The following is a 59,602-nucleotide window of genomic DNA, read 5'->3' on the forward strand; positions in this document are numbered from 1 at the left end:
AGTAAAAAGTAACAAACTACCAATACACACACATGGTTGAACCTTAGAGGCATCTTGCTGAGTGAAAGAAGCCAGACAAGAGTACATACTATAAGGTTCCATTTAAATAAGGGATGAGAACAGGCAAAAAACCAAGCTCTCAGTGAGAAAAATCATATTAGTACTTGCCTGGGGAAGAGATTAGGACTCTAGAAACTGCAAAGGGTCAGAAGGAAGATTTTAGGAGGTAATGGGAACATTCGATATCTTGATGGTGGTGATGGCTACATGGGTGTATGTATTTGTCAAAACACATCAAAGTGCAGTCTTAAGTGCATTCAATTGTATATAAAATATTCATTATTATATAAATATTAGACCAACCAAAAGTTGATTTTTTGTTTTTTGGCTGCACCATGCAGCTTGTGGGATCTTAGTTCCCTGACCAGGGATCAAACCCGCTCCTTCAGCAGTGAAAGCGAGGAGTCCTAACCACTGGACCACCAGGGAATTCCCAAAAGTTGATTTTTAAAGAATGACCCAGGTGCAGGGTTTCTACTGGAGAAAACTCTGATGAAGATCACTCTGTGCATCCCTAGAGACCTCTGAAATTTATGCTGTGTGTCTCAATTCCAATGGAATTCCTATTTAACTGATATAAAAATACTATAGAGACCAAGGTGGAGTCAATTCACTCTTCCTATTCCTTCTGCTAGAAAGCCTGGATATTATAAAGCAAATATAGAAAACTCTGAAAGGGGAGAGGAGGAGGAAGACGGGGAAGTGACCTCAGAACACAGGGAGTGATGTGGCCGTGAGTTCCCTGAGTTTTCTTATTGTCTCATGCGTCCTGGATTGAATAACAGAGAAGCTGGCAATACAGAAAGGGCAGTGGGTGCAAACCAAAAAAAAAAAAAGCTTCCAAAGAAAGGGGCAGTCTAGGAAGACAGAAAACTTTTAGACAATAACCAGCCCGCTCAAGCCAACACGACAGGAAAAAACCTCGCTCCACACCCACCTGATCACCAAGGGCACCCAGGCAGCAGAACCTCTTCTTCCTCAAGTGAGTACTGTTTCCTCTTTAAAAAAAAAACCTGTTAACATTTTCAATGGCACTGGCTATGCTTTGAGGTAATTCATGGCTAGTGATGGTTATAAAACCATAAGGGTGTCTCATTTGCGCAGGAGGTGAGGTCCAAATGGTCCTTCTGTGACCACCTCTGTGATGATTAAATTGCTAGGTCGCTAACACAAGTCATTGCTATTCCTTGTCCCCAGATTGGACCCTGGATTTAAAAAAAATGACCAGTCTTCTCTGACAACACTAATTCAGTGGGGGAAAATACTTAGGCATCTGTTAGGGTGACTTTGTACCCAAATTATCTTTGGCACTCCCTCGATGGCCACTTGGTATTGCCAAAAAATTACTTCCATCTCCCACTAATTTAACTCACAGCTTGGCACACAGGAACAAAGAAGGGCTTCTGTGAATAATTAGCTGTGAGTAACATGCTCCACAGTTGTGCCAGTGGAGCTCACCAGGACTGTCAGAACTGCCCTATTTTTCAAGCTCACAAAAGAGAAAAACCTTAAAGACAAACAAGGTAGCTCATCCTTCTCCTGGAAGGATATTTGTAATTATTCAGACAATCTATTCAAATAAAATGTTATCCTTATAGATATATGCTCTAGTAAATAAAATGTTATCCTTATAGATATATGCTCTAGTATCTTTTCAGGATGGGTAGAAGCAGCTCACATTCAAATACTTATCAGCAAGTTTTAAAAGACTTTATTCCAACATTTGAAACACCTTGTCCATAAAGAGTGAGTGGGCTTTTTATGGGATGGTGTAAACAGTTTGTAAAGCCCTATACATCAACAGTGCCTCCACTACCTAACAGGAATAGTAAAATATCAAAATTGCATTTTGAAAAATAAACTTGCCATGGTCTGTGTTAAAACTGGCCCTGTACTTCCCTGGTGGCGCAGTGGTTAAGAATCTGCCTGCTAAGGCAGAGGACACGGGTTCGAGCCCTGGTCCGGGAAGATCCCACATGCCACGGAGCAACTAAGCCCGTGCGCTGCAACTACTGAGCCTGTGCTCTAGAGCCCGCGAGCCACAACTACTGAGCCTGCGTGTCACAACTACTGAAGCCTGCGCACCTAGAGCCCGGGCTCCGAAACAAGAGAAGCCACCGCAATGAGAAGCCTGTGCACCGCAACGAAGAGTAGCCCCCACTCGTCGCAACTAGAGAAAGCCCACATGCAACAATGAAGACCCAACGCAGCCAAAAATAAATAAATTTTAAAAACCCGGAAAAACTGGCCCTACCCGTAGCTCTTTTAACATGAAATCTATAGCTTAAAAAAGACAGGCACTCTCGCCATATGAAATATTAATTTGTAGGATTTGGGGTATTTCAGGCACTTCTGGAAGAATAGACATGAGCTGAATGGTGCTGTGTTGGATTATAACAATACCTCTGAGGTGTGATATTTCATTCACAAGTAAGAGAGCTCTACCAATTGATCTGGATGATCATGAAATAACATTGGTTTCACATTTGGGTTCATCAGTTTTCACATTGCCTAAAGGTCACTGGACGGGGTTTTTTCAAGCCCCACGAACGAATATGGCTGTCAAGTCCTAAGTTCTTATATCTTAAACCCCTACCTCCCATAATAAGCAGATGTCAGTCCCACTCGTTTCATAACTCTTGACATTAATGTCTCTTTTTCTCCCTAGACACAGGGGTTAGCAACCTACTCTCCATCAAGTTCAAAATCAGTAGTGGCATCATGATGTTTTCCCAAGGGTGATCTGAGGCTACAAGGACAAAGGACAGGCCTGTAACTCTAACCTACATCTGCCAAAGACTAAAATTCAACCTGTGTTCCAAGCTTCCTGAACTCTAAGTAAGTTCATTCTGATACAATTTAAAGACTCAAGAAAATTCCCAAGGAGACATTTTTTTCAACCTACCTGTTGTCAACAGGAAGACAGGTCTAGTGACCATCACATGTATCAGCAGCACACGATAGTGATTACACACCAGGATGTTTGTTATTTGCTGCATTGCTCCATCTAAACTTTCTGGTCAATGAGTCATGGCAGAGAGGTAAAGGGAATTCACTCTTAAAGACCAAGTCTCACCCTCTCTGGATACCATGTCTTGACCTCATTACTGTCATTGTGGTCTTATCTTCAGGAACTAAACATACAATAACAATTTGTTCCTTTAATTGTCACACTGATATACAAAATACTTAAATGCTTCTAAATGCAGGGTCTGCGCTCATGCATCACAAGGCACTATGGGAAAATCCCCATACAAGAGGACCTTTTCACCTAAGATGCTGCGTGTGACAGTTGAACAGCAAAAGGCTGAAAGAACAAAGCCCTCCAGATGTTATGGGTAACACAAATAGTCTAACTTCACAGAGTTTGTACTTTCCCTTTCGAACTCAGTGGAAAAAAACAGAGATAACTAGCAACTGAAGACTAGTGTGCTAGGCCACTGATGAATCTGTATTGTTAGAAACTAGCATTTAATCCTACCTTAGGCTACTTTAAAAATCCACCCAAACACTTGTAGAGTAAGTATAGTGCCACTGTGTTCTAGACGACAGTTACAATTGGAAAGGAAATAATAGTTTACATGAAACATGAATACTTAGAACATGTTGCAGGAACTGAACCTTTAAAAGCACATGTTCTGGGGACTTCCCTGGTGGTCCAGTGGCTAAGACTCTGCACTCCCAATGCAGCAGGTTTGATCCCTGGTCAGGGAACTAGATCCCACAAGCTGCAGCTTAGAGTTCACATGCTGCAGCTAAAGATCCCGCATGCCGCAACTAAAAGATCCCACATGCCACAACTAAGACCCGGCACAGCCAAATAAATAAATAAATATTTTAAAAAATAAATAAAAGCACATATTCTGAATTTTCTCACCTGGATACTAACAAATAGTGAACACTATATATTTAAGAATAGACTTGTAAAAGAAATCTGAAGAACCAAATGTAAGAAATCTTACGAGGAATCAAATTTAAAACAAAACCTTGCTAAAGAGGCAATGAAGAATTGTAGAATAAGAAAATGACAAGAAGTCCAATATTCCATTTGTTAAAAACTCTTTTCTGTTGGTTTACTTTTCTCTGTTTTTAAAATGACTTGAAGTACAGCAAATGGATTAATCGTAATCCTTGGTTCACGGCACGTCTTGGTTCACAGGTCATCCTTGACTGTTCCTGGGCCTCTATGTAAATATATTTGAGTGTATTTGAATAAACCAGTGATCGATCACCTGTGAACCCACCACACAACCCAAGAACGAGAACTCTGGCCTAACATCTACTAACATCTGTTCTACCCCTGTTCTTCTCCTTGCTTCATACCCTCCAGCCCAGGGGGAACCACTGCCCTGAATTTATGCTTATGATTCCTGGGCTTTCAAAAAAATGTTTTATCGTATATATATGATTGCTTAAGCAACATATTGCTTGGTTGTTTTTCTTTTTTAAATGTATAACTTATATCCATTCTCCTGTTAATTTACCCATTCTCTTATGAATGAACATCTGGTTTATTTCCAGATTTTTGCTATTATGAATGGCACTATGTGAGGGTTTTTTTTGTTTTTTTTTTTGTCTTCTGGTACACATGGGCAAGTTTCTCTACAGCTTATACTTAGAGGAATTTTTCTGTCGTAAAGTATAAGAATGCTCAACTTCATGAGATAATCCAAATTGTTTTCCAAAGTGGTGGTTCTAATTTAAACTCTGACCAAATAATAAATAGCTTTCTCTTCATATTTGGTCCACAATCTCTCCATATTTGGTATTGTCAAACTTCTTAATATTTGCCAATAGAATAGACACAAAACGTCTCATTGTTCATTTTCCTAATTACTGAGATTGAGCAATTTTTATGTGTTTATTGGCCAGATGTTTCCTCTTCTGTGAAATTCCTATTAATGTCTTTTGCCAATTTTCTATTGTTGTTTTTCATTAATTTGTAAGAGCTCCTTAAACTGTGCTGATATGTTAACGCTTTGTAGGTTTTATGTGCTGCAAATATCTTTTTCCATTTTATAGTTTCTCTTTTCACCGTTTGATGAAAGAATTTCTTAATTTTGCTATAGTCCAAAATTTTAATCTCCTTTAATGGTTAAATGCATTTTTGCATCTCACTTGCTTCTACTTTCTACTAAACATTTTAACATTTTGCTTCTGACATTTAAGAATGATCCTCTGTGGATGGACCTAGAGACTGTCACACAGAGTGAAGTAAGTCAGAAAGAGAAAAACGAATACCGTATGCTAACACATATATATGGAATATAAAAATTTAAAAAAAGGTTCTGAAGAAGCTAGGGGCAGGACAGGAATAAAGACACAGACGTAGAGAATGGACTTGAGGACAGGGGGAGGGGGAAGGGCAAGCTGGGATGAAGGGAGAGAGTGGCATGGACATATATACACTACCAAATGTCAAATAGATGGCTAGTGGGAAGCAGCCGCATAGCACAGGGAGATCAGCTCGGTGCTTTGTGTCCACCTAAAGGAGTAGGAGGATTGGGAGGGAGACGCAAGAGGGAGGAGATATGGGAATATATGTATACATATGGCTGATTCACTTTGTTATACAGCAGCAACTAACAAAACACTGTAAGCAATTATACTCCAATAAAGATGTTAAAAAAAAAAAAGAATGATCCTCTGGAATTAATTTTTGTATATAGAGGGAGTTAGGACTATAATTTTATTTTTTCCCTATACCAATAACCATTTTTTTCTAGTTGTGCTTATTGAAAAATCCCTCCTTTCCTTGCTGATCTGCCATGCCATTTGTATCATATATCAAAGATTAAATATGTGAGGACTGTTTGGGAGTTCTGTATTCTCCTTCATGGGCCAGTTTCATTGGCCAGTTTGTTTATCTTTGTAGCAATACCACACTGTCTTAATTGCTGTAGCTTCATAAAAGTTCGGATGTTTGGCAGGGTAAATTTCTTCTCTTTCCTCTTTAATAATGTCTTGGATGTTCTTGGCTCTTGTCTTAATGATAGATTATTGCTATGATCTATGAAATGTAACCTATGACCTTACAATTCTGCAATTCAAATGGGTTGTTTTACTTAATAATCAATTGCTCTGTTTAATTATATTTAAATTGGCATAAATATTAGTGAGGTTTCTTGTTAATTCAGAAGAAGCTTCACCTTCATTGACCAACATGACTTATGCATTAGGGTGTAATAAATCTCCCAGCTCCTTTTTTTTTAAATCATAGCACACACAGAAAATAACATTTCTATAGCAGATGGGGGTTAATGGACAACAATGCTTGTGGCCTAAGATAAATGCCCAGGGCCCCAGGCCCCACTGAACCCTCCTGATGGCTGAGAGCATCAGTAATCTCCACACACGTATAACACACGGTCCCCTAGAACACAGATCAAGATGCTCTGCGTTATTCAAATGAGTAGTTGACACTATTTCATTTTAATTAAATAAATAAGCATTTACATATATTTAAAATAGGTTGGATCTGTGTCCCTTTACAAAAGCAAATTGCTTAAATTAAACCACAGGCAAAGGCAGCGTTAACATAAGTTGAGCACATCTGTCTTCTGTGAGATACTATTCCAAAATCTAATTTGAATCTAACAGAATGTCAATAAAAAGTTTAAACACTGAACAAATTAATTTACATATTATTTTACTTTAATTTAGTTACTTATTTCTATGACTTTACTGTTCTAAAAAGTGCCCATCTAATAAAAAATCAACGATCATAGCAAGGACAAAGAAGATGGTAAAGAACCATTCCCAACCCCACAGCCTACAAACAACCATCGTTAATACAGGAAAATACATGCCGTTCACCCTCTGGGCTCATAGACGGATAAATAGGAAGACTGAAAGATAGATGACGGAAGGGTGGATAGACTAAAGTAATTCTGAATAAATGGTATCACTATAATGCTAATTTTGATTAAAAGTTTTACATTTAATTGAATTTTAAAGCTCTGTTGTTTAGTACATACACATTTAGTGTCTATATGTCTTCTTGGTGGATTTTTAAAAATCATTATATAATAACCCTCTTTATCCTTTAAAATTTTTTTTAAATAAATTTATTTATTTATTTTTGGTTGCGTTGGGTCCTCGTTGCTGTGCGCAGGCTTTTCTCTAGCTGCAGCGAGCGGGGGCTAGTCTTCGTTGCAGTGCGCAGGCTTCTCATTACGGTGGCTTCTCTTGTTGCGGAGCACAGGCTCTAGGCACGCGGGCTTCAGTAGTTGTGGCACGTGGGCTCAGTAGTTGTGGTGCACAGGCTTAGTTGCTCCGTGGCATGTGGGATCTTCCTGGACCAGGGCTCCAACCCGTGTCCCCTGCATTGGCAGGTGGATTCTTAACCACTGCACCACCAGGGAAGTCCCTTTAATTTTTTTCTGTTATCAATATAGCACCACTCTTGCTTTTACTATTATTCATGTTAGCTTGACAAATCTTTTTTTATCCTTTTACTTTCAAATTACCTATGTCGTTGTGTTTGAAGTGAGTTTCTTGTAGACAGCAAGTAGCTGGATTACACTTTTTCTTTTTAAAAATCTATTCTACTAATCTCTGCCCTTTAATTAGTATGTGTAGACCCTTTCCCTTTAAAGCAATTCTTGAAATGTCAGAGCTGAAGTCTGCTACTTTATTATTTGTTTTCTGTTTGTTGCCTATTTCTCTTTTCTTGCTTTTTTGTGGGGTGCCTGGCCTCTTTTTTTAGGATTCCATCTTGTTTAATTTTCACTTTTTTTGAGCATATTGCTTTGTATACCTTTCTTTGTGGTTGCTCTAGGTATTACAATATACATACATGACATCACAATCTATTGATTTTGATGTTTAACTACAAGTGAAGTATTGAAAACTTACTTCCATTTAGGTCCTTTTTACCCCCTACTTTTAAAACGTAATTCTTTCAAGTGTTTCTTTTACATATATTGAGCACCAAACAGGTGCTGTTTTAATTTTTGCTTCAACCATCAAATATGACTTCAGAAACTCATGAGAAAGATAGCTTACTACATTTACCCATATTTTTACCCATTCCCTTGCTGTTGTTTTTTTCTTTCTGAAATCCCAGGCCTTCTTCTGTTATCATTTTCTATCTGGAGAACTTCCTTTCACCATTCTTTAAGGGTAGGTCTGCTGATGACACATTGTCTTAGTTTTCTTTCATCTGAGGATGTCTATTTCTTTTTCCTTCCTGAGGACAGTTTCTCTGGACACAGAATTCACATCACCTATTCCTTTCTTTTATTACTTGAAAAATGTTGTGCCACTTCCTGCCAACCTCCATGGTTCATGGTTTCAGATGAGTAATCTGCTGTTATTTGAATTGCCCTTCCCCTATAGTAAATGTGTCATTTTTCTCTGATTGAATTTAGATTTTTTTCTTTGTCTTTAGTTTTCAAATGTTTGATTACAATGTGTCTTGGCATGGATTTCTTTGATTTGGATTTCATTCAGTTCTGTGAATCAATATGTTTACATCTTTCAGTCATTATTTCTTCAAATGTTTTTTTCAGTTCCGCATTCTTTCTCTCTCCTTCTGGGACTCCAATGACACAAGTAGTATAACTTTTATTATTGTTCCACAGGTCCCTGAGGCTCTGTTCATTTTTTTTTTCCCCAATATATTTTCTCTCTGTTTTTCAGATTGAGTAATTTCTAGTCACTGTTCTTAAGTTTTTTTTTTTTTTTTTATTTTTTTTTTTTTTTTTTTTTTTAATTTTTTTTTTTTTAATTTTATTTATTTATTTATTTATTTATTTTTGGCTGTGCTGGGTCTTCGGTTCGTGCGAGGGCTTTCTCTAGTTGCGGCAAGCGGGGGCCACTCTTCATCGCGGTGCGGGGACCGCTCTTCATCGCGGTGCGCGGGCCTTTCACTATCGCGGCCCCTCCCGTTGCGGGGCACAGGCTCCAGACGCGCAGGCTCAGCAGCTGTGGCTCACGGGCCCAGCCGCTCCGCGGCATGTGGGATCTTCCCAGACCAGGGCTCGAACCCGTGTCTCCTGCATTAGCAGGCAGACTCTCAACCACTGCGCCACCAGGGAAGCCCTGTTCTTAAGTTTTTAATCTTCTGTCATTTCCACTCTCCTGTTGAGCCTATCCAGCAAGATTTAAAAAAAAATTTTTTTGAGTTGTCATATTTTGTTTGAATTTAACAGAAAAAAATAACTGAAGCAAAAGTGAAGTCAATGCTGACTTTTAGAACAATTTTTTTTCACTCCATGACAAGATAAAGCTATTCCCTCAGCTCCCTTCTTCTCAATACAGAAAATAGCAGCAGGGCCTCTTAGAAATTATGGCAGGTCTTCGATTTTGGAGACACTCTTGTTCTTTACTATATCAAACATGTTAAAAGGATCACATATTTCACATTACATATAATTTTCCTATAAAAATATCTGAAGGGATTTTAATAATACAGCAATGAAATTTTTATTAATTTTCTTTTTTTTCATTTTGAGACAACAGTGAACATTCTTGGAAGTCCTTATGGTTTTGCGGTCCTAGACTCTGCACCTGTGCTGTCCAATGGCTCTGGACTCATTTTGTTGATGAGAGTAGGTTTGATACCTGGCAGAGCCTTGTCAAAAATTTTTTTCTCTATCATTAACCAACATCTCCTTCTGAAGTTTATAGCATGGCATTATACCCTTTTCCATGTTGGTTACTCCCAGGAAATTATGCTGTTTCTTTTGGGGTGATTTATATCATTAGGTATTGAGGGAGGTAGATTCTGTGATCCAACTTCATTCAACCTTCTTTAAAAGTGAAAACTATCATTTTTAGTCCTTTCTCAGAGACACCGACATGAAGACATTGTTAGCTTTTGATATTTTAGAATGTGTCTGTCATTCGTTGGTTATCACTTGTTTAGGTAACATTTCCCCCTAAATTACTAATTAAATCCCAATTAAATTAATCCTGAATTTTGGCCTGATTCTTTCTTTTTAAATGGTTCAAAATTGCTTCCATATTTTTAACCAAATTTGCCCAAATCTAAAGCATTATTCCTTTTGTTTACCTACTGAGGATGAATATATTTCAATGAACTTTTTTCTTTTTTTTTACTTTTAAAAAATTATTTATTTATTTATTTTTGGCTGCACTGGGTCTTCGCTGCTGCGCGTGGGCTTTCTCTAGTTGTGGCGAGCGGGGCTACTTTTCGTTGAGGCGCACGGGCTTCTCATTGCAGTGGCTTCTCTTGTTGTGGAGCACGGGCTCTAGGCACGCGGGCTTCAGTAGTTGTGGCACGTAGGCTCTAGACGCAGGCTCAGTAGTTGTGGCGCACGGGCTTAGTTGTTCCTGGGCATGTGGGATCCTCCTGGACCAGGGCTCGAACCCATGTCCCCTGAATTGGCTGGTGGTTTCTTAACAACTGTGCCACCAGGTAAGTCCCTCAACTTGCTTTTTACTGAAATTTGTTAACACAGTTGGATCAATGCATATTGCCTCTTTTCCATCTTCCATTTTGATGACAAAGACACCCAAAGCTCTGGACACTATTTTCTTTTCCCAATACTGCTTGCCAAGTTTTTTCTGTTTGCTTCATTACCACACTTCCAACTATGTTCTATTTAATTTGTAATTTGGCTTATTTTAAAAGTTTTGCCTTTCCATTGTTTTGTTCTGGCAATCCTGTATCTAGCAAGTTAGTTTTTCTTCCCTGATATCTCTCATGTTTGATGCTGTTAATAATATTATTGTAAAAAGACAATTTGTTGCTTCTACACTGATACTGGAAAAATAATAAAGTGATAAAGTTAATAGGTGTTTTTTTAAAATGTGACTAGTAGGCAAGTGGGGTTTTTTGGGGTTTTTTTTGGTTGTTGTTTTTTGTTTTGTTTTGTCTTCAAAGACTACATTTAAAAGTTTATGGAAGACGGGGAAAATTATCTGCTGAAAGTTGCATCTTGTGACCTCAGGCTGACTTCAGGCTTTGACAAGGACATCAGCCTTCTTGGGTGTTTGCATCTTAAAAGAGGAGCCTGGAGCAGCAGATATGGAAGGTTTGTTTCAGATATTAGGAGAGGGAAGAGAGTATCCCTGTACTCCTCCATTTACATTTTGCGGAATTGCTGTTGTTTAGAGGGAAAATATGAAAAATATTATACTATTATTGTGCACATCACACTGTGTAATGATTTGTTGATTGTTCATTCTGGGGCAAGAACTGTGAGTTCTTTTAGTCAAAAACTCTGTATTATTCACCTTTCTATCCCAAGAGCCTAGAACAGTGCCTGGCTCACAGCTCATTTCAATAAATGTTTGCTGAATAATACTTGGAATATTTAAAACATCTTTCCATGGTCTTGTGTTGAAGGTTAAAATGTGATTTTCCAGTGCTTGTACATAAAAGGTGTTTATTCATAATCATATGGATGCTATTCTAATTTCTGAAGAGGAGGACAAAACCTAGGTTATTGTAGCATTGTTTCTAATGATGGGTAATTGTCTATTCTCATGTCTGTTTCCTGGAGGCCCTAATGCCTGTGCCCTGTCCTGGGTGTGCCTTTTTACCTCCACCACTAGGGGGCAGCACAGGTAATGAAATCAATTCCCTCCGTTTACACCTTGCAGGATCCCTCCACACCAGTCTGTACAAAATAGCCCCTTGCTTGTAGAAAACGTTATTAAATAGCAATGTGCAACCATTTCAGGTTTTAGGATTCTTTTCTCCAAATCTATAGAAAACTCCAATACAGTACCTTAGACTATAATCCTATGACAGAATCTCATGTTTTAAGTGAGGGATTAGTCTACGGTTGCTTCCAGCTCTAAGACGATTGGTTTCCCAGGCTGATCTTCTATGACCCGAACTAGGCCTCCCATTGCATGGTGACCCTATTTTCTTTTTCTTTTTCTTTTTTTTAAATTTGCTTTTCTCTTTTAATCCTCTGCCTGCTCCAACTCAAAAAATTGCCGGAAATTAAACAGAAGAAAGCTGTCAAAGAGTCAAGGCAAGCCAGCCCCAGGTAGCAGGCTCCTTCCCACGGGGGCCAAAGTCTGGGCAAAGGGGTCTCCACTCGGAGCCATTAGTAAAAGCTGGTGCAGAATAAGGTGGTTCTAGAGGCTGGTAATAACCCGGCCCAGAGGGGCTTTCTGCAGTGGCGCACCCCTAACAGGGCCAGGCTGTGCAAGAAGAGGTGTCGATTGGCCTTGTCAAAGAGCCCCTTCTCATGGGCACCCAGGACCTGGGTGCTATGTGCCCCATAGGAGGCCCCGGATTCACACAAGGTGCCCAGGCGACACAAGTAGCCCCTGGCCTGGCCACAGCCGTGGATGGTCTGGGACCCTATTTTCTGAAGCTTAAATCTGGACAATGGTCTGACCAGAAGGATGTGTTCCCAAATCTCATGTCAAAAACGTGAAATGGGACTGTCCAGGAAAATCTGGAGTCCCCAGTCTTCAGCATGATGGTCAGCTGTAAAAAGGGCTGTTTGCACTTTGTCATGTTCATTGTCATCTTTGATGTCAAAATTAGTCGCAGCTTTTCGCCTCTGGTCTGCTCCCCCTTCTTGTTCATTTTCCATAAGCAGCTCCCTCCACCCTGTCTCCCAACAGGCCACAGTCAATTCGGGGAAATTTTTTTTTTTTTTTTAAAGAAATTCACGTTCTTTTATTTATTTATTTATTATTTATGACTGTGTTGAGTCTTCGTTTCTGTGCGAGGGCTTTCTCTAGTTGCGGCAAGTGGGGACCACTCTTCATCACGGTGTGCGGGCCTCTCACCATCGCGGTCTCTATTGTTGCGGAGCACAGGCTCCAGACGCGCAGGCTCAGTAATTGTGGCTCACGGGCCCAGTTGCTCCGTGGCATGTGGGATCTTCCCAGACCAGGGCTCGAACCCGTGTCCCCTGCATTGGCAGGCAGATTCTCAACCACTGCGCCACCAGGGAAGCCCTATTCGGGGAAATTTTAACCAGGAAAGTGAGGCGTCACAGGAGGAATTTAGACACTGAAGTAGAGGAAAGAGCAAAGGGACTGCCCCCTCCAAGAAAAATAAAACCAAACCAAAGACCTCTTTAATAAGAGTTTAGGTTGTAATTTAAATGTCAAGGACACTTTCCCCTTAGGAAACGTGCTTACGTGATCGTTGATACAGGTCACCAGTGAGATTGTGTTGACGATGCGGCTGTTCTTGGAAGGGGCTGGTCCTCCTGTTTCCTGGATTTGTCCCTTCATTCCTTTGAGTACCCCCCAAAGCAGAGCCTGAGGGGTGTGGGTGGTTTATTTGGGTGGTGATTCCAGGAAGCAAGAGAGTGAGACAGGGAAGGAGGAAAAGCTGAGACCAGGGTGGGCTGCTGAGGTTGCTGCCGTGAGCGGTGGGCCTGTTTCCACCGGGGTCTCAAAAGAAGCCCAGGGAAAGCGGTTCAGAATTGTCCACCTGAAAAAAATGGAAAGCTTGAGATTTGCCCACCTGCTTCTGACCTGGACTAGCTGAGGTTTCCTCCTAGGCTGTGAACTTCCTGGTATTTCCGGGCTGCATTTGTGTGTGTTGGAGATGACCTTGGGGCAGAAAGTCTGGCTTGAGCTTGAGCTTGAGGTAAGATGCTGACAGCACAAGGAAAGTCTGTGCTTCCACGGAACGGTTCACTGTGGCTGAGACCGAAATGAAAGGGCTGAGGGCACATGATGTACCACTGTTGGTTGAGCAGTTGATTTGGGCAAGAAGGCCCCTGTAGACCTTGTGCTTTAGAACGTGCCTCTCCGGCCTTCCCCCCACTGCACCCCTTCCCACCCAGAGCTTGTGCCCTCTCTTCTGGAACAGCCTACGTACTGAGGACCCTCCTCAAATGGCTGTGAGACTGCATGGCCTCTTCTATCTTCGAAGGCAGGCTGCTTAGCCAAACGGTACCCAAAGTGCTGCTGTCTGAAGGGGGTGAGGATGTGTGGATGGAGCTTGAATGGGGCTTAGGGAGTCCACACAGGGGATGCAAGGCCCCTCATGTGAGAACAGGGCTGGGGTGAAGGGGAAGGCGATTGGCCCAGGGTTGGGGCCAGCTTTCCCTCTGCTACCACATTCCTGTACAGACCACCAAGGAGTCTGAGAATTCTAACTTTAACCTTGGCCTTTATAGGTCATTACTGTGGTATATTTGTCAAGGTAGGAGAGCAGAGCATGTTTTATTTAACACTTTGCTGGCTTCATTTATACCTCATAATTATTTAGACATATGGCAAATGTAGGAGTCAAGTTCTATCACGTTCCAATTTTTGTGGCCTTGAGCTGAGAAAAAGGAACCTTGGAAAATAGGCTTTATATGCTTGGATGATTTTATATAGAATTCCCAAGTTCATTAGCTTCTGTAATGACTCACGGTTGTTACTAAAATAAACTTTATATTATCTTCAAAAATCTAGGGATATTATTTAGGTCAGCCATTCGAAGGCACTAGACTCAACGTCTCTGTGAACCAAAGGATATGACTGACTAAAAGCAGAAGAATTATTACCGGAGGGTTGAATCTCAGAATATTACATGTGAGATTTTGCTTGTTGACTCAGTGCTGGCTGCAGGCGGGGCAGGAGGGCACCAGGAGCGGTGCAGATCTGGGTCAGTAAGCAATGCGGGAAGCAAAGCAGAGAGAACTGGGCCCTGTCCAGGCAAAGATGAACCTTACAAGAAGGGAAGAAATTTTAGAAGACAAAAAAAAAAGGTGGCCTGTGAGGTTGAAGTGGGGACTGCAGAAACTGAATGGCAAAATAAAGAACCGATTTATCAATGTAAAAATACATATCAGAAACCGGACCCACGTGTTACACGATATTCAAAAATCAACTCAAAGTGGATAAAAGACTTAAATGAAAGACCTGAAACTGTAAAACTCCTAGAAGAAAACATAGGGGACAATCTTCAGAGCATTGGTCTTGGCAATGATTTCTTGGATATCACACCAAAAGCAAAGGCAACAAAAGCAAAAATAAATAAATGGGACTACGTCAGATTAAAAGGTTCTGCCAAGCACAGAAAATAAAAACTGAGTGAGAAGGCACCCTACAACATAGAGAAAATATCTGCAATCCATATATCAGAGAGTGGTTAATTTCCAAAATATATAAGGAACACATACAACACAATAGCAAAAAAACAAATAATCTGGTCAAAAATGGGCAAAGACCAGAATAGACATTTCTCCAAAAAGGACATACACATGGCCAACAGGTATAGGAAAAGATGTTTAACACACTAATCATCAGGGAAATGCAAGTCAAAACCACAATGAGACTTCACCTCACGCCTATTAAGATGGCTACTATTAAAAAAGGAAAAGATAGCAAGTGTTGGTGAGGATGTGGAGAAACTGGAACCCTTGTACAAAGTTGGAGGGAATGCAAAATGGTGCAGCCACTATGGAAAACAGTATGGAAGTTCCTCAAAATATTAAAAATAGAGCTCCCATGTGATTCAGCAATCCCACTTCTGAGTATTTATCCAAAAGAATTGAAATCAGGATCTTGACAACATACTGACACTCCCATGTTCCTTACAGCGCTATTCACAAAGGTCAAGATGTGGAAACAACCTAAATACCTATTATACCTATCAACAGATGAATGGATAAAGAAAAATATGCTATATCCATATAATGGATATATCTCTAGCTTTTAAAAACAGGGAAAGCCTGTAATATGTGACAACATGGATGAACCTTGAAGACATTATGCTAAGGGAAATAAGCCAGTTACAGAAGGACAAATACTACATGATCCACTTATTTGAGGTATTTTAAACAGTCAGACTCACACAAGCAGAGAGCAGAATGGTAGTTGCCAGCGGCTGCAGGGAGGGGGAAATGAGCAACAGCTAATCAACAGGCACAGTTTCAATTATGCAAAATGATGCAAGTTCTAGAAATCTGCTGTATATCATTGTGCTATAGATGACAATACTGTACTGTGAACTTAAAAATCTGTTAAGAGGGTACATCTCATGTTCAGTGTTCTTACCACAATAGAATTTTTAAAAATCATATCAATGTCATTTCCTTTCACATCACCAATGTCTGGTATTCTTTCGAGGAGCTGAATACAGAGTAGGAATCTTTCTCTGAGTCGATGATGGTGATGATGATGATGGTGATGATTAAATAGTAGATGACAATGACTGAGCGCTCACTATGTGACAAGCTCTCCTCAAAGACCTCTGCCTATACTGTCTCCAACCATAAGTGTTAGGTATTATTATCATCCCCATTTTACAGATGAAGGAACTGAGGCACAGAGAGGCTACGTAACTTGACCATGATCCAGCAGCAAATAAATGACGGAGCCCAGATGCAAATCCAGGTAGTATCCTTCTATTATATGAAGTTCAGTATTTTCCTATATTCATGTTGTTATGAATATACATATTTCCAAAAGGGTTCTGAAGCTACTTTAAAACTTTTTTAACTTTAGGATTTCAGAGGTTAGCTGTTGAATAAGGGGTGGATTCGACATGCATTTGGTGAGGACTCTGAGACATTTGAGGATGATGCAATAATGGATAGGCAGGAGTTAATAATAATTTATACCTAAGTCATTGAACAGATTATAACACGAGGCAGAAAGTGCCAGGTGTTCAAAAAGAAGAGGTATAAACAGCTATGAGAAGGCAAAAGTGAGGAATATTACCTCTCAGGGTTGTGGAAGGATTAGGGAAGGGTCTGGGAAGAAGTTCCTTTGCTTCTGGGTTGGGCCTTGAAAGATGGGGAAGATTCTGACAGCTGGAAATTGAATTTTGTGGGCCTGGCCATGTCAATAGATTGTAATCATGTATTTTTATGTCTACCAAGATTTATTCTTAGTACATTTTAAAAAGTGTTTATTGAGCACCTACTGTGTACTCTGTGCTTAGCAAGGCACCAAGAGTGCAGGAAACTTAAGACAGTCTCTGCCCTCAAGGAACTTACACACTAAAATAGGAAACGGGACTTCCCTGGTGGTCCTGTGGCTAAGACTCCGCACTCCCAATGTAGGGGGTCCGGGTTCAATCCCTGGTCAGGGAACTAGATCCCACATACTACAACTGAGAACCTGCATGCGGCAACTAAAAGATCCCATGTGCCGCAACGAAGATGCCGCAATGAAGATTCTGCACAAGGCAACGAAGATCCCGCATGCCACAACTAAGACCCAGTGCAGCCAAATAAATAAATAAATAATTTAAAATAAATAAATAAAATAGGAAACAAATATGTATATAAATATAATATAGTGTGATAGATATATGCAACAAGTAATCATCATTTTTTATTTATTTTACAAAATTTTAAACTTAAAGTATTTCCTCCCTTTTCCCCCCAAAATTCATTGCATAATCTTAGAGGAAGTTTCAGTTTGTAACCTTTATATAAACTGCAGTAGCCTCTGCTGGTGAAATACTGTTTTGTAACTATTAGAATAGTCCAGACAATAGGGAAAGAATTGCATTATTTTAGAGCTGTACAAGGTACTGTCCACAAATCTCAGAAAAGGAAAGGAAGTTCTATGGTAGAGGACAAAGATGGCATCCAGACTGTTCTCTTAAATATAAAAGCTCTACAAATATCTTGCAGGCATAAAGCTCCAAGTGTATGCTCACAAATCCTCATGCCTCAAAACTGACACCCTTACAATCCTGTTTTTCATAACAAAAGTTTCCAATTCAGTCTCTTCCAAGACAACATTTTATAGCTGTATATTTCCAACTTTGTAGTGCAAGCAAAGAAAAGGTGGGAAGGGGACTAATCTTTGTTGAATGCCACCTGCTTTAAGGACCAGGCACTGCCCATGGCATTTGTGTTAGTTTTCTTTTACGCCACATCAATCATAATGTGCAGATGTTAATCTCCATTTTGCAGGTGAGGAAATTCAAATTCTGGGGTAGTTCATAATCTACCCAAAGTCATGCAGTTTCTATGTGTAAGGGCTGGAATTATAATCCAGTCTGTGTGGTTCCCAAGTCCCTCTCCACCATATAGTTTCCATTTTACTTTGCAATCAGCGTAACTGGGATATTTCTGCCCTAAAATAATAAGTAGGAATACTGGTCCCTCTACCTCAACCTAATATCCATGGGTCTGCTTTTAGCATTTGGAGGTGTCATTATATTACAATAACTTGCTTTTATTTGAATAGTGGGCATTATACTACTCAGTCTAGAGATTTGTGATATTCTGGTCTAAATTGAATGAAAGCTATTAGGGGTCTTTAAGATTAGCCTAGTATGATATAATAAAACAGAAACAAGTTGAATTGCAATGAAATTGCTGCTCCTGAATTTAAAACTAGTCAAGATAAAACAGATGTTCAAAAAGATCGCTATAATCTTCACCTGAATACTAATACATTTTTTGATCAAACGATATATATATTTACATATGGAGAAATAAAACCCACCTTAAAATGCTAATGTCATTTTCTCTGCTATTTCTTGAAGCAAAAAAAAAAAAAAAAATGATGAACTGTTGACTATCAGGCAGCAACACGATGTTTCAGAGAAACTAATTGACTTGAAAAAGTAAATAAGATTTTCAAAGATGAATGAATCATACACCTGCATACAGCATGGTACAGCAATTAGTGTGTGCAAACTCCAGGTGCATGAAGATTGTGACATCAAGATGAGGCATATATAAAAGTAAGAGTATTTTTAGCTGAATCTGATCTGGAAGTCAGGAGACTTAATTTCCATGAACAATTTCTTTCTTTGCTGGTTTGTTCATTCTCCACGTTCTTCCAAAAAATATCTAATATCAAACTGCTTAATTTGTTTTTGACAGTGTGACTTTGGCAAAAATCACTTAAATATCTGAGGTTTTCTAGCACCATATTTATTTCTTTTTTCCTCCTAAAAATACTGTAAATAGCAGCAAAAGTTCCTGGTGAACTCCCTTGCATGTAATGTTATTATTTTTTATCTTTTGTTGTTTGTTTGCTTTTCATTACAACAACAGGCTAACCTCATACTATTCCCCACTTCTAATAGCTGCCTTCCCTCCAGAGGGTTTGACTCTGATTAAAATAGAAATGGACACGAATTGAGTTTTTCTGGGCAAACTATCAGAGAGACACAGGCAGGACAGACATGGTATTAGGGCATGGGGGTCAGGAGAAGACAGGAGGTCAGAGATTTTGCTTTTAACACTTTCTAAAAGATGTGCATGGATAATTTATGGAAATTTGGTGGCAACTTCCAACCAGAAATCCGGATGTTTCACTAGGCTGACACCAAGTCCTCCAAGAGAAATCATAGTCACAGATGCTCTACAATAGATTGATTTCAGTAGTTTCCCATTATAAGTTTTCCCTGATATCACTTTAACACCCTGATAAATGCTTTTCATACCAAGGCCCTCCCCCCCTCCCCAAAGTGTCCCCATTGCCACTACTTCAGCCCATGTGGCAGGATCACTGCTACCTGCTGATCACACGGAGTGCGGCGTCCTCTGCTCGTGAAGTCACCTTTCTCCTGGTTCTAGGCTTTCTCGAGTGGACACACGTCTGTGCTCTAACTAACGAGCAGGAGGTGTCTGAGCAAAAGGCCCTTTTGATCAGGTTGGAGACTTAACTAGTAAGTAGGTCACATCGGGCTGATTACCCTGTCCTCAGGGGAAATATTTCTCATTGGCCCAGGAGACTGCAAGGTAATAAAGTCCTGGGAGGCAATGACCAAACTGTCTAGAGACCCTAAGAGGCAAGCAATGACCACCGTTAACTTTCCTGCCGCATCCTGTCCCAGGTGAGGCTGTGTGTTTGTGAAGTAGCAAAAAGTCTATGTACCATGGGAGTAGCTTTCAATTCTCCAGAGTCAGCAGAGGGATGGGGTAGTCTGGTCTCAGCAGAAGTGACCGGAGGATATGCAGTGAAGGGACCAGACAGACCCTGAGGGGAGATCTATCTCTGAGTGTCTATTCAGAGTCAATGTCTCAAGGAAGGGAAAGAATATATCCAGGAGGATATTTAGCTGATTCAGCCCAACGACTAGGCCTTGCCCTGGACTGGGCCCCTCAGAGGGCAAGATTTCTGTCGGATCTCCTGAGTTGGTAGGAAGGTATGAACTTTTGCCTTGAACTTTCACATCCAGAGCAACTCCTTCTAGACAGCAGAGGGTAAACCAAGTTGAATGTAAGTTTGAATTTCTTAGGAGGGCAGGTTGCAATGAGTAATGGCAATCCATTGCCCTATAGCCTAAAATGAGCCTACAATATCACTGAGGGTTCACACCTTAATACAACTGAATTTCGGGAAGAGGTCAAACCCTTCTCTCTGTGTTAGAATAAGCAGGGGTCTTCCACCAGAGTGTGATTAACACCTTGTATCCCTCAGCAAAGTGAAGCTGCCCCCTTCCCAATCTTCTAAACAAAGGGCTTCTTCCTATTCTTATCTCATTCTATCTTATCTCCATCTCATCTCCACGCCTTGTTTGCTTGGTCCCCAAAGGCCTTGTGTCCTAAACTCCACCCCTGCACTATTTAGGCAATTCTGACAAAAGTCTTCCAGGATGGATTGGTGAACCCTCTGTGTTTGCATCTGGAACATTCATAATTACCTTAGTTTTCCATTCCAAGCGTGCAATTATCCATGTTCTCTACTTCAAAATGCATTTACCTCTGACAGAATCCTAGCAAACAAAGACCTGGTCCAGTGGTACTTATGAGGCAGGAGACATGATGTTTTTAAACTAAAAACTAAAAATTTTCTGACACCAAAAGCACAGGCAACAAAACAAAAATAGGTAAACTGGATTTCATCAAAATCAAAAACTTCTGTGCATCAAAGGACACTATCAACAGAGTGAAAAGAGAACCCATGGAATGGGAGAAATTATCTGTGAATCATATATCTGATAAGAGATTAATATCCAGAATACTTAAAGAACTCCTACAACTCAATGACTGTAACAACAACAAAAACAATTTAAAAATGGGTAAAGGGGCTTCCCTGGTAGCGCAGTGGTTGGGAATCCGACTGCCAATGCAGGGGACACAGGTTCAAGCCCTGGTCCGGGAAGATCCCACATGCTGCAGAGCAACTAAGCCCATGAGCCACAGCTACTGAGCCTGCATGCCACAACTACTGAAGCCCATGCACCTACAGCCCATGCTCCACAGCGGGAAAGGCCACCACAATGAGAAGCCCACGCACCAAAATGAAGAGTAGCCCCTGCTTGTCGCAACTAGAGAAGGCCCACGCGCAGCAACGAAGACCCAACACATCCAAACATAAACAAATAAATAAATAAAATAAAATAAAATAAAAATGGGTAAAGAACTTGAATAGCTATTTCTCCAAAGAAGATATGCAATTGGCCAAGAAGCACATGAAAAGATGCGTAGCATCAGTAGCTCTTAGGGAAATGCAAATCAAAATCATAATGAGACGACACTTTATACCCATTGGGATAGCTATTATTAAAACAAACAAAACCCAGAAAATAACAAGTGTTGGCAAGGATGTGGTGAAATTAGAACACATGCATTGCTGTTAGGGATGTAAAATGGTGCAGCTATTGTGGAAAACGGTATAGCAGTTCCTGAAAAAAAAAAGAAAAAAGAAAGGACAAAGAAAAAAGAAACATAGAATTACCGTATGAGCCAACAATTCCACTTCTGGATATTTACCCAAAGGAACTGAAAGCAGGGACTTAAACAGATATTTCTAAATCCATGTTCATAGTGGCGTTATTCCCAATAACCTAAAGGTGGAAGCACCCAAGTGTCCAGTGACAGATGAATGGACAAATAAAATGTGATATATGCATGCAGTGGAATATTATTTAGCCTTAGAAAGTACGGAAATTCTGACATGTCTATAATATGGATGAACCTCGACATTATGCTAAATGAAGAAGTCTGACACAAAAGGACAAATATTGTACAATTACACTTACATGAGGTACTTACAACAGTCAAATTCACAGAGGCAGACAGTACAATGGTGGTTGCAAGGGGCTGGGGTGGGAGTGGAGAGAGTAACAGAGGGTTGTTTAATGGGTGCAGAGTTTCAGTTTGGGAAGATGAAAACACTCTGGAGATGGATGATGGTAATGAGTGTACAACAATGTGAATGTACTTAATGCCACTGAATTCTACACTTAGGAATGGTTAAAATGGTATATTTTGTTATATATATACATATATATCTCCACAATAAGAAACTAAAAGCTTTTTTAAAATTAAAGCTTTTAAAAATTAATTAAAGTAAAATAAAAATTAATTAAAACTATTTAAAAATTAAAGCTAAAATTAATTCTCCCTCAATCCCCACATCTATATGCCAAATGTGCTGTTTCTGCTTTGATCGTTTTACTGTGAGTATCCATCTGTGGGCTTCTGGATAGTTAATCAAAATAACCGTGGATGAGCATCATTTCTTCTAATTCTCTCCCTCTAGCCCACCAGCCACATCCTACATCCTGCAAACCACACCTGACAGCTATTAATTATTGTTCTGCCCCTCCCCCAGTTTCCTGGAGTACCTGTGTTTTTATGTACCACCTCCTGCTGCTCTAGGCTCCATCTCTGTGCAGTTGGGTACCTTGTATTGGTGGTAACTGTTGACCTGGATAAGCAAGAATTACAATTAAATTGCTGTTTTCTCCTTGCAGATGATGCAGGAATAGGAGAATCTTTGGGTGGCCCATCTCTGTCCACTCCTCCTTATTAGCAATGTAACAACACATGTTTTGTGGCTTAGGATTTCAAAGAAGGGGGATTTTCTTAATTTATCAGCTAAACCAGTATTACAACAGCTTATGAAGAGTTTGCAATTGTTTGGGTTTAAAGCAGGGACAACACGAAACACTTAATGAAAAACTTTCACAAAACTTGGACTCTTTCCAGCAACTTAGCTATGTGAGAATAACTTTTACACCATGACAACTCTAAAAATAAAACATTTTTAACTTAAAGCTGTTCTTCCAGTTGCTGTTTAAAACTTTATTCCAAGAACTGAGATGCTATTCAGCAAAATGCAACTACAGGCTTCTCAACAATAAGGTTCAATAATCGTTATATGTTTCCTGGTGATGGATTTATCTTTTATCTTTGAAGTTTACAATGATAGCTGTAAAAGTGAATGTCAATAGTATTACTATCATTTAATTTCTAATAGAATGATTTTTATTTTTATGTGTTAGTCAGAGCTATAATAATTCTAATAATATTACCAGAATTTATTTTGTGCTTTATGAGGATGATATCAGTAAACCATATTCCCAGCAACATTTTGCTATGTTTCAGCTTATTAACAGAATTATCTGTGTTTTAAAACTTTGGCATTAAAATATACCTTCAATAATGCCATTATAATGATCATGTGTTTAAAACTTGTGTAAATAACTATGATATAAGCATTTTTCTCTAAAAAAGAGACTTCTTATTTCTATCAGAGTAGAGCTGAGTTTCTCTGATTAAAACTGTGATTCTTAAGTTGTGTGCTGAACCACCCTAGTGTGACAAGCAAACTTACAGAGGCACTGTGGGTTCTTTTAAGTTTTTGAGGGGCACAGACAACTGTTGGATACCACGCCAACTACTACTACTAAGTTGTTTAGACCTCACTACTTAATAAAGAGAATTGTTCAGGTATTTCTTTTGGCCCGGGGGCACCAGGAACCAGGAAAGTTTGGGAATCTCTGGATTAGAAAGATTAGTGGACATGAAATGTAAGAGAATTGAGAATTACTTATATAGTGCAATCCTGTCATCTTATAGAGGAGAACACTGAGGTCCAGTGTGGTTAAAATCTTAAAACTAGTGAGTCTTACATACCCGGCCTCCTAGCTCCCTTGTCAGACTGTTCAGTAAAAAGACCTGATGAACTTGATAGTCTGCTTCCTGTTCCTGTCCCTCTGCCTTCTGGTCAGTAGATCCAAGCTTTGTAGCCCAGCCTGACCATATACCAGCTGAATATCTTAAGCCAAGTTCCTTACCCTCTGTGAACCTTAGCGTTCTCATTTGCAAAATAATTGGGCTGATGATAATGGCTAATGATAGGTAAAAATGGAGTCACTTCTAGAATAGTAATAGAAATAATGCACTTGAAAAACATTTTGTAAATAGCCAAGCACTTTATAAATTACTGGTTTTCATTCAATAGTATTTAAACATCTACTAAGTGTGCCAAGCCCTGGGGAGACAAAGAGAAAAACAAAATTGTCTCTGTGTTTAAGAGGCTTATCTCTCCTGGAAGGGAGGAATATAAATGATAATCAAAATTGATAAATAGTATAGTAGAGGTAATGACCAAGTATAATGTGGTAGAGAAGGACTGAGGGGCAGGGGAAGTCCTGGCAGAAAAGGCAAGTGTTCAGGCCTGACTTGGAGGGTGGGTAGGTAATGAGTGGGGTGGGGAGAGTGGTCCAGGGAGGGGGAGTGCTCTGGACCAAGGAGACAGGTGCAGGAACAGAGCGCCTTCAAGAAGCAGCATAGTGGGACTTCCCTGGTGATCCAGTGGTTAAGAACCCGCCTTCCAATGCAGGGGACACGGGTTTGATCCTTGGTCGGGAACTAAGATCCCACAGGCCGCGGGGAAACTAAGCCCGTGCGCTCTAGAGCCCGCATGCCACAACCAGAGAGCCTGTGCACTGCAACAAGGAGCCTGCACACCGCAATGAGGAGCCCATGTGCCGCAGCGAAGATCCCATGTGCTGCAACTAAGACTCGACACAGCCAAATAAACAAATAAATATTAAAAAAAAAAAAAAGAAAGAAAGAAACAGCATAGCATCCCATATGGCTGGAGGGAGGAGGATGGGAAACAGGAAGTGGAAGATTACAGATGGGAGAGTAAATGTGTGTGCTGGACGCTGGTCCCAAAGGGTCTGGTATTCCTCTTGAAGGAGTGGACATTACCCTGGAAAACTGTTTAAGGATTTAAAGCGAGAAGGGAGGCAGCCCAATGTGTAAATGTGACGAGCTCTCCTTATCCTTTCCTAAGAAGGAAACTTGAGTTTGTTAGCTTCAAGAACTGTGGTGCTATGTCTGTATAATTCCTTTAGTCTGGCAACTTATTCTGAAGAGAAACACAGCACTTAATAAAGGTTTTAATGATTATGTGTATGGCAAGGTGGTAGTGAGATTCTTTTTTTTTTTCTTTTGCCAAAGTAAGATTTTATTTTGAAAGTTATTTGAAAGACACTGGTAAGGAAGGAGAACTAACACTCAACGGATGTAGATTCCAAAGTTATATTCTTTCCAACTGCCACCAACGGTCTTTGTCATGCCAAAAAGTTGCTTTTTTTGGTAATTCCTATTTTAAGCTCTCTGGAGGAGAGATCTTATTCCATAAGCCAAGCCATTTTTTTTTTCCTTCCTCCCTCCCTTGTTTCTTCCCTTCCTTCTTTCCTTTTTTTCTTTCTTTTTCTTCTTTTCTTCTCTTTTTTCTTCATTTCTTTCCAGGAAACAGTTAGTTGGGGATAGGTATTTTTTTAAAAACATCAAGGTAGATCTAATATGTTCCACAAAGAGGAGGGGCTTAGCCAAATGTGACGTGGAAGGGTTCTCTACTATTTGCTTATCATCTTGCTGGAACCAGGAATCTACGTGAGGAAATGGCGTCCAGGAATGTGGTCTATACGAAGTCGGTCTGTCTTTGCATCGTAAGTGCTCATCATTGGTCCTCCTGTTCCAGCTCCCACAGCCCGCAGCGCCTCCTCTGGACCTTGACCTTGGAAGGAGGTTCTGTAAATCTCAGCAGTTTTAATCTTGACAGCAAAGCCAGAAATGATTGTAAAGTGATTCTCATTTTCTGCTCAGTCTTTTAATTCTGTCACACATAGTATCACTGAGTGAACGTCATCTCCTCTGTCAAATTCACTGAGAAGTTGATGAGTACATTTTGGTGACAACTGCCTGACACTCCTGTATGTGTCCATTATCAATCACTCTGTGTGTGTGTGTGTGTGTGTGTGTGTGTGTGTGTGTGTGTGTGTGTGTGTTGATCCGGGATATATCAGCGCTAAGCAGTTTTAAAACTCCCAACTGAAACAGTCAGAATAACATAGGAAAGAAACAAAAATTAAAAACAACCTCCCCAAAAAAAAACCCAAAAAGAAAAAAAAAAAAAAGAATTACACAGGAATTAGTCTCAACTGGGTAACTTGACCTATATATCCTCATGTTGTCATTGCTACCTGAATGGTTATCAGGTAGTTTCACATTCATGTTCTTACTTGCTTCTCCAGAATTGAAATAGGTTAATGTACATCTTGAACCCAACATGGAGATTTTAAAAGTAAAGTGCATACCACATAAGACAATGTCCACTGATGATACTTCTATACTGAAAGTTCTTGGTTAAACCTATGTCAAACTCTTCTCTGAACACACTTGGAACTCTCTATGGCTTAGATGAGCCTGAAATCAGCTGTTCAGTGGTACAGCTTATACTGGCTCATGAGAATTGGTTGTGGACAGCCCTTTTAACTCTGCATTCAGTGAAGTCATGTCAGTTGGCCGTGACAGAAGTATTTACAGCAGGTGTATTCGTTTCCTAGGGCTGCCTTAAAAATTAACACAAAGTACCATAATTGAGAGTTAACTATTATTATGTGTTTATTAGTTATTTAGTATGCAGTATAAATTATTTTCTTAACCAATATAATAATGCAACTAATTGATATTATAAAGGATAATATAGTGATTTATTTGTTTATTTATTTATTTTTGGCTGTGTTGGGTCTTCGTTTCTGTGCGAGGGCTTTCTCTAGTTGTGGCAAGCGGGGGCCACTCTTCATCGCGGTGCGCGGGCCTCTCACTATCGTGGCCTCTCTTGTTGCGGAGCACAGGCTGCAGACGCGCAGGCTCAGTAGTTGTTGCTCACGGGCCTAGTTGCTCCGCGGCATGTGGGATCTTCCCAGACCAGGGCTCAAACCCGTGTCCCCTGCATTAGCAGGCAGATTCTCAACCACTGTGCCACCAGGGAAGCCCCTAGTGATTTAAATGTACTGTATTCCCTTATAGTTCTGGAGGCCAGAAGTCTGAAATCAAGGTGTCACCCAGGCTCTGTGCCCTCTGAGATGCTGGGTGGAATTCTTCTCTGCTTCTTCACAGCTTCCAGTGGTGGCTGTCAACCTTTGGTGTTCTTTGGCTTGTAGATGCATCTCTCCAATCTACACCTCTGTGGTCGCTGGCATTCTCCCTGCGTGTCTTTGTCTCTGTGCCTCTTCTTATAAGGATACCAGTAATAGTGGATTAAGTGCCCTCCCAGTATGACCTCATCTTAACTAATCACATCTACAATGACCCTATTTCCAAACAAGGTCACAGTCTGAAGTACTGTACTAAGGGTTAGGACTTCAACATATATTTTGGGGGTATCACAATTCAACGCATAAATAACACTGCGGAAATCAGCAAATGCCACGCGTCAGGGCTTTTTTGGAGGGGGGAGTCGGTTTCCAGCATATCAGTGTGTTGGTCTGTCACATGACACCAGGAGAGGGCCACTCACCTCAAATATCACTTTCCCATGGGAGTTTTTCATCAGAAACGTCCTCATACTCCAAATGGCACCTGGCAGAGTGAGAATTAAAGGTGGATGCATGTAGTTAGGATTTTCCAGCCATTTCTTAGCCCTTTAAAAATATCTATGTATTTCCATTATTTAAAAAGATTGAAAAATACAACTGGGTAGAAAGAGTAGAAAGCCAAAAACGAATTATTCATAGCTTCATCACCCAAACAGAGCTATCATTAATTCTTGATAAATTTTCTTCAAAATATTTTTGGAACTTTTTTGTTTTGCTATTTACATTTCTCCTTTTGTGCCAAACCTGTCTGAATGCTTTGCCCTCTTTTCTTCATGCTTTTTATTTTATAAATTAAAAAAAAAAATGTGAGTAATAATACATGAAGACAACACGCCAGTTAGAAAAATCACACAAGACTAAGCAAAATCTGTCTTGATCACTACCCCAATCCCAATCCTTTCTCTGGAGGTAAATACTGTCATTGGTCTTAAATGATTCTTCTAGACCTTTTAAAATGCCATAAACCATATCATACCATGTATTTTATCCCACAGCTTACTTCTCTCCTCCCTCCCACTAAATTGTATACCCTTAAGAGCTTTTTATGTCAGATTTAACATGTTATCTTTAATTACTGCAACACATTTCATTCTATAGATGCACCGTAGTTTAATTATTCTCCTATTGCCAATTTTTAGGTTGTTTTCAATCTTCCACAATTACAACTAAGAAGCAATGAAAATCCTTGTACATGCCTCTTTACGCATAGGTACAAGTGTTTCTCTAGGATAAATAACAAGACGCTGAATATCTGAGTTGAAGACTATAATTTTTTTTTTTAATTTATTTATTTATTTATTTTTGGATGTGTTGGGTCTTAGTTTCTGTGCAAGGGCCTTCTCCAGTTGCGGAGAGCGGGGGCCACTCTTCATCGCGGTGCGCGGGCCTCTCACTGTCGCGGCCTCTCTTGTTGCGGAGAACAAGCTCCAGACGCGCAGGCTCAGTAGTTGTGGCTCACGGGCCTAGCCGCTCCGCGGCATGTGGGATCCTCCCGGACCGGGGCACGAACCCGTGTCCCCTGCATCGGCAGGCAGACCCTCAACCACTGCGCCACCAGGGAAGCCCGAAGACTATAATTTTAATATGACAATTTTCCTTGAAGATAGCCCCAATACACCCTTCCAATGAGAGTGCAGAAAAGTATCCATATATTAAATAATTAAAGAAATAAAAATCAAAAGCCAGAGGCTCTAACTAGACTCCTTATTTGTTTGTTTATATTTAAATTTCAAAAATTTCCAAATTTCTGTTCTCTGAATTTAATAGGTTTCATCCAAATTCTCTGATTTATACTTATCCCTTAGCCAGCATGTACAATGACATGGAATATGTCATACGATGAACAACATAATTTTTCCAAAGAACTTCTAATAGTTTAGTGCAACTGGGACATAGGGAATGAGGTAGGGATGAGTGGAAGAGGTAGCTGGAGATGCAGGCAGGTTAGAGACACACTTGGGCAAGGATTTGTTTAGAATGTGAGGTTGTATAAAGCAGAGAAGTCAGTAAATGGGCTAGTGCAGTAATACAGGCAAGGTTCTGAGCTGAGGCAATAATGGTGGGAAAATGAAAAGGAAGGGAGAGTATCAAGATCTATTTAAGCAGTGGAATTTATAGAACTTAATGAATGTGAATTGTGAAAGAGAGAAGCTTAGAACATTTCCTGGATTATTGGCTTCGATGACTGGTTTTCATGACTGAGGTCAGTCACAGAGGAGAACACAGCGGTGATGGTCATAGTGTTAGCCAGGTCATTTGGACAAACTGGGCAAGGCTGTAGAAATATGGCGATAGGTATTCTGAAGGCAGGTGGATATACAAGCAAGAAAATCAGGGTTGGAGCTATTGAATAAGGTTCATCGGTGGTTAGCAAAATCCAAGGGAATGGTTGAGACTGTCCAAGGGGAGACCAAAGAGTAGCAAGAGAAGAAATCCAAGGAGGAAATACTAGGAAGCACAAACATTTATAGGACAGGCAAAAGAAGGAAAAATCTGACTGATCCATCATAATAGCTTGGCAATTTCTTATAAAGTTAAACATACACTTTATGACATGGCTTTATTAAGCAAAAATAAGCAAATATGAATATACGTTCTTACTTTCTATTATGGAAAAGGTAGCATACACAATTGGACATTGCCTTTTCTTTTTAAATCTCAAATGGTATACTGAAGAGCTTTCCAATATAGGTATACAGAGAGCTCCCTCACTGAATTGCTGAAGAGTACTCCATTGTATGATTGTACCACAGTTTATTTAGTTATTCCCTATGGATGAACACTTGGATTGTTTCTTATTTTCCGCATTGTGAATAATGCAGCAGTGAATAAATTTACACTTTTCTGAAAATAAAATAAAATACGACATGACAAACCCACTCTTGTGTAACTACCCAAGAGAAATAAAAGCTAATCTTCACCCAAAAACCTCTATGCAAATGGTTATAGCAGCTTGATGTGTATTTGTCCCAAACTGTAAACAACCCCAAATTTCCTTCAACTGATGAGTATACGAACAAATTACAGAACACTGGGCTTCCCTGGTGGTGCAGTGGTTGAGAATCTGCCTGCCAATGCAGGGGACATGGGTTCGAGCCCTGGTCTGGGAAGATCCCACATGCCGCGGAGCAACTGGGCCCGTGAGCCACAACTACTGAGCCTGCACGTCTGGAGCCTGTGCTCCGCAACAAGAGAGGCTGCAACAGTGAGAGGCCCGTGCACCACGATGAAGAGGGGCCCCTGCTCACCACAACTAGAGAAAGCCCTCGCACAGAAACGAAGACCCAACACAGCCAAAAAAATAAAAATAAAAAAATAAATAATTAAAAAAAAAAATTACAGAACATCTATGTATTGGGGATGCTACTCGGCAATAAAAAATCTACTGACACAACAACATCATTGAATCTCAAATGCATTTTGCCGACACCCAAAAGGCTATGTAATGTATAATTCCGCTCGTATCACTGTTGTGAGCTGAAGGTTCATATCCCCCATCCCCAAATTGATTATGTTGAAACCTGAACCCCAAATTCGATGGTATTTGGAGGTGGGGCCTTTGAGAGGAAATTAGGTTTAGATGAGGTCATGAAGGTGGAACCTCCACGATGGGATTAGTGTCCTTATAAGAAGAGGAAGAGAGACCAGCACTCTCATCGTGAGAAGGCAGATGTCTGTAAGTGAGGAAGCAGGTTCGTACCAGGAACCGGATATACTGGCACCTTGATCCTGGACTTCCCAGGCTCCAGAATGGTGAGAAATAAATGTCTGTTGGGGCTCCCCTGGTGGCGCAGTGGTTGAGAATCCGCCTGCCAATGCAGGGGACATGGGTTCGAGCCCTGGCCCGGGAAGATCCCACACGCCACAGAGCAACTAAGCCCATGCGCCACAACTACTGAGCCTGAGCTCTAGAGCCCACAAGCCACAACTACTGAGTCCACATGCTGCAACTACTGAAGCCCGCGCGCACCTAGAGCCCATGCTCCGCAACAAGAGAAGCCACTGCAATGAGAAGCCTGCGCACTGCAACAAAGAGTTGCCCCCGCTCGCCGCAACTAGAGAAAACCCGCGCGCACCAACAAAGATCCAACTCAGCCAAAAATAAATTAATTAATTAAATTTAAAAAATAATAATAATAATAAATGTCTGTTGTTTAAGCTACCAGGTCTGTGATATTTTGTTATAGCAAACAGAGCAGGCAAACACAATCACAGACTCAAAAAAAGGCAAAACTACAGGGACAGAAAACCTGTAAGTGGTTGCCAGGGCTTCAGGTTGGAGCAGTTGTCTAGAAAGAGGCACGAAGGAATATTTTGGGGGTGATGGATCTGTCTTCATTATGGTGGTGGATACATCACTATATGTGTTTGTCTAAACTTATAGAACTGTACGCTAAAAAGGGTGAATTTTACCATGTGTAAATTATATCTCAATAAACCTGATCCCTAAAAATGTTATGTATGACAGCAAGATACAAAGTCAATGCCTGGGAAAAAAATGAGTAGAACAATGAACTGGCTTAGATGTAAATGGGCAAAGAAAAAGACAACAAAATAATAAATAATTAGTAATATTGAAAGTAACCAAAAATAGGAAAAGCTAGTTTCTGGTGAGAAGCCATTCAGAAGAAAAAGATCAGGAGCTTTTTGTGGCCTACAGGTTTAATACATACACATACTCTGAGTAAAGAGTACACAATATACAATACTCTGTGTTTGTTGCCATAACAGCTAAAAACTTAAGGCAGCCTTAAGCAGAACTCATTAGAAATATGGTGCTCTCTACACTATCAGGGAAATGTTGCTCAGTCCTTGGCATGCATAAAGAAAGATATTGAGAAGTACTGTAATAAAATTCAAAATAATTAAAATATAGAAATAATATAAAGTATTATAGAAAACTTAGAATAAAGAGAAAGACACCATTATCTAAACACAATGTAAATCTAAAATAGATTACTTTACCACATAAATAATATGTGTTCCTTGTAGAAAATTACCATACCTAGATGAACCAAAGGAGAAAATGAATAAGAGCCCCATTTTTAAAATTTTAAAATTCTGACAAAATCAAGTAAATTTAAATTAAAATAATAACCAGATACTACTGTAAGTCTATCAGGCTAACAAAGAAGACGTTATGACAACACTCAGTTATGGCAAGAATGTGGATCAGAGGAGATTCACAGTCTATTTTGGTGGAGTGAAAAGAGGTTCAAGTACTTTGTAGAGCATTTTGGCAGCATCTGGTGAAGCTAAAAGCAGGTATACTCCCAAGACCTGGCAATTTCACAGGTAAATGCCCTAGAGAAATTTTTGCACGTTTGCTTAAGAATCTGTATAACAGTATTGTTTATAAGAGCAAAATATTTGGGACAGAGTAAATATCCCTTATCAGATTAATTAAATTGTGTCATTGTCACACAATGCAATAGCCTACAGAAGTTAAAATAAATGAATTAGAACTATATGTATTCTGTTTTTTGATAAACCTGAAAAAAAACAAAACAGGATGCAGCATAGTGAGAAAAGCAAATTACATAATGATTCGTACAGTATGTATGATACCATTATCTGAAAAACATACAATATACACACACTTGTATGTTGATATACACAAACATATACATAAAAACTCTTAAGAATGTGTGTGTTTGTGTGTGTGTGTGTGTGTATTTCTCCGCAGAGGAGAAAGGACTATATAAGGGACATCTCTACTTGTAGCGTTCCTCCCCCCCACTCCCCGGTAATTTTTTTCTTTCAGAATGCAGGAAAGAAAGAGGGAGGGTAGGAGAAAAAGAGGAAGGAAGGAAGGAAGGGAGGGAGGGAGGGGAAGGAAGGAAGGAGGGAAGGGAGGGGGAAGGAAGAGAGGAAGGAAGGGAGGAAGGAAGGGAGGGAGGGAGGGGAAGGAAGGAAGGAAGGGGGGAAGGGAGGGGGAAGGAAGAGAGGAAGGAAGGAAGGAAGGGAGGAAGGAAGGAAGGAAGGGGGAAGGAAGGGGGAAGGAAGGAAGGAAGAGAGGGAGGGAGGGAGGGAAGAAGGGAGGGAGGGAGGGAGGGAGGGAGGGAGGACCTAAAGGAAGTAAGACAAAGCTTTGTGGTAGATTCCAGGGGGATTAAAAATTGCTCTATATACTTTTCTTCATATTTTAAGTATTTTATACCAAAAGACGAATACTTAGTCCTTGTAAACAATTCAGAAAATACGTAGTGAAAAAAAACAAAAGTAATCCCTCATTTTAAAAAATGAATGTCGGGGCTTCCCTGGTGGCGCAGTGGTTGAGAATCTGCCTGCTAATGCAGGGAACAACACGGGTTCGAGCCCTGGTCTGGGAAGATCCCACAGGCCGCGGAGCAACTAGGCCCGTGAGCCACAACTACTGAGCCTGCGCGTCTGGAGCCTGTGCTCCGCAACAAGAGAGGTCGCGATGGTGAGAGGCCCGCGCACCGCGATGAAGAGTGGCCCCCGCTCGCCGCAACTAGAGAAAGCCCTCGCACGGAAACGAAGACCCAACACAGCCAAAAATAAATAAATTAATTAATTAATTAATTAATTTTAAAAAGAATGTTAACATTTTGCTGCATATTTTTCCAGACTGGGCCATACTTTCATTAGCCTGCACGTTATATACATAATTTTTTTGGTATCCATTTCGAAGAGGCAAAAATTTCTCAAAAATATTCTTCTGATTCATGAGGTGAATGATACTGAAGTCCGTTTTTTCTCTGAGTCTTTGGGACGGCTTCTTACCTTAATTCTACACTATTTTCTCACAGTTCCATAGTCCTGTTTGCAGATTTGGTGGCTTGTCTTTCGCCCCACTCAGTCCACTTGGGGGCTATCTCAACCCATCTGAGCTCTACTGTCGAACGGAAGACGACACGCACAGTTGCCAAACCAGGTCTCCCCGTCCGTCAGGCATTCGCTGAGAGCACCCTCGCTGTCTGAAATGAGAACTCTCAGAACGCCACCGTCTGACCTTCTGACACTCTTAGTCTACGTAATGCAGGAGAAACTACAGTTCCCGTGGGGCTCTGTTCCTGGGCGCCCGCCTCCACCCCTGCGCTTGCGCATTCTGAGCATGGACTACAACTCCCAGACTGCATCGTGCTGCCGCCCTCGCCCCTCTACTTCCTGCTGGGGCGTTTCATGAGTGACAGCGTCTCTGCGAGTCCAAGAAAAGTTAAAGGTGGGCGGAGTTTGTGGGCTGCTTGGGAGGCTGTTAGGAGTTGCTTACTTGTTTTCTGTCACAAGAAAGCAGCAGGTTTGCAGCAGATTTCTGATGTGCAGCTGCCTAGATATCGGGTGTGCACGGGCTTGGCTTTTCTGAACCGGGAGAGGGGTCTTTCAGGTACTTGCACAGGTGGTCACGCCTTGAGCTGGTCCTTGCAGTCAGCTTGTCTTTGGAGTTGTCCAACATCCTTCCCAGGTTGTGGGAGAGGCTGACAGTCCTGGGTTTTATTGGAGTGGTGGATTTTTTTCCCTTCTTTTCTTTATATCTTCGCAGGCATTTCATGGGAAATTAGTAGACTGTAGAGGAGGCTGCAAGTCAGATATTTTACCCTGGAAATCCACGCGCGTTTCTTGAAAGATTGCTCCTAGTTATAGTTTCGTGCTTTGTTTCAGTTGGGCCTGGGATCCCTGTTTTCATGATCTTTCAACTTGTAATTGTTAATGTGCTCTGAAGACAGAATCCTGGAGGAATGCCTGTATTTAAGGGGAAATAAGAAGTCTCCTAACGCACCTCTTGACTAACACTCTTGGTATATGTAATTAATATATGTGATATGACATGATTAATAAATGTAATGCATGGGAAACTACAATCCCCCCCCCCATCCCGCTGAAAGCAGAAACGCTCCAGTTCCAGAGTGGGGAATGTCAGAGAGAAATGGGTTGAATGGTGGGTGGGAGGTGAACAATTACAGGTGACCACAAATTGCTTTTTCAAAAAATGTGTTCTTGTTGAGGAGAAAGCTGGATGGTGGGTTGAGACCCAGCTTTGCCATTTATTAACTCTGTAGTTTCGTACAGGTTAGTTTACCTCTTTGAATCTCAGTTTCCTCATCTGTGAAATAAGGATGATTTTACCTTTCCTCCCCACATGACAGTTTTTGTGAAGGCAAGTTAAAGTATAATATGTGAACATAGTTCTTAAACTCCATAATCACCCGAAAGTGAGTTGGTAATGACAGTAATGTGGCAAGTGTAATGAAAGGCCAGGGCAACTAGGAACACCAGTTAAAAGAAGGGTTGAAACTAGTGACCATGGGGTCAAGGCTGAAGAGTAAAGCAGATGAATCTGGGAAGGGCCTGAGATTCTGGGAGAAGACAGATGGGTCAGCTGTCAGTATCTCTCTCTTTCTGTCTTGTTGCTAAGCTTGAGAAAGGTAGGAGCCGTATCTGATGTTCACAGTTGTCTGCTTGATGTCTGACACACTGTCCAGCATATGGTGCCTTTGCTCTTACCTTCCCTTTGCCTGGAACACTGTTACCCCATGTTATCAGTCAGGATTCTCTAGAGAAACACAGCCAGTAGGAAATGTGTGTGTGTGTGTGTGTGTGTGTGTGTGTGTGTGTGTGTGTACACACAATATGTATATATTAATGAGTATACATACATATATGTATACTCACTATATATATGCATGTATACTATATGTATACAGTATACACATACATATATGCACATATGGTAGCACACACACACATATATAAGGTATACTAAGAGATTTGTTTCAAGGAATTGGCTTCTGTAATTGTGGCAAGTCTGAAATCTGTAGGCAGGTTGGAAACTTAAGTGGGAGCTAATGTTGCGGTCTGGGGGCAAAACTTCTATCTTGGGGAAACCTCAGTTTTGCTCTTAAGGCCTTTCAAGTGATTGGATGAGGCCCACCCACATTATGGAGGGTAGTGTCCCCCTTACAGCTTGTAGATGTTAACCACAGCTCCAAAATAGCTTCACAGCAACATCTAGGTGAGTGTTTGATTAAATAGCTGGGTACTATATCCCAGCCAAGTTGACACGTAAAACTGACCATCATATCCTGGAAAGTCTTTGCTCAACATTATGTTTTCATAACATTTAAAATTGCAATCCTCCACACACACAGCCTTACATTCCCTACCCTCCTCTTCTTTTTCTAATGTTTCCCTTAGCACCTATTATCTTTGATCCATTGCCCTATTTTTGATTTCTTACGTTTACTGTCTTTCTGCCCCATGTAGAATATAAGCTCCACAGGGCAGGGATTTTTGTGTGTGTTGTTTACTGATGTATCCTCAGCACGTTGAACGGTACCTAACACACAGTAGGCCCTCAATAAATCTTTGTGAATGACTGAAGGAATTTTGAAGGTGGGTACTCAGTAAATACTTGTGGAATACATGGAGGGTTTCATCCTGAAGTATTCCTGAACAGACTCTCTTGAAGGGTGGAAGGATAGTAGATTGTAGGAAAAAAAGGAAGAATTTCAGAGTTCATATCTAGGAGGTGGAAGAAGTAGTGAAGAAGCAGCAGAGACAGATCAGGGTGTGCGTTCCCTTTGCCCTGTTACTTAGCTGTGTGACTTTGGGCAGGTTATCTAATGTCTCTGGGCCTCAGTTTCTCCATTTGTAAACTGAGAATAATAATACTTAGTACACAGGGTTGTTCCAATAATGAAGAATTGATGTAATAATAGGTTTAGCCTAGGACCTGCCACATGGTGAGCAAGTAAGAGGTAGCTGTTGTCAATATCATCGTTATCATTCAATATCAAAGTGGAGACATTAATAAGAATCATTGAAGTAGACTAAAAGTAAAATTATTGGAATTTAAAAGACGAAGGGCTTGTGAGGCTGGGATGCTGAAGTCTGAAGTGATGTTAATACACAAGTTTGGGTCCTGCAGAGGGTTAGGGGCATAGTTCACTTTAGGTCAGGGTCCTTTAATTTTGTTTCAAAACAGAATGAACATCTTTCAGTGTATGCAGCCCAGAAGACAGATTAATTGACACCAAACCCTTCAGTTTGCCCCAGGCTGCCATTTTAACTGCAGGGCTAATTGGTTCCAGGTCAGAGGTCCCATTCATTTGCTTCCTACCGACACTTGAGAGAAAAATGTACATTTTTGCTGCTGATGTTTTGCCCACCAGGATTCTTTTGTTTTCTCCTGAGGTTCTTGCTTTGGGCAACAAGAGAGATGGTAGATTCCAAAACAGCTTTCTATCTACCCTGACCCAACTCCACCATAATTATTACCATATACAGCTAACAGGCGTTTTTAAAAAGATCCAAAGGAATACATACTCACATTGAACGCAGTGCATGTCTTGTGGCTTACCTGTTGATACAAACAGAATTTCTAGTTTTGGTCCCCTCTGATAAAACATAATAGTTTTTCCGATATGTGGGTTGTGTGTTCGTCAGAAAAATACTAATTTTGAAAGACATAGTGTGGACCTGGTCATTCTGTGACATCATGTCTGATTTTAACTTCTTGGGAGGAAATATTTATAGTCATGAAGACAAGTAGATTTCATGTAGAAGAAAGATGAAGGCCGGATGTTTGAGGTTTTTCTTCTGGTCTTCCTGCTTCCCATAGTGTCTGACTACAGCTAGTTACAACGTTTCATGTTTGTTTAAGGAGTGGGCAGATTGTGAAAAAATAGACAGTTGGCTGCAGCATTCTGAGCTATGTTTTTGCTTCTTGATTTCTGCTTTGCTCCGTTGTTATAAGAAATAAACGGGAGTGAGAGCCGCGTTTAAGAATGAGAGATTCTTTCAGCAGTTCTTTTTTTGACCCAAGGTCATTTCTTCACATAGAGGACTGTGGAATTTGGAGTAACATTTTTTTTGAGTGTCATCCAATTGTGGATGGCTGGACTTTGGTGGGGAACAGTGGTCACCTCGACCTTCCTTCAAGATTACAAGATAATTTCTTGTCTAAATGTTAGGTGTGGCTCAAAAAAGGATCACTGTTCTGTGCTGCTTCCCAAGTGAAAAAAAAAAAAAACCCCACTGATTTAAATGGAGTTCCTCCTTGCTTTCCTGTGTATTTTGTTTGAGACATGCTCATAATAAAGAATCAAAACAGTACTTTCACATTTATTATTTTCAAATTAAGGATAATCAAATGTCAGTTTAATTCAATGTCAAATTAAGACTGATTGATGTCCTGTCCAAAGCATTAGAATATCTTGATAAATCCTTTTCTAATAGGAATAACCTTGGATGAAATTGGGTGGGACTTAACACTTTGTTTTGTTTTCAACACTTCGTTTTGTTTTCGTGGTGGGTTGTCCATATCTGTATCCTTTCTGATAACTAAAGCACCTAGCAGAGCTGGAAGCCTGGCCTCCTGAGTTAACCTTCAGAGCCTCAGGCCTTTCACTGCACAATCCCAGGAGATGTCATTCACATCAAACTGTGAGTTTTTTTCAGGGAGGGGACCTTGATGACTTATTTCCATCGTTTTCCTAAACGGTGGGTAATTGATGTTCTATTTTTACCTTGTTCTTTTCATTCCTGAGATATGACAGTTGTGGTCACTTTTTGAGTGAAATTGGGATTGAGTTCCCATGGTTCCGTCCACTTCCCAGGGACGCTCTGGCTCTGAGTTGTTTGTTCTCACCTGACTCACTATCTCAGCCTCCATGGAAGGACCCTTTGTTCTATCTTGCCAGATTTTCACCAGACGTCTTTTTTTCGAACTCTTGCTTCCTTTCATGTGTGTGGTTCCCCTCACCTTTCCAACTCACATGGAGTCCCAGGTTTTACTTCTTGGGCCTCTTTTCATTTAGGCTCTCCAAGGAAATTAAAATTTTCGTCTTTAGCATACAGGGCAGTTTAGCCTTACACGCCCACCTCAGCTTTGGACTTTATGTTTGCATATCCAAAAATCATATTAATGTGTCCTGCTTGCCAAGGTTCATCTACCCCTCAGCATTGACAAGAGTTTCAAATTTTTGAGTCTTTTCTCCCTTCTCTATCATTTATTTTAAGTGAATACGAGTCTTACTTTCTTTTTTTGCAACCAGCCTTGCAGAGGCTGAGAGGCACTGATGGGCAGAGGGCTTACTCTTTTTTTTTTTTTTAACTTTTTGGGTTTATTTATTTATTTATGGCTGTGCTGGGTCTTCGTTTCTGTGCTAGGGCTTTCTCTAGTTGCGGCAAGTGGGGGCCACTCTTCATCGCGGTGCGCGGGCCTCTCACTATCGCGGCCTCTCTTGTTGCGGAGCACAGGCTCCAGACGCGCAGGCTCAGTAGTTGTGGCTCACGGGCCTAGTTGCTCCGCGGCATGCGGGATCCTCCCAGACCAGGGCTCGAACCCGTGTCCTCTGCATTGGCAGGCAGACTCTCAACCACTGCGCCACCAGGGAAGCCCCGAGTCTTACTTTCTAACTGATATGAATTATGTTATACTTCCTTAAAAAGAAGAGAAGCAATTTTTTAAATTTAAAGTATTTTTTACCCAGGTAGATAGATTATCCTCTTCATTATTTAACTTGATAAATAAATACTGGACCCCTATTAGGTCTCAGGCAAAGATAATAGGTATGGGAATATAACAGTGAACAGGACACAAGAAAAGGCCCTTCCCTCATAAAGTTTACGTTCTAGTGAGAGACATACAATAAACAAGTTTACAGATTATATAATGACAGGCAATGGTAAAGGATTAGAAAATGATGGTACTGTTATTTTTGATAGGATGCCTAGGGAAAGTCTTTTGGAGAAAGTGACGGGTTCCAGAATAAAGTGAGGAAATGAGCCACACAAAGATCTTGGAGAAGAACATTCCAAAGAAGGACATAGCAAATCCAAAGGCCTGAAGTTGGAGGGAGCCGTGGAACAGCAGGGAGGGCAGAGTGACTGGCACGCATGAGAGATGGCAAGAGTGATGGGTGAAGACACTGCAGAGGAAACCAAGGGCCAGATCATATAGAGTCTTGTAGTCCAAGGTAGGACTTTGGATTTTATTTTAAGTGTGATGGGAAGCCATTGGAGAGTTTTGTGCAGGAGAGTAACAAGATGTGGCTTATATTCCATATTTTACTTTTGTTGAGATATATTTCATAAACTGTAAAACCTACCCTTTTAAAGTGTACAATTCAGTGGTTTTCATACAGTCACGGGATTGTGCAACCTCCACCACTATATTATTCCAGAACCTTTCGTCATTCCCCAAAGAAACCTCTTAGCAGTGCCGGTGAGCAGTCACTCCCCATTCTCCTCCCCCAGGCCCTCGAAACCCCTAACCTACTTCCTATCTCTATGGATTTACTGATTCTGGACATTTCACATAAAGGAATCATATAACATGTGGTGTTTTGTGTCTGGCTTCTTTCACTTAGCATAATGTTTTCAAGGTTCACTCATGTTGTAGCATGTATCAGTATTTCATTCCCTTTTATAGCTGAATAGTATTCTATTATATGGATATACCACATTTATTTATCCGGTGATGGATATTTGGGTTGTTTCCACTTTTTGGCAATTATGCATGAAGTTGCTATGAACATTTGGGTATAAGTTTTTGTGTGGATGTGTGTTTTCATTTCTCCTGGATAATATAACTAGGAGTGGAATTGTTGGATCATGTGGTAACTCCATACTTAACGTCTTAAGGAACTGCCAGACTGTCTTCCATAGCAGCTGTATGAGGGTTCTCATCCTCACCAACACTTATTATTTTCTTTCTTTTGATTATAGTCATCTAGTGTGTGTTAAATGGTATCGTATTATGGTTTGATTTGCATTTCCCTAATAAGTATGAAAAATGAAGTTGCGCTTCTTTTCATATGCTTATTGGTCATTTGTTTATCTTCTTTGGAGAAACGTCTATTCAAATGTTTTGCCCATTTTTAAATTGGATTATGTCTTTTTATTATTGAGTTTAGTCCTTTATATATTCTCAATAATAGACCCTTGTCAGACATGTGATCTGCAGATTTTTTTCCCCCCATTCTGTAGGTTGTCTTTTCACTGCCTTGGTAGTATATATTGAAGCAAGTTTTTGATTTTGTTAAGTCCAATTTATTTATTTTTTCTTTGATTGCTTGTGCTTTTGGTTTCCTACCTAAGAAACCATTGTCTAACCCAGGGACATGAAGATTTATATCTACGTTTCTTTCTAAGAGTTTTATAGTTTTAGCTTTCATATTTAGATCTTTGATCCATTTTGAATTAATTTTTGTAAATAGTGTGAGGTAGGGCCCAAATACATTCTTTTGCACATAGATATCCAGTTGTCCCAGCATCATTTATTTAAAAAACTATTTCTGGGTATTCCCTGGCAGTCCAGTGGTTAGGACTCGGCACTTTCACTGCCATGGGCCCAGGTTCAATCCCTGGTTGGGGAACTAAGACCCCACAAGCCACACGGCATGGCCAAAAAATAAAAAAAAAAAAGACTATTTCCCTAATTGAATTATCTTAGCACCCTTGTCAAAAGTCAATTGACCATTGATGTGTGGGTTTATTTCTGGATTCTTATTCTCTTCCATTGAGCTATATATTATCCTTATGCCAGTGCCACACAGTCTTGAAAACTGTAGTTTTGTAATATGTTTTGAAATTGGGACATATGAGCCTTCCAACTTTGTTCTTCTTTTTCAATATTTTTTTGGCTATTTTGAGTCCCTTGAAATTCCACATGAACTTTAGGATCACCTCATCAATTTCTGTAAAAAAGCCAATTAGGATGACTTATGCTTTAAAAGTAACACTACAGCTGTTTATATGGAGAACATACTGTAGAGAAACCAGTTAAGAGGTTACTTTTAGTAGTCCAGGTGAAGGATGATATTGGCTTGGAATGGGGTGTTAGCTGTAGAATTGATAAGTGGTTAGAGTTTGAAGATATGACTCTCTGGGTTTGTAGATAGATTGTGGTGTGAGAGAAAGAGAGGAACTGGGGGTGATTAAAGGTTTTGATGTAGGCAACTGAGTGAACACTGTTGCCATTTACTGATATGCGGAACCCTCATGAAAGAGAGCAGGTTAGAGGACAAAAAATCAAGACTTTGCTTTTTACATGTGAGTCTGAGATGCCTATTAGAAATCCTTATAGAACTGTCAAGTAAAAAATTATATGTGTATAATTCTGGAAGAGATCAGAGCAGTAATATAAGTAAGTGTGCAGACAGTATTCAATATCTTGGGACTGAATGAAGTGATTAAAGGAAGGAGTATCAATAGAGAAAAGAAGAGTTCTGAAGATGGATTGCGGGGTACCCCAACTTTGAGAGGTTGGAAAAAAGAAGAGGGTCCAATAAAAGAGATGCAGATAGCTGCAAAACCAGGAGAGTGTGTGTGTGGTATCTTGGATGTGAAGGGGAAAAAGATGGAGGAAGTGATTAACTGTGTCACAGGCTGTGAGTGTGAGTAAAATGAGGACTGAGAGTCGTGTGTTGGAGTTCACCGAAGAACTTGATTCAGCAGTGTTGGGGACAAGAGATTGGAGTGAGTTTGAGAAAGAACGGGAAGGAATGAAGTGGAAATGGAAGACTCAAGGAGTCCCTCTTTTTTTCTCCCCCCACTTTTTTTTCTTAATTTGTTTTACTTACAGACATTTTCATGAACAAAAGTGGCAGGAAGGAAGACTTTCACTTCTAGCCAAGATGGAATAACAGGGACCATTTTTACTTTCTTGCATGAAACAATTTAAAAATGGACAAAATATATGAAAGAGTGGTTTGAAAGACTTTGGGCAACGGGCAACAAAAGACAATGATGCCTGAGAGGCAAGAAAAAAAATGAGTGAGACATATGACTGCTACAGCTTACTGCCTTGAGAGAGTTTTCAGGTCTCAGCACAGGGAGGGGGACAGAGCCTGGTGGACTCCATGAGTTGAGGAGATAGAGCTGAGAGTCTAGGGAGACCAAGGTGGCTGGAGGTCACAGGACAGAGTACTGGAGAGAAGAGAGCACTGAGAGAGAATTTCAAAGATCTGCAGAGGGTCCCTCTTGATTTTTTATCCGAATACTCATCTGAATATGGTCCCTCTAAAATGATTAGCAGAAACAGTGTCTGGTGCTCACACAGTATTGGTAACAGTGCCTTTTTCCTCTATCCACAGTGGAAAACAGCAAGATTCACATGGCATTTGGTACTGTACCCAGAAGTTTTTGCCTCAGTAATGAGACTAAGTAGCCATAGTTGGAACGTTTCTGTGCTCTTGCCTGACAAGAACAAGATCTTAAAGGCAAGATCCAAAAAGATCAAATCATTTCCAAGTATCTTAACATCCCAGGACAAAGCTCAAGAATACTTACAGGAATGCTTTTTGTCACTTCTATTCAGCATTGTACTGAAGGTTGTAGAAACAAAACTGTCTTTATTTGCATGTGACATGCTTAACTGTATTATCTCTGTTGCACTACTCACCTTTGCCATTGTAGTGCCAAAGCAGCCATAGACAATATATAACCAAATGAGCATGTCTGTATTGCAGTAAAGCTTCACTTAAAAAACAAGCATCAGACCACATCTGGCCCATGGGCCGTAGTTTGCAACCCTTGGTCTATGTAGAAAATCTCTTGGAATCTACAAAAAAAGTTACTAGAACTAGTGAAGTTGGAAAGGTTGCAGGATACAAGACCAATACACAGAAACCAATTTAGTTTCCATATAAAAACAATGAACAATCAGAAATTGAAATTTAAAAATAACAATTCCATTTATAATAGCATCAAAAATAAAATAATTTGGGATAAATCTGAAAAAGATGTGGAATATCTGTACACTGAAAACTGTAAGATGTTGCTGAGAGGAAGACCTAAGTGTGTGGAGGATCCTTATTCAATGGCATACATATATATGACTCAATATCGTTAAGATGTTAATCTCCTCAAATTAGTCTATAGATTTAACACAATCCAGATTACAATCTCAACAGGCTTTTTTGTAGAAATTGAAAAATTGATTCTAAAATTCATGTGGAAATGAAAGGACCTAAAACAATCAAAACAAATTTTATAATGAAGAATGAAGTTGGAGGCCTAACGCTACTTGATTTCAAGGTTTATTATAAAGGTACAGTAATCAGGACAGTGTAATATTGTCATAGACAGAGACAAATAGATCAGTGGAGCAGAATGAAGATACCAGAAGCATTTCTACGGACATATGAACAATTGATTTTCAACAAAGGTAGGTGCAAAGGGAATTCTGTGAAGAAAGGATGGTTTTTCCAACCAGTGGTGCTGGAACAATTAGATACCAAAAAAAAAAAAAAAAAAGAAAAGAAAGAAAGAAAAGAAAAGAAAAAGACTTCAATCCATGTACCTCACACAATATACAAAAATTAAATGGATTATAGACAAATATGAAACCTAAAACTATGAAACTTCTAGACAAAAACATAGGATAAAACATTTATGACATTGAATTTGGCACAGATTTCTTAGATACAACACCTAAAGTACTATGTATAAAAAAATTATAAATTGTACTTATCAAAATTTAAATTTCTGGGGCTTCCCTGGTGGCGCAGTGGTTAAGAATCTGCCTGCCAATGCAGGGCACACGGGTTCGAGCCCTGGTCTGGGAAGATCCCACATGCCGCGGAGCAACTAAGCCCGTGAGCCACAACTACTGAGCATGCGCGTCTGGAGCTTGTGCTCCGCAACAGGAGAGGCCACGACAGTGAGAGGCCCGCGCACCGCGATGAAGAGAGGCCCCCGCTCGCCGCAACTGGAGAAAGCCCTAGCACAGAAACGAAGACCCAACACAGCCATAAATAAATAAATAAATAAATAAATAAATAAATAAATAAATTTTAAAAAAAAATTTAAATTTCTGCTCTTTAAAAGACACTGTCAAGAGAATGAAAAGACTGGGATAAAATATTTGTAAATTATGTCCAAGAAAGGATATATATCCAGGATATTAAAAAAAAACTCTCAAAACTCAACAATAAGAAAACAACTCAATAAAAAATGGGCAAAGATTTGAACAGACGCTTCACCAAAAAAAGTTTCTGGATGGCAAACAAGCACATGAAAAGATGCTCAACTTCGTCAGTAGGAACATGCAAATTAGAACCACGATGAGAAACCACAACTATTGGAATCGTAAAAAAAATAAAATCTGATTACATCCCAAGTGTTGATTAGGATGTGGAGGATCTGGAACTCTCCTACACTGCTGGTGGGAATGTAGAATTGTACAGACACCCTGGAAACAATTTTGCATTTGTTTTGAAATGATCCAGCCATTCCATCTAGGTATTTACCCAGGATAAATGAAAGCATATCTCTATACAGAGATTTGTACATGAATGTTTATGGTAGCTTTATTTGTAATAGCCCTAAACTGGAAGTAACCCAAGCGTCCATCAACAGGTAAATGGATAAACTGTGGTATAAATAAATAATACTCAGCAATAAAAAGGAATGAAACATTTGTACATGTTGCAACATGGATGAATCTCCCAAGTACTAAGCTATGTGAAAGAAGACAGACCAAAAAAAAGGAGTTCATATTGTATGAGTTCATTTATAAGAATTCTGGAAAAATGCAAATGAATACATAGTGACAGAATGCAATCAGTGGTTGCCGGGAGTAAGGGGTGGGAGGGAAGGGATTTCCAAGGGGCATGAGGCAACTTTCAAGGGTGATATGTTCACTATCTTGAATGTGGTGAGGGTTTCATGGGTATATGCATATGCCCACTGTACATTATTAAATCGTACATATGAAATACATACAGTTTACTGTGTGCCAATTATAGCTTCAGTAATTTTCAGGATTCTGCTCTTCTCTTTCAGGGAGTTTGGGGGTAAAGGGGAGTCGAGAAATGCGGCATACTTAGAAGGGGATATGGGATCAAGCGTGGGTTTTGGTTTTTTATTAAGTTGGGATATGCTATAGCATGTTTATGTTCTGATGAGGGGAGAGGACAAACAGATGCAAAAGTAAGAGGAACTGACAGAGTCCTTGAGTGGGCAGGAAAGTCTGGGCTGGTATCCTGTGTGCGAAAGAGGCATGGGCCTTGGAGAAGAGGACAGCTCGTCCACACCGGGAGTAAAGACAAAGGCAAGGGTGAGGCTTGCTTGATGTACCACACCGGCTCTTTGTTAGTAATGATGATAATATCAACAATTACAACAATGAGAACTGTTAGTAGACACTGTCTTCATTAATAAAATGAGTCACACAGATTCCGCAGTAATTGATTTTCTTTGATGATGTTTTCAACCAGGACACCAATGAGCATCTTGTTGGTACAGATTTCTGGGTATCTCCAGCTGAGAAGGGAAAATAATGCCTGCAACTCCAGCTCTCCTTTGAAGCAATGCTCATTTGGTCTGAATTGGAGTAATCAATTGATAGAGAGAATGGAAAGTCCTCTGCCTGTGTATTCAGTGTAAAATTTTACTGCCATTCAAGTTTTTCAGTGTTAGTAATATTTTCATAAACAAAAACCTCTGTTCTCCTGTCCCCTTGTCGGTACCATCACCGTCACTCCCAGAACCATTGCAGCAAAACTAGCAGTAGCTACCAAAGTGGTGCTAGACACAAAACGACTGTCTCACTGCATCTTCGCAACAGCCCTATGGGGCAGAAGTGCCATGAGCCCCTGTTAATAGTTGGGAAAAATGAGTCTTACAGAGGTTAGATTATTGCCTGAGGTCACATCTCCGAAGTATCAGAGCCAGAATTAAAATCCAAGTCCGTATGACTCCAAAATCCTTGCTCTTAACAAGAATTGTATGCTGTACTTACCTCCCCTTCTGAATGAGAAGTTTCACTGGCAAGAGTAGATTATATGGAATTTCCCTCCAGTTCTTATTCACTGCAGGGACCACCTTTTGACAATAATAAAGGAACTCAGACGAATGAAAATAATTCATTTTCAACATCCTGCCTCAGCAACTGTTTTCATCTTTCTCCATTTCCTTTAGATCCTTATCCATGTGTACATATTTCACATAGTTGTAGATGCAATGTTATATTCTGCTTTTATGGTTAATGTTATACCAGGCATTCTTCTTGTTGCTCTTTAGTCTTTAATGGATACATAATATTCCACTTTGTTAATGTGCCGTGATTTAATTAACCAAATCCCCTTGATGAACAAAAGGTGTTCCCAGTTTTTCAGTTTTATAAACTATGCAAACTGATTTTTCCCCCATCTTTCATAATTTTAAAAAAAAAAATAAATTCGCAAGAATGAGATTACCAAACAAGAATTTGAACATATTTATGTCTTTGGTACTTTAAAAGAGGGTGAAATTAGGAAAGTTTGTACCTTGGATGATGGTAGATACATTTCATAACTGGCACAAACAGATGAATAGTTTAATTATTGTTCAGGAAGACCAAAATTGAAGACAAATGGGGAGTGACTGCTCAAGGGTACAGGCTTTCTTTCTGAGGTGATGAAATGTTCTGGAATTAGATAGTAGCGATGGTTGCACGGCTTTGGGAATATACTGAAAACTGAATTGTATGTATACTTGAGAGGGGTGAATTTTTATGGTATGTGAATTTTAATAAAGCGGATATAAAAAATTAAAGACAGTTTCAGATATTCCAAGTAATTGTTTCAGCCCTTGCTAAATTACTATCAGAATGTCCTGTATTTGTTTTTATATTTGGAAGCAGCGTTTCACAGTGCTTAAGATCGTCAGACTGCCAAATGGCATCACCACTTAGCAGCTGCGTGACCCCTGGTGAGTGCTGTAGGTTGCGTCCTCCGGAAGCCTATACCGAGACAGAGTTTGGGGGGCAGGATGTTTATGAAGGATCAGGACTTAGGAAGGCAAGGCAAGAGCCGGACTGGCTGGAGGAAGGGACGGAAGTGAGATGCAGGTCTGACACAGCCTCAGCCAACCCCGACTGTCAGTATCCTGCATTGGGCTGAAGTGGCCAGGCCTTTTTTACAGGGACCTTGTGCAGAAGTTTGGTGTGTGCTGCCCCAGAGGGGGAGGACTGCAGGCCAGGGGTGCTCTGCACCTGCGGCCGACTCTGAACGAGCTGACGGCAGAAGGCTGACCACTCTGCTCCCCGCAGGTGGGCAGCATGACCGGACATCTGGGTGCAACATCTCCATGTCAATCACAAGAAATTGCTTTAACCTCTTTTGCCTCAATTTCTTCACCTGTTAAACTGAGATAATAATACTATCTACCTGTTAGGATTGTTAGAGAACTAAATGAGGTAACACATAGGGGACACTTAGAACAGTGCTTGTCATAAGTGTTCAGAAAATACTAGCTGTTATTATTTTATTATCCTATCATTATTTATAATACTATATATTATTAAATATAATTTATAAATATAAATTTATAATACTAAAATTATTAAATATAATATACAAATACTATCTATAGTATAATATTTATTACTATTGTTATTAATGAATAATATAGTCAGTTTTGGGGGTTTTTTAAAATTTTATTTACTTATTTATTTATTTATGGCTGTGTTGGGACTTCGTTTCTGTGCGAGGGCTTTCTCTAGTTGCGGCAAGTGGGGGCCACTCTTCATCGCCGTGCGCGGGCCTCTCATTATTGCGGCCTCTCTTGTTGCGGAGCACAGGCTCCAGACGCGCAGGCTCAGTAGTTGTGGCTTATGGGCCTAGTTGCTCCGCGGCATGTGGAATCTTCCCAGACCAGGGCTCGAACCTGTGTCCTCTGCATTGGAAGGCAGATTCTCAACCACTGCGCCACCAGGGAAGCCCCTAGTCAGTTTTGAAGAATTGTAACGTAGCATATATCCTGAGAAGGCTCTGAAGACCTCTTTTATTTTTTAAATTTTATTTATTTATTTGTTTATTTTTGGCTGCGTTGGGTCTTCGTTGCTGCACGCGGGCTTTCTCTAGTTGTGTTGAGCGGGGGCTACTCTTCGTTGCGGTGCGCGGGCTTCTCATTGTGGTGTCTTCTCTTGCTGCGGAGCACTGGCTCTAGGCGCGCGGGCTTCAGTAGTTGCAGCACGTGGGCTCAGTAGTTGTGGCTCACGGGCTCTAGAGAGCAGGCTCGGTAGTTGTGGCCCACGGGCTTAGTTGCTCCGTGCGTGTGGGATCTTCCTGGACCAGGGATCGAACCTGTGTCCCCTACACTGGCAGGTGGATTCTTAACCACTGCACCCCCAGGGAAGTCCCTAAGGACCTCTTTTAAATAGACTTTATTTTTTAAAGCAGTTTTAGGGTCACAGCAAAATTGAGCAGAAAGTACAGAGAGTCTGCCCCCCAACACACGTACAGCCTCTCCTACGATTCTGAAGGCTTCTAAGGAATGACATCTTTCTGAGATGGCTTGTGTATATTTTGAGGCCGGACTGGGCAGGCCTCTCATACTACAAAGAATGAGTTGAATGATGTTCTGAAAGCTTCTCTGCCCAAGATTTCCCTGTGATCTGTCTCCTCCCGACTGATATTTCTATCCCATTCAATCATTCTTGGTTATTAACACCTCCACTGGTGAGATGGGTTTGCTGGATCCTTCCTGCTCTGGCAATTAGCTGAGAGCAGAACCTCATGTGAAGGAAATGAGTTTTGATAAACAGTTGTGGAATGGGGGAGCTCCCCAGTGCAGGGGCTCAAGGGCAGTGGGCCTGGATGTTGCACATAGCAAAGCCTGTGCATTTGGGGGGAGGGCAGCATGAACCCATGGGTTCCCTGCTTGTGGTTTGTGGGGGTGTGGGGAATCGGGAGAGGAAGACAGGTGCTCGGAAAGGGAGGAAGAGGGTAAGAGGAGCCTTTGCTTAGTCACAGCTTTACCAAGGGCTGACCCTTGGGTACAGCTCTGCTAGAGGAAGAACGGAAAGACAGCTTAGATTTTTTTACTTTTTAATTTTGGAATCGATTTCAATTTTATCCACATTGTATAGGAGAAAATTTCTAAGTGTTGAAACAGCTTTGCTTTGAAAAAAAAAATCGTCATACAGGTAAATGGACTTTGTATGAATGTTAACACATATAAATTCATGTAACCAGCAGCAGTCAGAATACAGAACAATTCTGCCACCGCATAAAGTTCCCTGTGCTCTATCTTTGTACTCACACTCACCTCTGGCAGCCACTGATCTGTTCTTCAACACTGTAGTTTGAGACAGCTCTGCTTTGAATAATTTTGTCTTTTATCCTCATGGAGTTTGCGAAAACTGTGGGTTTTTGGGTCAGAGAGAAATGTTACCTCTTCCATTACTAAGTATGTGATTTGGGGAGGTTAACTTAATGAGACATGGAAAGAAGAGGTAACATATTTAGAAGGTCCTGCCTGATGAGGATACGTCTATCTTTGCCATCTTGGTATCTTTGCCTTACTCAACAGATCAGAGTGAAGTTAAGGGCTGGCGGCGTGGGGATGGGGTGGTCTGGACTAAATGAGATAATGTATGTGAAGTACTTACAACAGTGCTTGTCGTATAAGAAATGTTCAAAACATACTAGCTGTTATAATTTTATTATTACTCTAATGAAAAATATAGTCGGTTTTGTCCAGACTATGCTGAAGAGTTGTGATGTAGCATATACACCAAGAAGGCTCTGAAGATGTTTTTAAAATATAGAGTTGATTTTTTAGAGCAGTTTTAGGTTCACGGCAAAATTGATTTACAATGAACGGGTAGAAAGTTACTTGGGGAAAGAAGATAAAAGGTTTGGGAGATGAAATGAGACGGGCAAAAAGTAAAAGAGCCAGCATAAGGTGTGTTTGAAGAGAGAGATTTGTTCTGTTTTGGGAGGATGGGGTTGAGACATGGAAAAAAAAGATTGGATGTAGTTGAATGCTGTGATCAGTAGGGCTTTTTTGCTGGATGAGGAGGATATTATAGACATTTTGTTGTGTATTATAAAGGAAAATTTCTATGGCATTTTCAAAAGATGATATAAAGTTTTAAATTGCTTTTAAATTATTTTTGGATATAATTTACTTATGTCTTCTGTTTTTGAGGCAGACCTTGAAGCAGCACAACAGTCTTTTTTATTTATTATATTATACTTATTGTGATATATATTTTAATAAATGTGATATATATATGCAGATTTAATAAATACTACGTGCCAGGCACTGTTGAAGTGGCCTTATCAACCTTATCTCATTTAATCCTGAAAACAACCCTAAGAGATAGGTATTGTTATCAGTATTCCCTTTTATGGAAGAGGAAACCAAGATTTACAGGGGTTGAGTAACCCATTCAGAGTTATTAAATGGATTTGAACACAGGCTTTCTAATGGCAGAAATCAGTCGTTTAGCCATTATGCTATATTGCTGCCACTCAGCTTCAGATTTCTCATCTGTAAGATAGAGGATAATTCCTAACCCATAAAATCATTCTGAGGGTTAAATGAGATCATTATAACCTCCCTGAACGGTTTATTCTCATTCTTCTTTGATTCCAATTGTCCATTACTGTGCCTTGTACATAGAAGAGATTTCAATAAAAGCACTACCATTTTATGACTAAACATATTCCATACCAACTCTAGGTTTTACGCAAGAAATTACTGAGTTAATAATTACTGTGTTACCACTGGGGATACAAAGATAAATAAGACAGCCCTTGCCCTGAGAGCTCAAAGTCCCGTGGGTTAAAAACACACAAAGAGATCATTCCCAGATATTGTGGGCAAGTACAGTTAGAGCAGAAGTACAGGTGTATGGTCTGCCTGAAAGCTATTTTAAAGGATAATTTGGAGTTCAGAGGGTAGGTGAGTAGAAAAAGGTAGGCTTAGGAACGCAAGACACCGATGGGAGAGTGGAAAACCAGTGGTATTTGGTGTTTGTTGCGGAAGCGTAAAATGCTGAGCAAGAGGTGGCAAGAAATGAGGTTGGAGAGGTAAGCACCGTGTGTGCCATGTGCGAAAACTTGAACTCCATCTCGTCAGCCACTGTTTCCAAAACAGCTTTTTTCCCACCCTCTTTTTAAATTTTTGCCATATCCGTGCTGTCTCTATAATATTATTCAATATCAAAATCACTTCATTTTTACTTAATCTTGGCCTAAGCAATAATATCCCCGAAATCACAGTTTTGTTATACCAGTTTTATTTTTCTAATACACTTTACAATAAATGCATTACAATTAAAAATTTAGAAAATATTTATCCGTGGATCACTTAAAATCATCTCAGATACCCCTGAGGGAATGTGTATCATGCTTGTTCAGGTAAGCAGTGGGGAGTCCTTGAAGGCTTTTCAGCAGAGGAATGATTCAGTTAGATTTACTTTCTTAATGAAAAATGGAAATTAAAAAATTTTACATAGGAAAAGAATGAGCAAATAGGCATTTCTCATTACAAAATGTTCTCTTTAAGATTTAGGGTTTATATTCCCATCTCTAGTCTATGGATCCCAGAGAAAAACTAGTTTGCCAGCTTAAGCCACAATACTCTTTTAAGAAGGTCCAAATGAAGAAACATTTGTTTATTTTCCTAAGCAAATACAAAGCACTGTATTTGTTTAGAAAGTTTGCTCATCTGTATGATTTTGTGAGCCTATTGTTTTTTATTTTAACAGTTTTGTCTTTTTCTCTTTTATTCAATTTTGTTTTATAATCATGCTTCCCAAGTAAAATCTACAAAACAAAGTTTTTTCAGAGAAATCTAGTTTCTACCCTTCACCTCTAACTGGTTCCCTCAATCTAGGGAATTATTTTTTCAAATTTATTTGTGGTTTATCCTTCTATTTAAAAACATATATAAATATAGCTCCACCTTGCTTTATTCACACTGTATTCTGGAAACCACTCCATAGCAATACAGAGAGATGTTTTTCATTTAGTGTGGTTTTGAGGAGAAAAGTGTGGAATGCAGAAATTCATACAAAGTAACTTTTCTGATCACATGAAATTAAACTATATATCAATAACAGAAATATATCTGGAAAAAACCTTCAAATATTGAATATTAATCATTACCCTTCTAAATGACCCATGGTTAAAGAAGAAATTACAAAGAAAGTTAGAAAATATAATTTTAATAAAATTGATGACATACATATCAAATTTCTAGGATAAAGCTAAAGCAGGGCTTACAGGGAAATTTATAGCATTAAACGCTTATATTAGAAAGGAAGAAAGTTCTCAAATTATTAACCTAAGCTTTCACCTTATAAAAAACAAGAACAAATTAAACCCAAAGCAAGTGGAAGGAAAGAAACAATGAAAATAAAGGCAGAAATTAATGTACTAGAAAACGGGGAAAATAGATAAGACAAAAAGCTGTTTCTTTGAAAAGATCAATAAAATTGATAAACCTCTAGCCAGACTGACAAAAAAGAACAACAAAGACATAAATGAGCAATATTATGAATGAAAGAGGGCCATCACTACAGATTCTACAGGTACTAAAATGATAATAAGGAAATATTATGGTCAACTTTATGCCAATAAGTTTGATAGCTTAGATATAGACATTTCTTGAAAAACACAAACTATTAAAGCCCACTCGGGCTTCCCTGGTGGCACAGTGGTTAAGAATCTGCCGTCAATGTAGGAGACACGGGTTCGAGCCGTGGTCTGGGAAGATCCCACATGCTGCGGAGCAACTAAGCCCATGTGCCATAACTACTGAGCCTGCGCTCTAGAGCCCGTGAGCCACAACAAGAGAAGCCACTGCAATGAGAAGCCTGTGCACTGCCGTGGAGGAGCCCGTTAGCCGTAACTAGAGAAAGTCTGCGCGCAGCAATGAAGACCCAATGCAGCCAAAAATAAATAAACAAAATAAATAAATTTATTTAAAAACGTCTCAAAAAAAAAAAAGCTCAAGAAGAAACAGATAACCTGAACAGCCTTCTATTAAAGAAATTGAATTAAAGAAATCGGATTTGTAATTAAAAACCTTTCCACAAAGAAATTCCACACCAGATGACTTCAATGGTGAATTTTACCAACCGTTGAAGAAATATCAATATATAGTATCAATTCTACACGCAAACATTTTTTGTGACCTTGGCTTAGGCAAAGATTTCTTAGATAATTTAAAAGACTGGCAATACTAAGTGCTGGTAAGGATGCAGAGCAATTGGAACTTATTCACTGCCAGTTGGTATACAAAATTATACAGCCACTTTGGAAAACAGTTCAAGAGATTCTTATAAAGCCAAGTGTACACATACATTTTCTATATGACCCATAACCCCATTCCTATGTATTTATGGAATCAAGAGAAAGGAAGACATGTGTTCATTCAGAGACCCAACTGTGAATGTTTCTAGAGGCTTTATTCATAGTAGCCCCAAAATGGAAGCAACTCAAATGTCTTTCATCTGGTGAATGGATAAACCAATGTATCTCTACACATCCATGCAAAGGAATACAACTCAGCCATAAAAAGGACTGAACTGGGCTTCCCTGGTGGTGCAGTGGTTGAGAATCTGCCTGCCAATGCAGGGGACACGGGTTCGAGCCCTGGTCTGGGAAGATCCCACATGCCACGGAGCAACTGGGCCCGTGAGCCACAATTACTGAGCCTGCGCGTCTGGAGCCTGTGCTCCGCATGCAACAAGAGAGGCCGCGATAGTGAGAGGCCCGTGCACCGTGATGAAGAGTGGTCCCCGCTTGCCACAACTAGAGAAAGCCCTCGCACAGAAACGAAGACCCAACACAGCCATAAACAAATAAATAATTAAATGATTAAATAAATTTTTTTTAAGTTTAAAAAAAAAAAAAAAAAAAGGACTGAACTATTGATACCCACAACAACATGGATGAAATCAGAAGGCTTATGTTAAGTGAAAGTAGCCAGATACAAAGGTTACATATCAATTTACATTGTATTCTTTAAAAGGCAGAATTACAGAGAGAAAAATCAGTTAGCAATTGCCAAAGTCAAGAACCAGGAAAGGGGATTGACTGTCAAAGGTCAAGAACTTTTTGGGGTGATGGAAATGTTCTATATCTTGATTATGGTGGTGATTACACACCCATATACATTTGTCGAAACCTATCAAAGTGTTCTTAAGGGAGTGAATTTTATTTTTATATCTTATACCTTTATAAGCTTGACTTTCAAAAATATAATAAAGGTAATAAAGAAATGAGAAAAAAAGATTGAAGGCAGAGAAACCAATAAGGAGACAGAAGAAGGGATGAGGCTTAAACTAGGGCATTGATTGTTAAATTAGAGGCACAGCGTTTAAGCACCCTGGTCTTTGGAATCAGACAGACTTGGGTTTGCCATATACAGTTGTGTGATCTTAGGCAAGTTACTTAACCTCTGTAGTCCTGTTTGTTCACATGTAAAATGGGGGTAATAATAATAGTACCCATCTATCAATGCTTAGTACAGTGTCTACAAAAGAGATCATTATTGTGTTGTTTAAAGTAGTGTTTAAAAGGTAAAAGTGATGTGGTGTGGCGATTGATCAGATCTTGGAGGTAAGGGTGTTCACAGGAATGGATTTGGGTGATTGACTGCCACCAGCTGACATACAGTATTGGAGGGAAGACAATGAGTTCAGATTTAAACACTCTGAGATTAAAGAGCCGCTTAGACAGACACCTTGGTGACCCTTCCACTGAGAGTTGCATACAGATGTCCAGAGCTCAAAGTAAAAGGCTATAGCCTGTACTGATCTAACTTTTAAAGCAAAGAAATACGAAAAAAATCACAATGTGGAAAATGAGTTGTATTTTTTAATTCAGGCTTATGTTGAATATATATATATAACTGGGGTTGCCACTGATAGTCCAGTGGTTAATTTTTTTGGGCTGATATCCAAGCCAACTATTGTTAGGATAATTGTCTATGTCTTAGGGCTGAAACATGGTAGGCACTCAACAAATATTTGCTAAGTGAATCAGTTGAACATTTCCTCTTTGCCAAGTTTTGGAGGCTTCTGGATTCCCTGGACTGAATGTAGGTGGGCTTAGGAGGCAAACTCAGAAATGGCTGCACAACTGAAGATGCATTTAAATTCACAGTGTCTGATGGAAGGATGGGAGGAATTGGTGCTACTTGCTACCTGGTTTCAGTGACTTTGCACCAAACTGATGCCTTTTTTTTTTTTTTTTTTTTGCCCTTTCTTCCAAAAACATTTCTCTTAAATCTAGCTGCAAATCTCCTTTATGCATTTGTTGCATTTTTTAATCGCATTGGCAGCTGGAGCCATGGAGGAAAGACCTGAACCTTCTCTGAAAAAAAATTTTTTTTTATTTTTAACTTTTGTGACTTTGGCAACAGGGCCTGAAGGTGTCACAGGGAGAATAACTTTGAGCATTACTACTTTATGGCAGAAAATCATTTTAGCTCTGTTGTTACCAGCTCAATCCTGTTTGGGTACCCAAAGTATTATGTTCCTAATCATGCAGGAGCCTGTGAATTCAGTTAAAATCTGGTGTGACTTCCTGAAAATCACCATTTAGGATGACTGAATTCCTTTAACTTGATTGGGCAAGAGGGCACATGTCCTAAAACGTGCTGGAGTCTCTTCCTAGCACCTATTTCTTACCACCCAGAGTCCAAGAAAATAGCCCTCACCTTATGGTCATTATTTTTTACTGCAGACCGTCGACTTCCCCTGTGTGTTTTCTCAGCATCCTGTGCAAGGAGCAGGCTGGGTTTGAATGTCACGGTTATTGAGCAAATTTGAAAATAAGTGGGTTCGTAGGAGTCAGAGTGAGAAGGGGAGCTGGCCTCGTGAGAGGAGTGAGAAGTTAACGGGCTGTGGGAGGGATGAGTCAGAGCTGCTCTGAGCTTCAGAAACAGCTCAGTGCGGCCAGCTGTGGGCACTCAGCCTTTTAGCAAGCCACTCTCTCCGTCCTCCCCCGGATGGGCTGGGACACAAATGAGTCGGGAGGTCCTGAAGAGGAAACTCCACATTTGAAAACTGTACCTTAGCCTCTCGGTTCCGCTCAGGGACGGTCTTTGAAAACTGGTCATAAGTCCAAGCTCACAGGAGTGACCTGAAGGAGGCGCTGCCAGGGTGACAGAGGCTGGAATACACAGAATCTCTCTCTTTTTTTTTTTTTTTGCATGGGGTTAAGCGGAAGGATCTGATGCTCTTGCATATCCAAACCTAGGCCATCCCTAATGCTTCATCGTTTTTCTCAGTTCCGACAAAAAAAAGGTTCGCGTGTACATTTACGCACCGCACCCTGAAATGTGTTGGGAGGAAAAAGTTTGTAATAAAAAGAGGCACAGCAGTGTGGTTAGGTTTCATTTGCACTGCCCTCAAACCAGTGATCTCATTGGAAAGAAGCTCAGAGACGTCAGAGGTGTAGAGAGAAGGAAAGGCAAGTTGCTCCAGGTTGGATCAACAATTCAGCATAACCATTCATCAGGAGTTGTCCCGGGAGACTCCTGGATCCCGCAGCTTTGCTGCCGGAAGCTGTGGCCCGTGACTTTGGTGAGGCTGTGAGGTTAGGTACAATGTGGGGGCGTAAATGAAGGAATGTTCCCTTTCTCCTCTCCATTGCCCTCCTTCTTTCCTGTATCCTCTTAGTGTATCTTACAAGGATCCCAAATTGTAATTCCCTTCGTGGTTGAAGGGCTCTACTGTAAAGGGCCCTTCAGTTCTTGGGCAAACGCAGTTAAGATGAAGACCCTCTACCGAGGCCCCTGAGTCACAGCTCTGAGTTAAGACATTTGCTCTTGGGATCCTGGTGTCCAACTCTGCAGGCTTCGGCTTTCTCAGGCCCACAGCTTGTTTCCTGTGGACATTACAATATGACAAATCCCAGAGTCTCTTCTGAGTAAGGTCCTCAGGTTTGGGACAAGGAGACAGAAGGGGTCAGCTTCAGCATCTCTGTGCACCAAACCCTATTGTGTAACCTTGTATTCTAGGCCCTAAATGTCCCCTCAGTCAAGGACATCTTGTTTCTGTGGAGGAGAAAAATTAAATGAATACATATGACAATCCAGTGGCAAAAACAAAACCTTGACATTTTGTTTCTATTCTATTTTTATGACGGAAAGAAAAGCAAGACAGAGGGGTTGAATAGATAACAGAAGGCAATGATAATCACACCCATTATTTCTTTTCCTAATTCTAGAATCTATAATCATTACCCAAAATTCCTCCAGAACACAACTAAATACCATTAGGTTTGCACTTATTGTTACAGATACTTGGTGCAAGTATTTGGAATATGACCAACTCTAGTGTGGTCAATCCTGAACAATCTAAAAAGAAAAAAAAAGTAATAGCAATAAACCAGCGTCTAATGTCTGCTCCTGAAATGCCCAGATAGAAAAGGACATGGGATATAAGTGAAATCTGCCAGGATCTCTCTGATCCCATTAAGTGCCAAGCCAGGTTTGGGTCCACTGATCTGGCTTGCCAGGCGGATATGCACCTTCTCCCTTCACCCATCTGTGGGTGCCCCTCCTGGAGCGGTGCTGCAACCTCACAAGCATGTATTTTTAGAATTTTAAGGAAAAAACTCGAACTCAGACTGATGGAGTTTTGCAATGTTAAAATGTTATTAAAATTATGGTGTTCACTAATTCATTCATTCGACTAACATGTATTGTCTATCCACTATATACGCTGCTTGTTAGTTAGGCACTCACTTCTTGACCGTTAGATAACAGCACTGAAAAATCCACAGACTTTTCTCTCTCATTTTGCCTGGAGGGAATGAGGGCTTTGCACCCCTGCTGCACGCAGGTGTTTCCTTATTCAGAAAGAGGGCCGAAGGCTGCTCCAAACAGAGAACTCTGTCATCTCAAGAACAGTTCTTTTTAGAGCAACTCTGCTGACTTGCTGTCCCTTTCTTCTCACATTCAGAACTGACTCTGTAGGTCTGGAGCTTAACTGGAGAAATATTTTAAATTCCACTGATAGGTGGCCCTTCACTGATTCTTGGAAGTGGAAAATATTTTGCTTTGGTCTGAAGCAGCTCCAGGGACAATGCACAACATTCAGCCTCTTGCACCGAGTGGTCAAACAGCTGCAGGTTATTACAGGAGCTGGAGAACATTCAGTATTTATTAATTAATTAATTTATTTTTGGCTGTGTTGGGTCTTCGTTTCTGTGCAAGGGCTTTCTCTAGTTGCGGCAAGCGGGGGCCACTCTTCATCGCAGTGCGCGGGCCTCTCACTAGTGCGGCCTCTCTTGTTGGGAGCACAGGCTCCAGACGCCCAGGCTCAGTAGTTGTGGCTCACGGGCCTAGTTGCTCCGCGGCATGTGGGATCTTCCCAGACCAGGGCTCGAACCCGTGTCCCCTGCACTGGCAGGCAGATTCTCAACCACTGCGCCACCAGGGAAGCCCAACATTCAGTATTTAAAATGAAATCTCTACACCTGACAGCAGCTGCAAAATCATCTATGCAGAAGGGAGAAATGGTTCCCATGAACAAGGGCCTTTGAAATGTTACACACCAGGACAAAGCCCTCCTGCTGTAGGGCAGGGTAAATTTTCCTGCATCCCACAATCATGCCATGTGCAATCTCTAATTAAATTTACTTATTTGGGTCGCCAAACTTTTTGTGTGTGCAGGCACAAGGGTTGGCTTGCCATCCACCTACTCTTTCTTTTGAAAAAGCCAGTCATGTGATGAACCATAAGTATTAATGAAGATACTCATTAAATAAAGTAATATATATTTAGAATATTCATCGCTTCTGAACTTTCCTACATTAGCAACAAAATGCTTAGAAGGATAAAAAG

General features: G+C 40.3%; 1 long non-coding RNA gene across 1 annotated transcript; it reads right to left on the reverse strand.

Annotated features, from left to right (window-relative positions):
• Positions 1 to 21,462: 21,462 nt before the first annotated feature.
• On the reverse strand, positions 21,463 to 34,034 carry LOC103019654 (uncharacterized). Its single transcript, XR_450602.2, has 4 exons — positions 33,800 to 34,034; positions 27,475 to 27,536; positions 22,499 to 22,581; positions 21,463 to 21,553 (listed from the first exon to the last, which is right to left on the reverse strand). It is a non-coding gene; the product is annotated as an uncharacterized LOC103019654 (long non-coding RNA).
• Between the last annotated feature and the right edge of the window lie 25,568 nt (positions 34,035 to 59,602).

The sequence above is a fragment of the Balaenoptera acutorostrata genome, chromosome 21, assembly GCF_949987535.1.
Source record: "Balaenoptera acutorostrata chromosome 21, mBalAcu1.1, whole genome shotgun sequence".
In the NCBI taxonomy this organism is placed as follows: Eukaryota; Metazoa; Chordata; class Mammalia; order Artiodactyla; family Balaenopteridae; genus Balaenoptera; species Balaenoptera acutorostrata.